The sequence below is a fragment of the Cygnus olor genome, chromosome 4 (genome assembly GCF_009769625.2).
Source record: "Cygnus olor isolate bCygOlo1 chromosome 4, bCygOlo1.pri.v2, whole genome shotgun sequence".
Lineage (NCBI taxonomy): Eukaryota > Metazoa > Chordata > Aves > Anseriformes > Anatidae > Cygnus > Cygnus olor.
This window is the reverse complement of record NC_049172.1, coordinates 63,504,339-63,576,427: the sequence shown is the minus strand read 5'-3', so window position 1 is coordinate 63,576,427 and position 72,089 is coordinate 63,504,339. Positions and strand designations below refer to the sequence as shown.

The window sequence follows — 72,089 nt, the reverse complement described above, 5'->3', positions numbered from 1 at the left end:
ACCGTATACAAGCATCTACATTTTAATCATACATGAAGCCCAGTTAAAACATTTTTTGCCATTAGTAGTAAATTTTGACATTACTAGTGTTTTTTTTTTTTTTTTTTTTTTATTGACCTAGCAGTTAAAACTTGTCTGGCCTGGCCAATTTTAGCTTGTTTTAGAAGTGTGTAATTGTAATTAGTAGCAAATATCAGCCTTTTCTATTAATCAGGGCAAAGAACTGAGGTTGCTTTCAAGTTGTTGTAAGGATCCCCAGCCTCCTCCTTCTTTCAGAAGCCTGAAGAAGTTGACTTTAGGACCTAGAAGAGCAATAAAAGTGAGAGAAGCTTCAGAGAAAAGGCATAGATACTTGGAAGTTAACATATAATTTCCTGTTGTATTTAGAGGATTCTTCTGGAATACTTAGATAAATCAAGCCATATGGATCAGTGTTATTGTACCTAGACAAAATAACAGCTGGCTATTTTATTTTGATTAGATGATATATTATTAATTTTACTAACAATAAATTCTTGGCTATGTACCCTTAGGTGATCCCCTTTTTATGATAACAAAATGTTGGTATAAAGCATGAACAAGACTGTCAAAACCTCAACACTAAGTACATGACAACCTTTGAAAACGTAAGTCATTTCATTGACATTAAAAAGGACACTTCCTGTTCAGTTACACAGGTGCTTAAGTTATTGTTATTATTATTTTTCTACTGAGTCTTAAGAGGATGTATTTTCATTGTTGATGCTAACTCTTAATGGAAAATTAAAGCCGGAGTCTCCCTAATGAGTAGTATCTGAGCTTAATCACCTGATAAATTGCAAGTGCTGTTTTTCTTCTAATGCCCTAGCAACTCTATCAGTGTGGTTGCCTCTTTTTATCTTTATTTCTTTATTCTACTCTCTTTGTTTCAGTTATTATAGTCTCATTTGCACTCTCTCCCCTGACATCCTTTGATATACAATCATAAGAAATCATGGGCAGTTTTATAAAGTTCAGTTTATAAAGTTTATAAAGTTTATAAAGTTTTTTGTTTGATTTTTTTTCTTTTTCCAATTATACTATGGTTAATACCTCATTACAAATGTTATATCAGATCCCTTGTGTTTGCAAAGGGTAACCTCATTCAGTGCTACGGAAATGGTAGCAGCAGAAGGGACTTTTCATCATCAGTCAGAAAAAGCCCAAAACAATTACATCATGATATTCTATTAGTATGCAAAACTGACTTACTGTTGTGAAGACTGTGGCTTTTATTTTGTTGTGGTGACTGAATCCCACATGAGGATCAGGGTGAAGTTATGTGAAGTACCACACCAACATATAGCAGATGTTTAGATATTTCATGTAATATACTGTGACCCAATGGCAAAATATGCACAGATCTTCCCATAAATTCATGGGGAAGGAAGGCTTGCAACTGACACTTCAGCTTTTTTTTTTTTTTTTTCCTTAATTAAAGGGGAACATTTCACTATGAAGAAGAATTTCGACAGTGTGTTTTTTTCATCCTAAGGATGTTCAACATTTTACGTATACACAATTTCTTCCTTGATTGTGAACTATTTCTGAATTAGATTATTTGTCAGGCAGATGTAAATACTCAAAAAGACAAGCAGGAAATATGACGATGAACCTCAGGTCAAATTAAAAAGACATCAAGTATCTTACACGTTGTATTTAGAATTGTTGAATAGCCTATTGACCATGCTGTGGTTGTCGTGATGGCTTTTGTCTAAGTAAGTTGCTTCTGCTATAAGGGAATCCAGTGACGCTGTCAGATATTATAACGTCCTCTTTTTATCACTACTCTGCGCATGTTGTGTTTATACTGCTGTCACAAATCACGCTGAACTTAAACAAAGGAAATATGGCAGCGTACAGAGAGCTGTCTCTAGTAGATGGGTGAGCGCTGTTACCTAATCAGCCAGGAACAGCTGCTTGTGTTATTGAATGTTTTGGTCTCCGGCTGTTTTAGAAAACTCCTACCAGCACTGAAGATTAACTCCCTTTTATGTGCAAGTGCATCTCATGACTTCAGAGTTCCTTAATAACAGCAACGCTTTTCAATTTTATTTTATTTTTTTTGGTAAATCCTTCATAACGTTAATGAAACTGCCTTTGTTATAGTAATGAAAGTTGTCAAAATGTAGTGAAAATTTGCTGTATGTCTCCAAAATTCTGACCAAAACCAAAATCTCCACGCAACATCATCCAGATAGGCAGTCTTGTGTCTGCTCCTCCACATGGGTGTTAAATCTCTTACTTTGTTTTCATACTGTGGTGCAGATTTCTCTTCTTGTTCAGTGCTTTTGGGTCTGATCAGCTTGAATAGCTGTTGGTATGTTTTGTGGTTCCTAGCAGCTGTTACTCTCATGTGGTTTATTTGCTAATTTCTCCTTTGATTAAGTTGCTGGTTTCCAAAAGACTATGGATTTCAGCAGTTTTCTATTTTGTGAAAAACTTCAGGTAAAAGACAGCAAATAAGGTAAAATATGCCTAAAAATGCTACTGATGCATTCAGCATACAGACTTTAGGAACTTTAATTTTAGATTTGAAAGCACATTCCTAATATTAGGCCCCCAAAGCAATCCAATGATGAAAGTAAGCTATGAGAAGTAAGCACTTTCTAAGTACGATTTTTTTTGTTTTGTTTTGTTTATAATGGAAGACTTCAGGTGATACATTTTTGCACCTATTTAAATAATGGCAGAGCTTGAGTATCTATTCCCAGTGAAAGGGTTTCAGAGCTGGAAATAAAGTTTAAAAGTAACTCAGTGCAGAAGATTACATATCTGCCCACCAGGACCTTTCCCTTTTTTTAATGTTCTTCCTAACTTGAACAGAAAACAGGAAATATGAGATTTCCTGTACAGCAGAAGTATGTGAAACATTGCATTTTGGGAAACTCTGACATAGAGCTTTTAAAGTATTTCTGACCACACTCTGTCAGTCTTGTTACGAGCCTCCCTGTAAGGTGGCTGGCATCTGCAGACATCTTCCACTCAGGACACAGGAAGCCTAGGAGGGAGCCCTCACAGCCAAGGGAAATGTGCAGGTAAATCAAAAATTAGAAGAGCTCTGCTTTTCTGGTGGGTTGCCAACGGAAGAAGGAAATGGCATCCTGGCAGCACTAGTCTCTGAGCTGTCCCCTAGTTGGACTGATGTGAGATGGAGATCTTAGTAGTGGAATGACTTGAATATCTTCAACATACCTTTTTGCTGGGAAAATAACAATTTAATCAATTGTACTCTTGAAGGAAGTATACAATTTTGAGCAAGGTTTGTTTGTTTTTTTCCCCCAGGGAATATTTTTCTGCTCCACAATAAAGTTTTGCATTGAAAAAGTCAAACCTTCTGCATTCACAAGTGTATGCGCAACATGGTGGACTATTTAGTCCAAAGTGCAATAACTACTTAGATGTTTATATAGAGCAGAGGATCTTTATGTGGTATTGGTAAGACAGAACCATTCAAAAACTTCCAGTGCCCAGGGGACTGGGAGGAAGCAGCTGTCATACTCATGAAAGGAAGAATAGCAAATCAAGTATTTGGAATGAAGTAGGATCCTCAGTAGGCCCCCTAACTTCAATGCTCTCAGCAGTGCCAAGCAACTCTTGTTCATTTTTCTGGGTTTATTTTATTTATTCAGAGAGGGTTTTTAAATTTTGTTTCCAGGTTTGTTTTGTTTTCTTTTGTTTTCCTGAAGTCTTTTGTTTTGTTTTGTTTTCTGTAGAGAAATAAAAATATTTATGTAAACTTTCCAAACGTTAAAAAAAATAAATGTTTTATATCCTATCACCTAGTTCCAGAAACTCAAGCTTGTAAATGTTCTCTGCATGGTGGCCAGTTCATATCTTGCAAATTCTCAGATGTCAGAGGAAGAAGAAATATGGAAGAGAAAAATTGCAATTGCTGTCATACGTAATACTAGCCACCTTAAAGATAGTAGAGAAAGCTACAGTCATGCTCTCTTCTAACCCTGCCTGTTGCACTGGTGACTATATCTTACACAACAGGAAGCATCTTACAGATAGCTTTCTCCTCCTAGCCATCCTTGGACTGCAGAAGACATAGATGTTAGTGGGGGAGGTTGGTGCTCTGCATCATATACAATCCAGAATTCTTGACCCAGTCCTAAAACTTTGTTGTACAACAGTTCCCATTGAAACAACAAAGCTGATTATATATATTAACTTCTGCAGGTTAATAATTTGCCAGCTTGTACTTTCTGTGTTTTCTGTAGCCCTCTCTAAAAGATTAATTTTTGAAGGTATTTTAGTGCCCAGACCTACAAAGACATTGAAGCCTCACAGATTCTCAGGATGCCTAATGATACGGTTGGGTGCCTATGTACTGAAGCTCATTGCGATATATAATTACATTCAGTAGGGGATCCAGAAGCTTTAAAAAATGTTTATGTATTTGAAAAAAAATCATGACATTTCTGTTAGAAAGGAATGAATTGAACTTCTGTCTCTGTGAAGAAAATATAATGCAAAGTTTTAGCTGGGTACTTCCAGCTAGCATGGCAGTGTTAGCTTCACTAAGTACCTTTCACAAAAGGTTTCCAGATCTCCAGCAGGGAGCCTAAAGCCCTGCAACTGTGGCTTTAGGTGGCATTTTGGAGTTTATGGCTCTGTGTGGGTTGTCTGAAACTCCAGGGAAGATGGGTGACCTGCCAGTAACCTGGGCATCATTCCATAGAAGACCTACCTGGTTCTGTCAAATTGTTCATCACATTCACTTGTAAACTTTGGCTTTTCTAAATATGTTTGCGTTTTTTGGATATTTGGACAGGAGTGGTTCTTCCTCAGTGGAGAAGTACTCATTATATGCATGTAAAAACATTAGTGACATTATTAGCAGTGGTATTGCTTTGGCAAGAAAGAAGTGCTGTTTGTCATAAAATGAACATCCTCCAGCTGTTCTGCAGAGCTTGTTTCACCTACTACTTTCTGAGCTGCAACAGTCATGAGTTATTTTAAATTTGTCACAAATAAACATGAGGAATTGTGCTCTCCCTTGTTAGTATGGAAACTAATGGATCAGGCCAGGTTCTGTGCTGGTGTTAATTGCTCCATCTCTATTTGAAGTCAGTGGGACTAAATAGTTTCCTGCTAACAGAGGATTCAACCTTTCATTTTTTTCTTTTGGCACACAGAAACTGGTTATACTGAATTGGAAATCTAATTTATGAAGTTCATAGATTTGGGCTGAGATGCTTTATATGCTAACACTGGAGCTCTTATCTTGTATCCTTTCCCATTGCTTTCACTGCAAATTTTAACCTCCCATTTCTATTCCAGCCTGATAGTTTTTGAAAAAAAATCAGCAAGTCTTTTAGCAAGGAGGGGGTGTCTGTTTCCTTCATCTTTTGTCTCCAACATTCATAAGAAGATTTCCCCCATCACACCTCTATTTCTAGTGTGTAATCTTTTATACTCCTATTCAAATTTTCTATTCTCTTTATTTTCTCTTTCTCTGATTCTGTTTCAGGAATCTTACCAGCAGCCACATTCCCTGTACTTTGTCGCTGTATGATTAGAGTTTTATTTCTAGTTATTATCTTGCTATGTGAATCTTTCTGAGGATATCTATCATCTAGAAATGCATCTAGTCATTTAAGATATTTCAATTTCTGTTCCCTCCTCTCCACCCTCTCTCCATCCATCCTTGCCATAAAAATTCAGAATAGTTTGTTTGTAAGAATTAATTCTTTTTTTTTTCTTTCTATTTATGAATAATCGGTTAGAAGATCTTGCTTTAAATAGGTCAGACATTTCACTGATAATTGATTATTTAAGGTATTTTTTATTTTTTATATGTCTATAAATTCATGAAGAATATATTACTCTGCTGTTGTCCTGGTTTCAGCTAGGATAAAGTTAATTTTCCTCCTAGTAGCTGGTATGGTGCTGTGTTTTGGATTTAGGATGAGAATAATGTTGATAACACACTGATGTTTTAATTGTTGCAGAGCAGTGCTTACACTAAGCCAAGAACTTTTCAGCTTCTCACACTGTCCTGCCAGCGAGGAGGCTGGGGGTGCACAAGGAGCTGGGAGGGGACAGAACTAGGACAGCTGACCTGAACTCACCAAAGGGGTATTCCATACCATATGACATCATGCTGAGTAATTAATATGGTGTGGCTTGGCAGGGTCAGAGGGCTGCTGCTCGGGGCTGGGTTGGGCATTTGTCAGTGGGTGGTGAGCAATTGCATTGTGCATCACTTGTTTTGTACACATTATTATTATTATTACTATTATTTGTTTGTTCATTTATTTATTTTCTGTCCTCATAAACTGTCTTTATCTCAACACACAAGCTTTTCTTTTTTCTGATTCTCTCCCCCATCCCAGTTGGAGGGGGGGAGGGGGGGGAGGATGTGAATGAACAGCTGTGTGGTGCTGAGCTGCTGGCTGGGTTAAACCACAACAGCTATCTACATTCGGACCTTTTCTACCTTTAAAACTTCAGTTTCATTGTGACATTCCATTTTATCTGACAAATCCTTGAAGTTCTTTTAGACTTCTTTAAAGATTAATAGCTGGCTAATTACAGGTGTATAATACTAATGTTAATGCATATGTTTTTCTAAAGACAGTGACAAAAAGGATCTTTGTAATGGTTTGGCTAGAAAAGCCTTATCTAGAGTGCTAAAATGTCACTTGACTCACAAAAATGTTCTGGGTTTAAGAAACATGATAGAAAAGATAGAAAAGATACATTCAAGGGGAGATAAAAATGTTAACCTCAATCATTTTAGTGATATATTTCATAAAAAATCCTGCAACCAATTTTATTGACACGTACTGTAGAATGGTACAATATACTATGAGATTCGAGCAGGAGGTCACTAAATGGAGTGCTTATGTAGGGTCACACTGGAGTGCTGATGTAGGGTCAAGAGGTTTAAATGGCAGGGGAGATAGGCATGGAAATTTCTTAAGCTTGCATAATTTTCAACACAGCATGTAAACATATTCTGAAACTGTATACATGCTGCTGGCATGGCTGTACCTTGTAGAGCAGTTGGTGATTGGCACGCTGAAGCATTCTGGGTAGTTTAGGACACCTCCATGCATATCCATACTGCATGGCAGCAGTGTGGTTCAAGAGGTGAACTGTGACAAGTTCATGATTTGCTTTGAAGGCTGTGCTAAGAATGCAAGGATCACTACTCCTCCAGAAGCAGTGAGAGACAGGGAGCAGTTTTCATTATAATGCCCCTGAAGTGTCGAGTGCTGCAGCAGGCCTCCTGCCTTGTCCTAGATGGAAAAAAAAAAAAAAAAAAAAAAAAAGGCAGAAATTCCTACCTACAAAAACAGGGAAATGTTTCTCATACACATGACAGAATAAAACTTACTGTATAAGTAGCATATCAGGATTTGTATCAAATATTATTCTATTGGGTTTACGTGGCCTCTGACCTCTGTGAGCAGAGCCCAGCAGCTGCTCCGCGTTAAATAAGGCCCAGTTCCAGCTGGCTCCAAAGGGACCTGCTGTGGCCCAGAGCCGAGCCAGTGAGCGACGATGGTTGGGCCTGAGGAAGAGCAGATATAAGAAAGAGAGAGGCTGCTGTGACACAGCAGCAGGGAGAGAGGACTGAGAAAATGTGAGAGAACCAGCCCTGCAGACCCCAAGGTCAGTGCAGGAGGGCAGGAGGTGCTCCAGGCATGCAGCAGCAGTTCCCCTGCGGCCTGTGGAGAGGCCCCTGGTGGAGCAGGCTGTCCCCCTGCAGCCCATGGGTCCCACTGCAGAGCAGATCTCCATGCTGCAGCCCGTGGAGGAGCCCCCAGTGGAGCAGCACCTATTCCCTGTTCCCCTGTGCCACATTGTGGGGAGGAGATAGAAGACAGTGGATGCAGGGGTGTCTTCAGTTTGGTTTTAGTTTCTCTCTGTTCTAGTCTGCTAGTGATAAATTATATTAATCTCCCTATGCTGACTCTCTTTTGCCTGTGTTGATAATCGTTGAGTGATCTCCCTGTCCGTATCTCAACCCTTGAGCACTTTCAATCATCTTTTCTCCCTCTTTTTCTCTGAAGAGGGTTCTTGCATTCTTAAACTTCTTGCATTTTAATGGTGTTTAAATAATAACCAAACCAGCTGAACTAAGCACCAGAAAATAATTCTGCCTTGAAATCGAGCCATAAAAACGGTCTATTCAATGATATCTAGGATTTCTTCAAATAAAATGTTTGGCCAGGTAATCTTCTTAATCTCTTGTCTCCTCTGAAGATGTACAGAAAATTTGGAAAGAAAGTGGGTGAATACAGTATGGGGTTTGGAGGCACATGTGAGGAAATCATCCTTGTTACTCAGCAACCCTGGTTACATGAACAAGTTAAATAGTGGAACATTATACTGAAGGGGTAGCACAATGTGAAAAGAGGGGTAACCCTGCCCCAGTAATGACAACTTCATTCCTAGATGAGCATGTCTTCCTGAGGGAAACATATTGATTTTCCCCCTTATTTTCTAATTTATGAATTTATGACTTCCTTGTTAATTTTCAAGTAATATTCATAGTCCAGATTATTGCTTCAAGTTTTACTTTGCCATTTATGGTCTAATTTTAAAGGAAAAATCTATCTTCTAGCAGTGATTAGAGAGAATTTCATATTTATTTATTTATTTATTCATAGTTTTTGATCCAAGAAATGTGTGTGTCAGTGATGTTGATCATGGGTTCCCAAAAGGAGGAAAAATGACTATCCCAAACCTACCATTTTGTAACCCTAGAAATGAGATGGAGTTGCAAATAGAGCAGTAAGGTTCTAAAAATTGAGTTCTATCGATTATACAGTGCTGAGAACAGAACTGTCTTTAGTAGAATACTGTGCTTGGGGAAAAAGTGTATTTTCAATAATTTACACTTCTACTCTATTTAAATACTTCTTTTTTCTTATTTTGTCTTCTTTTTTTTTTTTTTTTTTTGTCTCCTTTCTTCATTATTTTATTATTCACTCTGTTTTTGCTGTTCTCTTCTCTGAAATTCAAAAAATTTAGAGAAGCAGGAGGGGAAAAATGACCTGGTAAAATGAATTTTGTTGATGACTGTGGTATAACATCCATTGTTTAATCAACTGTAATACAAAAGTAAAAGTAATAAAAGGTAGCCAATATGATACCAAACTTTCAGAAGAAACAGAGAGGATCCTAATAAGCTAAGTGAATGAATCTGGGTCTTATACTAGATAAACATGTAGATTCATTCCCCATTTTTGGCTACTTAACTAAATAACCACGTAAGCTCCAATATGTTTTTATACATTAAATACAGGTTAAGGATTCTCCTAGAGAGAATGCAGAAATATTAAGTTCATAGCCAGCTAAACACACTTTATACTGAATGATGAGTATCCTATGCATTAGAGTTTGTCAAGAAATTATTATATGTTATCTGAAGGAAGACACGCTGTGTACAGGGAACTCCTATTTCACACATCTACTAGGGGTCTTTTAAAGTCAAAGGCATATCAGTAGGGATGATCAAGTGATCAAGCTAATATTGTTGAAGAAATAAAGCTTTCACAGGAAAAAAAAAAAAAAGTCCCCTCCTGGGTCAGCAAATGTTTAAAAGATATGTAACAAAGGGTTGGAGTATAAGCTTGGTTGTGACAATAGAAGACAGTTAGAAATGATATCTAACTGCTATGTAGCATATTAAAAAATCTGCAGATGGGAGGAATGAGGAAATAAAAAAGTTTTTATATGATTAAAATTATTTAAAACAGATAAATCTAAAGCTGACTGTCAAGAGTTGCAGAAAATCCTCCTGCAACTAACTGATAGAATGGTGAAACTGACATGAAGCTCTCTGTCATAAATGCAAAGTAATGCAAATGGATAAAAATAGTCTATGTTAGTATACAAGTAGCTAGGGCTGAAGACCTATTTTTTAGTGTGTATATATATATATATATATATATTTTTTTAAGGAAAGCCTAGCAGTGGAAAGAAATGAAACACAAATACTCATTAAATCTTTCAGTGCTTAAAAGAATCTGAAGTGAAACTCAAGTTTCAACTGCATATCTTTAACTAATCTTAAGAGTATGCAGCGTCTCATAGAGATATTGTCAGTTACTTTTCACTGATACAGCTTCTAATGATAGTTCAGCTCCAAGGACAGAGAAGAAGATTTTCAAAGCTGCATAAGCAGCAGCTGGGCTCCAAACCTCACTGACTTCCAGTAGAGATGAAGTGCCATGTAAACATATGTGTCTTTATTTACCTCCGCCTCTCCACCACCCACACACAAACTAGCCTAGTTTCTTATCCACACTGTGTGGGCATAGAATGGGAAGATAGCTCCTGGGAGCTGATCCTGCTCTCTTCTTGCAAGAAAGAAGGAAGTGTTGATTGTTCCTAAGGTGCCCTGACTGCATGTGATGAACAGCAAAACTCTGCCCTGCGAAGAGACTTGCACATCTTGCTTCTGTAACAAGGGAAAACGTGGGTCAAGTGCCTGGGTGCCAGCACACCCACAGGTATTATACTCTCTCCTGATGAGACTTCTTATCCTCACTTAACTAAAGAGTATAGGTTAGGTTTAGCATTTTGTCTCTTCCTACCTTATCCTGATACCGTCAAGCTTCAAATGGATGAATTAGCTGCCCCTAGTTAATCAACTTGGCAATTTGAGTTGAGCATTATCAAAACCTTATTCAAAGCTATTTACTAGCTTTCCATAATATGAAAGCATGTTTATATCTATCAAAATATACATACACCTATCTAATGCTGATTGAATAACAGTTTTGGTGGTTATTTAGAACTTCTAGAAAATAAACATTTCATTTATTCTAAAACAATTGTACTCAACACCAATTACTTTATCTTTATTTAAATTATTATTTTTTAATGTTGATATGTTATCAGTGAGATCAAAGGACAAAAGCCCCCAAAATGTTTCACGAAAGTCAGTGTTTTAATTTTAAAAATACTTTGCAATTTTTTTCAGATATTTTAAGATTGTAAAAATGAAATGACTATCCAATGTTATTAAATATTTTGCTCAGGAAAAGAAAGCAGTGGTTGTAAAATCTCACTGTATTTCAAACAGTCTCTCTCATCCTCAGAATCTACTATTAATATTTTTAGAAGGTGTGACTTTATTCCAAGTTTCCACCTTGAGGGAGTTTTCTTTTTATCTTGGCATTACAAACCTTTGAAAGGAAGCATTTAGAATGGAAAGCATGACAGATCTTTTAAATGGAATATGCAGCTACTGAGCTCCACACTATAATTACTGTCATACTGAAGAAGGTTAAATATTTATGAAGAATGTGCTTTTTATCATTCAGTCTAATTTTTAAACCTGAATTCTGTAATTGCATTGAAATGCCAATAATCAAGGGGGGTTCTTTCTTGGCAGGCATAAGATTTTTACCAGTCTCATTTATTTGTGAAGCATGGCCAATGGAGGTATAAAAAGTCTGTGAAGCTTTTTTCATTTTGGACCAAAAAGTAAGTTGAAAATAGTTCTGCCAAATAACTTTTTATGCACTTTCTAACTGGCTTTTCCCAAAGATTAGAAACTGGGCTCCTGTCCTTTAGGTACATTGAGATTTATATTGGGTCTCTCTGTGTATTATTTTCACTAAATTTGGTTAGGGTAAATATCAAAGTGAACATTAGTCTTACATTCTTCTAGCATAGGTTGACATATTGAAATCATACTATAAACTTCTAGAGGGTTTCAAGCCAAAACCTACTTTCTGACCCAAATTTGTCTGATGCTTGCACTTTAATAAGTGTTTTTGAAAACCTCATCCAAATTCTGTTTTTAACAATGTTATTACAGAAAAATGTCACATCCTTTTACAGTTCTATAATCAAACTACTAATAAATAGGGAAAAATAGTTCTGTTTAATAATTTTATTGATTCATATCAATCAAGCAGTTTTAATGACAGTTTTATGTAAATTAAGCTAGAAATATTATCCAAAGAGGTTTACTAGAAAACTTAGCCTAAAGAATGTATTGACTGTGATCTTATAATCATTATTTTTAAATCATCTTTAATTTCAAATGCATTGTTTTGTCTTCGGGAAACAGGGAAAAAAATCACTGTCACATAAAATGGGCTCTAGACAGAAATCAGACACCTAAATCTAAATCACCATCCAAATCCTGCTAGCACAGTATCTGCTTAAACCAATAAATATTTAAGTGTTTTGTTATCATCTGATAGCTTCTCATGTGAGGTTCCTAAAGTCCTCTCATTTGTACAGACACAGAATGGAAAATGTAGTTCTCACCTAAGCTAGGAGGTCAGAAGTTGTGCAGAGCAATGCCAAAGTCTTTGGCTTGACAGAGAAGGAGGATGTTCTTGCTGAATGTCATTCCAGCAAAGAGAAATTGGAGAAATCTGAATTGGGTCCCTGTCAGCCTTGCTTTCTAGCTCTTTTCCTTTCATATATAGCTGCTGGAGGAGAAAATGATGGCAGTGTGATCATTTTTTATTTTATAGACTTGTGGCTAATACAGTTACCTGGGAGGTGATGCTTACCAAAGAGAAAAGGAGTCCTGGATTTGATTCTTGATTCAAGGACTATTTATGTGTTAACATAATAACTGCATATAACTGCAATGTCTGGCTATAGGCTCTACAGAAGGGACAGGCAGCACAGAAGGGGTGGTGGTGTGGCTCTCTATATTAGAGAGTGTTTAGATGTTGAGGAACTTGAGGCTGGGAATGATAAGGTTGAGTCCCTATGGGTTAGGATCAGAGGGAAGGCCAACAAGGCAAGCATCCTGGTGGGGGTCTGTTATAGACCGCCGAACCAGGATGAGGAGACGGATGAGGAGTTCTACAGGCAGCTGGCAGAAGCCGCGAAATCGTCAGCACTTGTTCTCGTGGGGGACTTCAACTTCCCAGACATATCCTGGAAGCACAACACAGCTCAGAGAAAGCAGTCTAGGAGGTTTCTGGAGAGCGTGGAAGATAGCTTCCTGATGCAGCTGGTTAGAGAGCCTACCAGGGGAGGTGCCCCACTAGACCTTCTGTTCACGAACAGTGACGGTCTGGTGGGAGATGTGGTGGTTGGGAGCTGTCTTGGGCAGAGTGACCATGAAATGGTTCAGTTCTCTATTCTTGGCGAAGTCAGGAAGGGGACCAGTAAAACCGCTGTCTTGGACTTCCGGAGGGCTGACTTTAAACTGTTCAGGTCACTGGTTGGCAGAGTCCCTTGGGAGGAGGTTCTGAAGGGCAAAGGAGTCCAGGAAGGCTGGGCGCTCCTCAAGAAGGAAATCTTAACAGCTCAGGAGCGGTCTGTCCCCACGTGCCCAAAGACGAGCCGACGCGGAACTAGACCGGCCTGGCTGAGCAGAGAGTTGTGGCTCGAGCTTAAGAGAAAAAGGAGGGTTTATAATCTTTGGAAAAGAGGGCAGGCTACTCCGGAGGAATATAAGGATGTTGCGAGGCTGTGCAGGGACAAAATTAGAAAGGCCAAAACTCATCTGGAGCTCAATCTGGCTACTGCCGTTAAAGATAACAAAAAACGTTTTTACAAATACATCAACGCAAAAAGGAGGACTAAGGAGAATCTCCATCCTTTACTGGATGCGGGGGGAAACTTAGTTACAAAAGATGAGGAAAAGGCTGAGGTGCTCAATGCTTTCTTTGCCTCAGTCTTTAGTGGCAAGACCGGTTGTTCTCTGGATACCTGGTACCCTGAGCTGGTGGAAGGGGATGGGGAGCAGGATGTGGCCCTCGCTATCCATGAAGAAATGGTTAGCGACCTGCTACGACACTTGGATGTACGCAAGTCGATGGGGCCGGATGGGATCCACCCGAGGGTACTGAGCGAACTGGCGGAGGAGCTGGCCAAGCCGCTTTCCATTATTTATCGGCAGTCCTGGCTATCAGGGGAGGTTCCAGTTGACTGGCGGCTAGCAAACGTGACGCCCATCTACAAGAAGGGCCGGAGGGTAGACCTGGGGAACTATAGGCCTGTTAGTTTGACCTCGGTGCCAGGGAAGCTCATGGAGCAGATTATCTTCAGTGTCATCACGCGGCACTTGCAGGGCAACCAGGCGATCAGGCCCAGTCAGCATGGGTTTATGAAAGGTAGGTCCTGCTTGACGAACCTGATCTCCTTCTATGACCAAGTGACGCGCTTGGTGGATGAGGGGAAGGCTGTGGATGTGGTCTACCTTGACTTCAGTAAGGCTTTTGACACCGTTTTCCACAAAGTTCTCCTCGAGAAACTGGCTGCTCGTGGCTTGGACTGGCGTACGCTTTGTTGAGTTAAAAACTGGCTGGATGGCCGGGCCCAAAGAGTTGTGGTGAATGGAGCCAAATCCAGTTGGAGGCCGGTTACTAGTGGAGTCCCTCAGGGCTCAGTGCTGGGGCCGGTCCTCTTTAATATCTTTATCGATGACCTGGATGAGGGGATCGAGTGCACCCTCAGTAAGTTTGCAGATGACACCAAGTTAGGTGCGTGTGTCGATCTGCTCGAGGGAAAGAAGGCTCTGCAGGAAGATCTGGATAGGCTGGACCGATGGGCTGAGGCCAACTGTATGAAGTTCAACAAGGCCAAGTGCCGGGTCCTGCACCTGGGGCGCAACAACCCCAAGCAGCGCTACAGGCTGGGAGATGAGTGGCTGGAAAGCTGCCTGGCCGAGAAGGACCTGGGAGTACTGGTTGATAGTCGGCTGAATATGAGCCAGCAGTGTGCTCAGGTGGCCAAGAAGGCCAACAGCATCCTGGCTTGCATAAGAAGCAGTGTGGCCAGCAGGTCTAAGGAGGTGATTATCCCCCTGTACTCGGCTCTGGTGAGGCCGCACCTTGAGTACTGTGTTCAGTTTTGGGCCCCTTGCTACAAGAAGGACATGGAGGTGCTCGAGAGAGTCCAGAGAAGGGCAACGAAGCTGGTGAGGGGTCTGGAGAACAAGTCTTACGAGGAGCGGCTGAGGGAGCTGGGGTTGTTTAGCCTGGAGAAGAGGAGGCTCAGGGGAGACCTCATCGCTCTCTATAGGTACCTTAAAGGAGGCTGTAGAGAGGTGGGGGTTGGTCTATTCTCCCATGTGCCTGGTAACAGGACGAGGGGGAATGGGCTAAAGTTGCGCCAGGGGAGGTTTAGGTTGGATATTAGGAAAAACTTCTTTACCGAAAGGGTTGTTAGGCATTGGAATGGGCTGCCCAGGGAGGTGGTTGAGTCGCCATCCCTGGAGGTCTTTAAAAGACGTTTAGATGTAGCCCTTAGTGATATGGTTTAGTGGAGGACTTGTTAGTGTTAGGGCAGAGGTTGGACTAGATGATCTTGGAGGTCTCTTCCAACCTAGACGATTCTGTGATTCTGTGAACATTAAGCAGGTTTTATTAAAAAAAAAAAAAGTAATAATAATAATAAATATTAAAACAATAATACTAAAAAAGAACAAGAGAAACAAAAGAAAGGCAAATCATAGAATCATAGAATATTCTGAGTTGTAAGGGACCCACAAGTATCATCAAATACAACTCCTGGCTACACACAGGACCACCCAAGAATCGGACCATGTGTCTGAGAGCATTGCCCAAATGCTTCTTGAACAGCTCTGTGCCATGACCGCTGCCCTGAGGAGCCTGTTCCAGTGCCCAACTACCCTCTGGGTGAAGAACGTTTTGCTAACACCCTGCCTGACCCTCCCCTGTCCCAGCTCCATGCCGTTCCCTCGGGTCCTGTCGCTGTCCCCAGAGAGCAGAGCTCAGCGCCTGCCCCTCCGCTCCCCTCGTGAGGGAGCTGCAGGCCGCCATGAGGCCTCCCCTCAGCCTGCTCTGCTCTGGGCTGAACAAACCAAGGGACCTCAGCTGCTCTTCATATGTCTTCCCCTCCAGAACCTTCACCATCTTTGTAGGCTTCCTTTGGGCACTCTCTAGTAGTTTTATGTCCTTCTTATGCTGTGGTGTCCCAAACTGCACACAGTACTTGAGGTGAGGCAGCACCAGCGCAGAGCAGAGCGGGACAATCCCTTCCCTCGACCAGCTGGCAGTGCTGTGCCTGATGCACCCCAGGGTATGCCTGGCTCTCCTGGCTGCCAGGGCACACTGCTGGCTCATATTCAACTTGCCATCAACCAGAATGCCCAGATCTTTTTCCATGGGGCTGTTCTCCAGCTCTCCAAATGCTTAGATCAGAGTGTGGTACAAACCTACTTTTGCTGGAGTCCATCAGATCACTGGCCTGTGCATTCTGTATGCTTTTACACAGAGCAGCACAGTTTCCATCAGAGGTATGGAGGTGTGCAGACCTCTGTTGGGGACCTCTCCAAATGTGGCTTTGAATGCACTCAGGCTAGAGAGGGCACTCCTTCACAAAGTATTGAAGTCATTGAGAGAGGTTGGGGATCTAGTTTAACTGAACTAGCTGACTACTTTTAAGGTAGAACATCTCAACTATTTTAGCAGTTGATGGATAGTGTATTTAGGATGTTACTCACCTTATCCAAGAACAGATGTCTGAAAAAAGGTCAGGTCAGCCAACCCCTACAAATGTCTATTTCTTTCAACTGTCTGGAAAGGGACCCTGACACAATTTCCTCAGCCACGGCCATTTAAAGCTATATGGATGAATACTACACATCGGTATTCATAGGAACACCACCAGGACGCAGCTTTGTTCTAAAAGCAACCAAGTTCTCCTCAGCTGTGCAAGAGGTATGCCCCTGCCCTGAAGAGGAGATTCTGGGCCCTGGTTCCAGGAGAGCTGGAAGGGCTGTCCCCACACTCACAGAAGTGAGCACCCCATAGTGCAGTGTTTTCTGCTGGGTACTCTATGCAACTCTGTACCAGCCATGCAGTGTAGCCTTTCTGAGAGATCTGAGATTCTTGTGTGATAGATAGAGAATATAGAGCTCCAGTTTCTGGTGTGAGTTCTACTCTGGGAAATGAAGTAAGGTAAGCATTTACATCCAAAGTTGGCCTGGCTTTTCACAACATACAGAAAATATTCCAAAGGGTATAAGCATCTTACTGGTGTCAGTGAATTTGAATCATAGAGCATCTTGCATTTAAAATTAATTTTGCTCTGCTTCTTTTGATTGCAATTTAAGTAACTACTGAGAATTGAAAAATATATATTAAATGACATTTACGGAATGCAGTTGCTTCTTTTAAGGCCATAAATCTGGGAATATATACTTTCAGAATTTGTTATGTATCTAATGTTTGATTCTCTCTAGTTTTTTTTTTTTTTTTTCTTTTTTTTTTTTTCTGCTGCCAACCTGAATGCATAGAGTTAAATCATCGGAAGTGGCAACAAGGTTGTTAAAGAACTAAGCAGTGATGGTAGAACAATGACACAGATAAGGCAGCCTCAGGTATATAACTTCAAAGACTTTTAGATATGAGCGTCTGCTAGGCTATTGGGAGAAAAACTGACTCTGTGTAGGCTGGAATGGGGTAGTCTTCCTAGGGCTATGCCTGGTTAGCAGAGATCTGAAACTTCAAATGCTTTAGAAAAGGAGAGGGGGCATGAATAGATTAGGAAAGGCTATGGGGATGAATCGATGAAAAACTGACAGACGACAAGAGATATGGGAAACACCAGGTATGGTGAGCTGAGTAAGTTTTTTTTATTTTGTTTTTCCTTGTTTTGTTTTGTTTTACCTTCAGGAATGAGGTTAGTTCAATTCAGGGGAATATACAAAGAATCAAAGCTTTCACACAGTTCTGTAGATGTTCCTGCCTTTCAGGAATTCATGTTCTGCTTCTTGTTTTGCAGGTGTGACCACTGTGTCGTCATATAGATACAAATCTGCAGGCATATTTGTGAAAATAGTCATGACCAACATCTTATTGTCACTCATGTAAAGCCTGGGGAAGGGTAAGCTGTGGAATCCCACCCAGGAGAGAAGGAATTAAGGTCTAGCAACTTTGAGGTATATTTAAGAAAATCCAAAAGAGAGTTTTAGATATTTATTAGCTGTGACACTGACATTCATTATTTCTTCTTTAGCATTAAATTAAAAAAATAAAGTGTATAAATCTTGATTTTTCTAGAGTTCAGGCTCAAAAAAAGGCAGACTGTAGCCTGGCGAGATGATGATAGATGACTTGGATTGTGTCTGTTTCAACCAATGTGACCTTGTACAGAAGTTGTCCTTGTTGGGTAAGATAAAACTAAAAGCTTGTTTAACCTTTGTTATCCATTCTCTATTCACTTTATTTTTCCTCTATTCTTTATCCAGCAAAAGAGGATTTCTTGCAAAGCTATTCTTCTGCGCCCTTTGCTGATTTACATTCACAAGTGCATACAGGATTAACTTTGAATTCTGTTTACAGTGTGTTAACAGCATCGCATTACAATTATTGATGATTAGGTTATGGAAAGTGGAAATGCCTTTAGATTAACACTTTTGTCTCCTTTTGTCTCCCTTAAGTTTGAGAACAACAAGAGCTGAAGGGGCAATAAGTGATGAACCAGGTTTCTAGATTCAGAAATATATACTCAGGATAAAATAGGTTATAGTTACTATAGTAAGCCAATAATTGTTCTGCTTAAAATGTGCTATATAGTCTCTTTGTTCTTCAAAATAACTTCATTGTCCTTGAAAGCCTAGGCATGATATATGAACTATAGAATATTTGAGGATTTAAGAATAGATAAACCTCTAAATATGAGTTTTAGCATTTAAGAGGAGTCCCTTTTACATATCTAGCATTGCTTTATCTGGGGTCTGTAACTCCAGTTACATTCCTTCAAAACTTACTAATTTGAAAGACATTGGCAGATGGGGGTGAATTGGAGTAGTGATAAGCATTAGAAAGATAGAATTTAAAGTGTCTAATTTACATGGTCTTGCTAACAAAACTGTTTAGGGAAAAGTTGTTTGCTTACAAAATCTTCATAGTGAATGTTATAGAAAATCCTAGGATGTCACTTTCCAGAATCCCAATCTGATTTCACACTTAAGTACTCATACAGTTTTAAAGAAAGATGGTGAGTTACCTATAGTTTTATTATTCTATTTTGGAATCTTGCCTGAAAACTGTGATGCAAGCATGTTCTAAATTACACTTAGCTGAAAGTATAGCACAAAATATTCAGTATTGCATGACTGGTTTTGCAAGTAAAGCTGTGAAGATTTTTGTTATACATCATCTGGACGTCTGAAGTAATGTTGTCAAGGACTTTCAGAAGTTGTTTAAATCCTGTACATGTTTTTTTACAGCTAGCCAGGGAGAACGGTGATGGAACATAACTTTTGCAAACAGTACAGTAAACGGTATGACAAGCTGCATTGGTTATTTTTTGCAAGAAGACAATGAAGTACATCATGCTACCAAGTGTATAAACTTTTAAATGATTTGATGCCAGTTTATTTAGAGGAAATATTAATTTTCATTCTGATATTCACCCACAAAAGTCAAGCAGAAAAATACTTTGTTTATTTTATGGGCCCATTAACTATAGAATGATGACTTACCTTTCCTATATTTAATCCTCAGAACAGCAAACAGTCTACAGCCAGATCTGTTCAATTACTCTCAGTGATTTAAAGGAACTTTGTTACCTCCTACAAATAAAATATCTATATAAGCACTTTAAAAATATTGAAGATCTCGATCCTTTCAGTGATTTATTATTTTATTTACAAAAATTTTCAATTGCTATATTTTATGTACCCATTTGTATTTTTATTGGCTTTATTAGAAGTAGTAGTGTAGTGCTATCTTTAGCTTAACTTAGTTAAATCTATAAATCTAATAAGAATAATCACTGTAGGAGATCTTATCCTTGACCTCACTGCTGCAGCACTTCTGCTTGCCTTTTTCTGCTGCTATTCATGATTTCTACAGAAGCAGCTAGAAGCAGGGCAGTGACCCCCTTTTGTCCTTATTTCAAGGTTCACCTAAAGCTACACTTTGCTTTCCTGAATCTTTTTTTTTTCTTTTTCCCCAGCTGGCAATCAAGTCAGGTGGTCTTAGTACACACTCAGCAAGAATAGCACCATCATGTCTTAGTGATACCACACCCCAGTGATTTTGAGAGAAAACATCTATTGTGTGAGGTATGCAAGTAAATAAAGCCACCTCATGAAAGAAATGAATTAAAACATCACTTTGTTACAGGTTGGCTACTAACAACTATCTCTCAAGTTTGTGCTAACTTTCCCCTTTTCCCCTTGAGCTGATCTATAATGATAACATCATGTGTCAGGAGAGAGCCCTTTAGAGGACAGTTCTTGATCTAGACCTAATTGAGGAAAAATAGAGATTCCACATTATTCCTGTGGGGATGATATAGACAGAGCTATTTTCCCCTTTTTCCGTGAGCATTTGTATGAATTATGCAGTAAGAAAAAAGAGAAAAAAATGGTTAGCAACTTCACATTTATATATCCTGTTGTCTAAACATCTAAGCATAGTTGTGGCCTTGCTCTCCAGTTTATGGAAGACTTTGGTCACCATGTCCGTCATGTTAGAGACTTCTCTTATCAGATCAGCATGGTCCTCCAGACATGTTTTGTTCAATAAAAGACAGTGGCTGTGGTTGCTTCTGCTTTTTATTATTTTTATTAATTTAACCTGGACAGTCAGAGATTGTCTGTGGAGGCTAAAAAGCTGCTAGGAGGTGATTAATAGATGCCTTGCAACAGAATGATGGCTGTTCTCACAGTCCATGTTTCAATCTGCAGTTGTCTGCTTTGTCTTTTTGCTGTATTGCTTCCTTGCATAAGCTAATTGCCTTTTCTCTTAGTAGCAACTTATGCATATTCTTTTTGTTTCGTTTTGAAATATGAACTGGAGAGAAGAAAACTGGCACTTCCCTTGCATAAAGCATTCACTCAATACACTAGAACAGATTAAAAAAAAAAAAAAAAAAAGATACCTTCTTTACTGATAGACAAGCTCCAACAAAGCCAGAAGAAAAATCTGTTTTCATTTGTACACCATCTCTCCATCATGCTCAAGTTACAGCTGTCAAAATACAGGTAATTTAGTAGACTTTTCTAGGGATAAAAAAGAAAAATAACTTGATCCACTACAAATCTTTACTTCGGGCTGCAGAACACAAAACCCATGAACCATAACTGCTGGGACTGTCTGCATCCTTCTGCTGCATTTAACTTCATTGTCTTTTCTGTGATAAACTGTAAAGCGACCTATCAAGTTAGCAGATTATTGACTGTCCTGCTGGAAAATTTTAGGCATGGTTTTAAATTAGCTCTGTAAAAGAGGAACAAGTCAAATCTGTGCAAGTTGCATAGCACGCTTTGGATTGATAGGCAGTACCTAAAAACTGAAATGTGCTTTTTGAGTGGAGGGGATTTTATGAGACACAAGTTGCTTCATGAACACCAGGAGTCTAGCTAATTTATACATGATTGTTCTTGTTCTTTGAAAGATATCTGGCTCTAGCCAACTCTGCTATGGATTTTTTTTTCCTATTATATGGTTCTAGCAGCTAGTTTAGGATTCTTTTCTGAGATCAGGTAGGGAAGACTTCAGTCTCATTTTAATACAATCCTTTACACCATTTCAGAAGTGCAGAGGGACTATGGAACATCTATAAATAGTTTCTGCAAGTCCCCTTTCCATAGAAGAAAAGTACGAAGTATATGAGAACCAAGTGTGTTGGCTTTAATGAATTTGTGTTGATTTAAATGAGTTTAGAATCTGGTTTGTTATCTGCAAAAGTCTAGTGTATGTCTAATTTCTGTATATTTGATTTGATGGTTTGGGTTTCTGCTAGTATTTCACTTCCTATAATGCTGAATCCGTATGCAACTGTTCCAAAGAAAATAGAGCTGAGGTAGGTTTCCCCAGCAGTATGGTTTGTTTCCTTTTTTCACTTTTGCTTAAAGAGAAAGCAAGACTTTTCAGAAAAAGTTCGTCTAAGCTACAGAGGGCTTATCACTGGAGACGTCATAGACAGAAAAATGATACTCCTTACACTGAAATGACCTTTCTTTAAGTATTAGGCATCTCTAAAGATTAGAAGATTTTATTTTCATCACTTTAGTTTGTAGATATCTTAAATGTAGCATTTTTGTATCAGCTATGGACTCTTTTTTTTTTTTTTTTTTTTTTTTTTTTTCCCCAGGAGGTAGAGCTCATTTCCCAGCAAGAATATTCACAAAGCCTTCACGAGGCTATCAGAGACACAGTATTCAAGCACCTACATATAACCTGGTACTTACTTGCTTTTGACATTTTTGAAAATTGCTTTTTGAAAATCCCAGTGGTTACTTTTCTGCATTTCCAGATACATAAATTCTTTACACTCTTACCTATCAACTTCTGACTCGACCAATTTGAAATGTAGTGTCCTCACAGACAGGTTTGGAGGTCATGCTGCTTCTCACCTAGGGTGTTTGAATACTATTATGTCTAACATCAGTAAAGATGCAAAAATGAGCTATGGGCATTCACTCCATTTAAACATTTTTATCAAGTGCGTTTGTCAGTTCACAGGTTGGTCTGAACAAGAAGCTCTAGTGGATGAAAATAACTGCTGAAATGTAGACACCAGGGCAGTGGCGTCATAGCACAAAGCTATGTGTGTATGCTCAGTGGCTAAATGGGCTTTATATTAGCCCCTACATAGGCCACAGCGTGCCACTTCTCTAGTTGTCTCTGCGTGGCCAACACTTTAAAGCAAAGGTATTAAAAAATATCCTGATGCAATTCACAGGATAACTGCCCACAATGTTGTACCACCCCAAAGAACACCCCAAAGTAGAAGCAGGAGGCGAAGAGATGGGAGGATAGGAATATCTCAAGGCGCAGTAATACCTGAAGACTTCTGTAGTTTAATTGGCTAATATTTTGGTGGCAATGTTTGTAGGAAAAGTTGTTGCACACTCAAGTCTGATCGGAGTTGCATGTGTTTACAGAACTGAATGATGACCTGAACCAAGGACCTGATGCAGCTGAAAATAGTTTCTGTTTGTGTTCTCTTTTGGCTGAATACACTCTTGTTCTGGCACAGCTCTTACAGCTAGCCAAAGGTGTTTGGATAGCTTGAGCAGTATCTTTGAAGGTCTAGCCATGGCCGGTGTCTGCTGAAACCACATTCTGCATCACTGGTTTGGGGAAAAAGAAATTTAGAGGGTGACATCCCCCAGAAAGCAGTTATTACTAGACAGTCAAACACAAGAGATGATGGTTGGTCTGCAAAGAAATGGCTGCAGCTGGAAAGAGACAAGGTTGTTTGGTTAGTAGCAGCAATGCCAAAGCTGTCTTCTGAATAAGGTAATTAAGAGTTTATCAGCAATATCAGTGTAATGTATTCCTGCTGTCTGCACTGGGCATGTTGTCCTCCCAGCTGGTTCAGCAAACTGTTTGTAGGACAAGCATTTATACAGGTAGAGAGCTCATTGTACTAAGCCACTTTCTCCTTTATGTTTAAAACATCATTTCCAGTATATTCACAGATGAACAGACCAGTTCAAGGCTAGTAACGTGGGGTGCAGAAGAAAAAGCAGTAAAACACAGTGACAGTAAAAACTCCTGCTTGTGATAAGTTAAAGGAACCATACTCTGCAGATCCCCATAGCATTTATGACACTACTTTCACCCTTGCAATGAGAACAGGAAGAGCTCTTCCCTTTCCTGAGCTGTCAATCCTTGTTCCATTTCATGATATAAAATCATGGAAATCCATTTTTTATGCATTACTGTATTTGTGAGTAATAGTACATCCTTTCCTTTATTTACCATGCTTGAAATTTAACTTTCTTCCATAAGGCTGTGGAAATAAAGTTCTTGTATGAGTCACAGAAAAGGAGCATTTGAAGCAGTTTAGCATTTACTTTTTTTTTTTTTTCCCCAGTTTATGAATGTCTAAGCATTAGCTGACTCAAGTTTATTAAGTATGAAAAAGCACTAGGATTTTATCACCGCTTGATGTTAAATAATTAACTTAGCAAATGAGTGCCAACATCATAAAACACAATATGTATGATATTGAATCTGTATCTATATTCAATAATAAATATCTTATGGCATTCACATAACTGAAGCCCACACAAGAATAAGGAAGCTGCCAAAATAGTATCATATCCAGTTGGCTTATTCAGCAAGAAACCAACTGGTCCACAGATGCTCTTTTTTCTATGAGAAAATATCCTCTTTTGCAAGTCTCCTATCTGAAGAATATTTAATATGAACTCTTCTCCTCCTGCAGGCTGTAAATCATTTATTCATCAAACCCTTTTATTTGTAGCAGATGGAAAACTTGCTACAAGTTTAAAAACAAAAAAGGGGAAGATTAGACAGTTAGGTGAATAATAAGACTAATTGCATTATACTGCACTGACTTTCTAAAAGGCCTTATGGCAAGGGAATGAACTGATACTCAGATGAATTTGGACGCCTTTTCTCTGTTTGGGTGGCACAGATGAGAGCTGGACAATAAGCATTTTTTTCCTGAAAGCCCTTATTCATCATATGTAAGGGTGTGAACAGAGGGAATGAAGCTATGATAAGATGTTCCCCCATATCCACTTCTAGTGTCCTTGTCATAATGTGGCTGTCTAGCCCTGGTCCCAGCCAGTGTGATGTACAAAATGGACCAGTTGTTCTCTTTCTGCAGTGTGCCCTTTTTCCCTCCCTTGCAGACCAAATAAGCCAAATTTTATTAAAGTTAAAAACATATCCGAGCAAACATATGCAAAGTGCATTTTGGACTCCATAATGCTATGCTTTCCCCTTCATTTGAACAGCATTCTTTAAAAACACTTTCAGATCATGAATTTACTTTCTTACAGTGTTAATTTAATAGTTATAGGACAGATATGATACAGCAGCAGACTGGGGAGGAGAAAAGAATTTCACAAAATCCAGTAGTAAGAGATTCCCTGAGAACTCTGCCTGGTGTAAAAAATACTGCAAGAACTCTGCCATTTGATAGTTATCTGATCTCAACTGCACTAAGTCCTGGAGGCTGGCCTGTTCATTTCGAGGAAATATGACGACAGATTGTTATTATTATTATTGTTGAAATACTGTTGACCAAGAACCCAGGAAGGGAGGGCATGTTATTTGCTCTGCTGTTTTTCTGTGTATTCATACAGGTTCCTGTTTCTGTAACCTGCATTCAAATTAATTTGTGAAGAATTTTGCCATTCATTTCAGAACAGCCCTTTGTTTTAGCCACTGTGCCTTCATAATTGAAACTGTGTGTCTGAGTTGTATTACAATTATTTTTTTTTTATATTAAGGGATTCCTCTTCCACCTGCTCTTTGGGGTTGGGATCTTAGACCATGTTTTGGCAGAGCACAATATCTGCAGAAAGTAAAAAGATGATGTCACTATGACAGTATTATTGACTTGGAAGTTAATTGAAGGCATTGCTTTCATAGACAACAAAGTGATATCCAAGTCAAAAATTTCATGTCCCATATCATTAAACAAAAATGTTTTCAGCCCAGTGAGACCAGCTGTTCCTGCGCATCCAGCTGCTCCCCACCCTGACTTGCATATTTTATATATCCAAGAAGGCATTTAAAATCTGCAGCATCACTGTTGAGATTATTGCACTATTGACTTAAAAACCGCAACAACTGTTGTGTGGGAGTTAAGCAGAAAATTTACCTTAGGTGGGTTCTTGTTGCAAGAAAAGAGACTACTGCTCTCCTTTACTAATAATCTGATATACATATATACACTTTCTTTTATTTTTGGTAAGCAAAATATCTTTAATTTTTTTCCCCACTCAGATAAAATCTTTGCATAGCTTCTATCTGTAACTGGCCTTGCCAAAGCAACTGAAACATGAAGGAATTAATACTGAACATACAGTCTTTCCAACGTAACTGGAAACTTCAGGCAGAGTCATGAATACAAGTTATTGGAGTAAGAATGAGAAAAGAATAATGCTACTTACAGCTGTAGGGGAAATACTTGCAAATATTTCAGCTGGTATGTACCTACTAGCAAGTTCAATACACTTTGTTTACATACGTTAACCTATCACTTTTTACTGTGCTTTTTATTACTTTATTATTGTATCAGATAACATCTATTAATATACTCCTTTAAAATTTTATTCGCAATGTTAGTCAAATTGGGACTTGGTTGTCACAGACTTTGAAAAAGAGAGAGGAGAAGGGATATTCCCCAGAGTAGCAGTTTTGATATGCAACCTCTTACTTGTGGGGTGGAAATGTAAACTTTCTTAAATGTCTGGTCAGCCATGCTAGATAAAGCAGAAGAAAAACATATGGAAATATGCACTACCCCATCTTACTTTCCTTTACACATTTGAAATCTGTGTGCATGACAAGAAGAAATAGGAATCCTGTTTTTCTGCTGAACCTAATCCTGAAAATGCATATAGACAAGGAAACGTGAAATGATCAGATCTGAGTCCCAAAGCAAGAAAAGATATTCAGTGGTGGTAAGTGTCTCACACACTCATCAATGAATGTAGCACTGCCCTACTCCTGGTGCAAATAGACGCAAACAAGATTTAAAAAAGGATAAATTTTTTTACTGAGGTGTTCCAAAACAATCTAGATTTACTCAAGCACAGTAGATGTAATTTCACACATAAGATAAGAAAAAAGGTGTAAGGAACAGCAAAGGACACATGAAAGTATCATGCAGCACCAACAGTAGTTGTATCAATATTCTTGATGAAGTTATATATATATATATATATATACATATATATATATATATATATGCACGTGTGTGTGTGTATATATTTACCTAGGAGACTTCCTTCATTTCCCATACTCTAGAAATGTTCATGGAATAATCAATATAGTTTAAACTTTGTCCTCTGCAAATATAATATCTGCTTTCAAAGACTTACACTAATCTACATCGTGAAGCAAAGGGCAAGACTTAGTCTTGGAGTGCCACCCTGATTAATGGCTTGATTGGCTTTTCTTCTTGTTAGTCAAGGGGAGTGGTAAACTTTGAATTGAACATTGGATTATCATAAAAATGTTGTATGTGTTTTATATTTGTAATAGTGATTACAGAGTTGGCTAGCAGCCCTGAGGAGACAGGCCTCCAGAGCTACACCCAAGTAGTTGTACTTTAGACCTGAGAGGGCAAAGTTTAACAAGAATAAATACCTGTACTGCTTAACAGTGGAAAGGTATTTTCAGATATTAATATGAATAAATATGGCATGACTTCAAAGCTCACTGTCTATGTTTCTACAATCTCAACCAGAATGTGCATCAGCCTGTTTCTTTTATTATCTCTTCACTTTTTTCTGTTTGATTTTTTTGTTGTTCAGCACATTTTAAGAAAATACAGTGATGCATGTGTGGAAAGTAAATGCAGCTCCTGTAAAAAAGAATTCACACTCAGAATGATAGCTTTAAGCATTGTGACCCTTGAATTTAGGGTATCTGTGACCAATAAATTTTACCTTTATTACTAGTGTGGATGTGATTTTTGTCTATTCCTGTAGTAGCTACCAGACACAGCTAGCTGCGCAGGCTCCAGGGTGAGGTACAATCATGCCATTCCTGCACAAAGCATATACATTTGATTATACACACTGTCTGTGGGCCCCTTTGCACTTAGGGTCGAGGGCATGAGTACTGTAAGCTCATTCTTCAGCATATTCCCCATTCCTCCTCCTGATCCCATAGAGAACAAGGCATAAGGTCCTAATACTAACAGTGACCTGATGGTTCATACTCTACTTCTTGTTCTACAGAGATAAACCCATACAGAGGTAGGGAGTGAGAGGATGTGTCCTGGTTAGTTACAGGCAAGATAATGCTATCAAGTAGCATTATACATCTAAAAACATTCTCAGTTCTAACATCAGGTGTCAATACTGCTGTGGCATTCACAATTATACGCTTACGTCATATGCTGTATCACCCCATTTGTGTGACCTGCTGCACGTAAGCTTGATGCATCCCTGTCTTCTTGCATTCAGCTGACTCTGACTGAAAAGGTAGTACCGACATGGCCACATACCCAGGCAGCATTTCTTCCTTTCCCAGCAAAAAGTTAGTAAACGTGGTGGACTCAGTCCGGGGCTCTAAGAAGGCAAAATTGAAGGTGGGACTGTACTAAGGTGGGAAGTTTTCTTGTGGGCCAAAATCTCTTAGGTCCAGATGGTTCCTACAGAGTTAGCAAGGAAATGGGACAGTAATAAGTGGCCAAGAATATACTGCCCCTCCTTACACAAAACACGCAGTATTCCTCTTTTCAAATTTTAATAGGAGCATCCTGGTACTTTAAGCCTGTTATTTTTTTGTATCCATCTCTTGCAAAAGATTCAACATTATTGCCACCAGAACATGTCTTCCTTTGTTGTATATTCTGGATCAGCAATGGACCATGCAGGCAACAACCCAGTAGCCAACAACCGATTTCCACTGAATCCACTAGGCTACAGCTGAATTCTTAAGTAAAACTTAACTGGAGTCTAAACTGAAGTTGAATCCTAACTTCTGGCCTTCCGAACTAGAAACTGATGAACAAACAAAAAAGGAAAGATGCAATTCAGAAAATATTTTATTGAGTACAATACCATTTCATTTTAGGCTTTCATCAAAGGTCTCCTTTATAAAACAACACCAACAACCTCTCTGAGGTTGAATACAGCTTGGGCAGGTGCACAAGGAGCAGGAGAGAGAGGGGCAGCATCTTCAAATTTTCATGCAAGCAGCATAATATAGGATGTTTGCATCCAGACAGTACCTTGTCACAGTGCCCAAGTTTGCACCATCTCACCAGGAAAAATTAATGCATCTACATTTAAATTTTATAAAGGATTGTAATAATCAGTAGCAAGTTCAAATGTACAGGGTGTTGCCACTGAATGTTCAATGGATATACTCTAGCTCACAACAGGAAAATTAGGAGCTCATAAAGAACGTATTGTAGTAAGCCTTGTGTGGAAACAAGATTAACTCTAAGATTAACTCTAACTCTGGAGAATGGTGGCTAACAGGACAGCAGAACTAGTGTAGATAAGGAGAGCTGTAATTTTTACAAATGTACTAACATCTAACTTCTATTTTTAGCCGATGGAAGACCATAAAAGTTCCTGGGACTGGGGTTAATTCCATGACACACAAGGCTGGAACGAGGACTTGGCTTCATGTTTCCTGGAGGGAGACTAATTGAACAGTAGTCCATGAGCACTTTCCAGTTGCATGAAGCAGCTGCTCATCTCATAGAAAATAGCCTTCACTAGGGTACAAGTGTGTTAATATTTAAAAGAATGAAGCTGCTGCTTTCTAGAACATAGACCAGCTATTTTTTTTTTCCGGTGTAAGTGTTGATTTTCAGTGATGGGAAAGCATAAGTGTGCTATAAAATTCAGGAACAGTCATAAGCAACCATTAAAATTTCCCCATATTGTTTAAATTCTTCTCTCAGACCTCTTTCTTTCATTATGAAGTATATGTACGTTCATCAACTGTAGAAAATTTTCAGGTTGACTATATTTCTGCACTTAATTCTGGATTTTTATGAGCTGGTCCCCACAGAATCTTTAAAAAACTGCCATGAAACTAGCATGGTACTGCCAAAGAATTTGAGGAGCAACTGTTATAGCATTAACTATAAAGGTAAGTGTACAGCTGTTAACATGTTTTATGATACAGAGCCTTCCATCATCCTTTGGCTGTGCATGTCCCAACATGTGCAAGAAGTACCACTTCTTCAGGAAATAATTTTAGAAAGCAGGATGGAACAATTTTCAAATTACAACAATATTTTCAGATAAAAGAAATTAGACCACATTTTAAAGCAAGAAAAATAGAAATGTAAAGCTTAGCATATTCATTAGCAATTAGAGGAGAAAGTCCAGAATAGTCCAGAAAGACTGAAGTATTCAAATAATTCTGAAGGGTTTTGTTGAAATGAACTTCTTATTTATTAAAAAGTCAACACATTCTCAAGAGAGCATCTTCTGCAGTGAAATAATTTAGTTTCTTCATATAGACACATCATACACAATGTTAACAACCATGAAAAACAATACAAAATGCTTTCAAATTTAACAAGTAGAAAAATATAACTAGTATATATGGCAATTGTGAATCTAATACTGTACAGAAGTATTTACGGATTTTTACAAATAAATTATAGCATAAATGCCCTTTTTAAAATTTCTAGATGTACACTGGAACATAGGTTCTGAAGCTCACCACTAACTTGCAACTAATGAGTGCCAGTCAAATGTTCTGCCAACGAGCTCAAAAAATTTCTTGTTGGGTTCATGGAAGTATTCATGCAGTTTCTCGAGTAACCAGGTATCTACTTGTGGGTGCGCTCGTCCTTTTGACTCATGTAAACAACGCTCCCTCCCACTGTCCCTTAGGCAGTAGAAGCCTTTAGTTTTATTGAAATAAAAGTTTGAAGCATTTATCTGTGGTGATAATTTCAAAAATCTCTCTACCTTCTCTATTTCTGGAAATGGATCTTTGATTAGCTTATCCCCATCTACAATGTGGATATGATCAAGGGGAAAATACTTCAACCAGTTTTGCATGTGAATGTAGTATAAGCTTCTGTTTATTGCCTTGTAGTCCACATTGAGTTCACCATCTTTAATCAGGAATTGTTCAATGGATGGATACGGCTTGTGCTTCTGCATGTGGTTATAGAACACTTGGGTGTAATCTGACAGTACTCTCTCACTTGGGTCTCTTAAAATAAGGAGTAGTCTCATAGATTGGTTCATGTTATAAACTCTTTCAGGCACTTTAGGTGATGTGAAATACGCTGGAGTTTTTTCCACTGTGATCTGATGTGGATAAGAGAATGGCATTTGATTAATATACCACTGCAATCCATTTCTGTAATGATCTTCCCAGTCAAAGAAGTGAACTTCACTTTCTGCTGCTGCAATATCTGGATGAAGACTCAACATCTCTAACAAAGCTCTCGTTCCACCTTTTCTCACTCCAATAATGATAGTCTGTGGCAGCTGCCGGCATGATCCATTAGAATGAATGTTTTCCTTGAAGTCATTTTTTTGAGATGTTTTCTTTAAAAGCTCTCTCTGAACAGACTGAGCAGAAGTCTCAGCCTTTGAATTTATAGCCGGTCTGGAAGGCACTATCTGAGGTTGAACAATAAGCAACACAGCTCCCAGCAGAAAAGCTGCCATGACAGAAGTTCTTAGTCTGGTTTCACTCAAGCAGGTAATGGGGCATGGAGTGATTTCCACCGAGAACAACCTTTAAAATTTGTTTTTGTTTTGCTGAGTGGATGCGTATTTCTCAAACGGAAACTTTGCTGAGAGAAAAAAAAAGAAGAGAGGCACATTATTTTATACTCTGATATATCACTACTAAAGCCACACTGCAAGTATCTTTTGATTTTCACAACTGAACAAACTTCTTTAGCTTTCCCAATTCTAGGCTCATAAATCATTGGATAGAATTAAATTCTTTAAAGACAGGCACATAAAATAATGCCACGAGAAAATGATTTCCAGTCACCAGGAGACATGAACATTCTGAATATTTTTTTTTTTGCACCCAAGATTCATTGAGGTAACTTTTATTATTTTTTTAAATCTGATTTCAGTGGAATTGAACCACTACTGCGAGAGATTTTTTTTTTTTTTGTATTTGTTTTTAAATCTGCAAGAATAGGTCTATTTCAAGAATAGGTCTATTTTAGAAAGAAAACCTAAAAAGAAAAAGGTATGGACTTGAACAAAATAGCTTCCTCAAAGATGGTCTTGTAGTCTCCTAAGGGATCACATGATGACAATCTGAAAGTAAAGCCTCCTGGGGAAAAAAGGCTCACAATATATGAAGAGAACTTTCTACAAAAATGTGGCCTTCCCATAGAAGCTAAGAAGAGCTCTTGGTGAGTAGTAGACCAAGGAAAAGGTGATTTTTTGTATGATTTTTAAGTGAAGCACTTGTTTGCTGTGCTTAGGGTCTCTGAGGAAAGTCAGGTGCTATGCACTCTGCTGCTGCTATAGTACTGCAGACTACAGTAGGACTGCATCAACAAAATGCAAAAAGAGCTGTGGTCCCAGTTCAAATACTTAGGAAAGAAGATACACAACGGATATTGCTGAAGATCATTTCCAGAGTCTGGCAGCAAGCTGCTGTGATGTAAACATCTTTACTCTTTATCAAAAGGCTACTAAATACTAAAACTAAAAAGATCTTCAAAAGCCACCTGGACATGGTCCTGGGCAACGTGCTCTAGGTGTCCGTGCTTGAGCAGGGGTGTTGGACCAGATGACCTTCAGAGATACCTTCCAGCCTTAACCATTCTGTGATTCTGTAAATTCAAGGTAAAGGTCAGGTTTCCTAACGCAATGTTCGAAATGAAATGGTAATGGCCTCACATATAGCAAACCTGTTAGATTGTCATGTTATGAGCTAGCTGTGTATACAAGCTCCATAAATTTGGAGGCTTTCTGAAGTCCTATAAGCTCAACAGAGGCCGGTGTAAGTATGATTGTGGTATTGTCTAACACCATGTAGAACTAGAAGCCACAATGGCAGAGCATCTGACTGCTTTGCCTTACTAGGCTACGGTAATTATAAGTTTAAGCTCAGAACAATGTGTACTGTAGTAACTACCAAGGGCTGAAATATGAGATTACGTACGAACAACCTGAGGAAATGCAAGGACTGGGTTTTGGAAATTCTCCAGAGAATCTGAAAAGATACTAATGACTTTTCCACAATAAGCTAAGTCCCTGTGTGACAAGGACTAATGATGTGTTTCCAAGTGATGTAGAAAGTTGTTTGATAGCTTTGCGTTTACAGAGGTCATGACTTCATCCTGAATGAAGCAGGCTTGCTTCCTGATGTTTGCTACTGATTATTACTTTTCTGCTTTCCCTTTTCTAATCACTTTTAAAGGGCTGCAAGGCAGTGATATTATTAGGAAGCAAAAATTAGGGTTGGGAGGAGAGGGAAGCAAAGGCCCATGATACACCTGAAATCAGAGCACATGCTTCTCCAGGTGCCTGCAGGCTTTGGGTTCATGACCATGCTCTCTGTCCTGGACACAAAGTTGTGCCCTAGGCTGTTCTGTGATGTCTGATATGAGAAAACTTTGCAAAGGAATTTGTTGTTCTCCCATTTTTAGTCACTGCTAAGAGTTTTACCTGGTTGGAGGAGCTACATTTTGGCTGTCATTAATTTTCCACTCTTTCCCTGTCTTCATCATTCTCAACTAAATCTATTTCAGTTTCAAGAAGAAAATCTCACTAATGGTGTTGTGGAGGGGTGGACTGGGTGACAGACAATTCAGAATAGGTGCATTTGTGCTTCGTGCTGGATGTCCACATTGAGCTATGCTTCCACCATATTTAGAAGCAATGTGAGCATGTGGTTTAATTAGATCAGTGAATGATGGGCAGCTCAGAACATAAAAGCAACAAAACATCAACTCTTCCTGAATTTTAAGGTCACAGATTAAAGGAATAGCCACTTACTGCAGAGTATATTTTAAGAGTTACAAGCTCCATAAATAGTAAGCCTGAGTCGTTGTCCTAACACCTTAATGGAAAAGCATAATAGGATTTCAGTGAGGAACAGGTTGAATTGATGTTGAAAGGAGTTAAGTAAAAGCCTAATAGTAAGAACCCTTATTTCTTAGCAGTCAGATTGAAATATACTATGCTAGCAGCCAAGTTGCATGCTAGGCAGTCTTCCTCTGGAAAGATTAACTTAGAGCTACTAGTCTCGGATATTAATGACAACACACTGCTGGGAACACTTTTTTTTTTAATTTTATGAGCTATGTACACCAATTCATTGGGATTGTTTGTTTTTAAATTCATAGTTTGCATAGTACTCAGCTGCCAACTTTTTTTATTCAAGCCTTCCCATGGCGGAGTACAGCATGGGAATGTTTGAGGGAAATAACTCCAAAGGTTTCTTCTAACTGTAGCTCTACTCTTATTTTGGCTGGCATCACTCTTCAAAATCAGACTTGCAGGATATTACAGGTGTGGTACCAAGGGACTGACATCAGGTAGTCTTAACTGAAATACTTTTGGGGGGGAATATTATTTTCTAAGTAAACAAAACAACTGTCTTCAGTTGCAGCGTGAGTCCTCATAATAACATGGAAGTATCCTCTAATTCAGACATGCAGAATTTGATTTTTTTCTTCCTCCCCAACTATTTGTTCAGGTGCATATCACGCATGTATCAGGATCTGTAGCATTTACTGTCTTTATGCACACCCAATGAACCATGTCAGTAATTATGCCATTCAAAGTACCTCCGTGCTATTGTTGCTTTACTTGCTAGCAATAAAGCTTTGTCTGCCATCTCTTTCTGTTCCTCTCATTTCTTTCAGACTGTGTAGGTCTGATACCTGGACCAATTATTGTGTTGTGTTAGACTAATGCAACACAATGGACATGAGTGTTCCTCTAAATTCAGCACAAAACATGTGTTGTGTAGGCAAAGTGGTGTCCAGGAATAAAACTGCATATAAATTGGTTGCTGTTCAGCTTTCTTCTCTTCTGCCCTCTTTAATGCTTTATGCAGATCTACAATTTGGTGGCTAGAATTACAGCAGTTTATATAAAATGATGCAAATGTGTATTCCAGAACTTTATAATTTGTGGGTCTGAAAAAACTGTTTCAACAATAATAAGCATGCACTGAAGATTTGATAGCAGCCACTCTGCCAAATTACTTTTCTACTTTAAGAATTCTCTTCACTGCCTCCACAAGTCATGCAGAGCATACATGACTGCACTCAGTGACTTTGTATTCCAGATTAATACAGAAATTTAACTGACAGTCATTACTATTGTATTTGCTACAAGTAAACGAACAAGTTGGTAAAAGAAGCACAGTTTATGCTAAATGGCGCTTTGAAGATTACACCAAGACTATTCAAAAAGTCTGATTGCTTTTTCTTAGTCTTTTCTTCAGCTTTCTCCAATTAATTAGCTAAATGTGCCATACTGTTTATTAAACAAGATTCAGTGTGGACATTGCCAATCAAATCAGCTTTCATTAAGGTTACAACCACTTCAAAAGTAATAGTAATTTAGAAATAATTGGAACCTTTTCTCACTAAATGCAGTATGAGGGGTACAGCTGTCATATTTCAATGACTTTTAAGTATATCACAGTGCTCTTTGAAAGATGTGTTGCTATTTTGTCTCTTCTGACCATCTCTCAACACACACACACACACAGCTGCTGCCAGGACACTGACTGCAAGAACTACTATATCCTTACCATTCACATGCAGGTGTCTTCACTTTCACTAAACAGAAGCTGTACCTTTTTATGGTCCTCCAGGGAGTGAGGAAGACCCCGGTAAGTTTCAGGCAATCTCACTTTCTCTCATTGCAGAGCTGAAGCCCTTTGCTGGGGGGATCTTTGCATAGACATCTACAAAAACCCAGTCTGGCCCAATTGAGAACTACAGGTCAGTTGCTAAGATTTGTCTCTAGAGGGAGATCAGAGCTGAATACTGGAGGGAGAAATTTTGCTCTTCACACTATGCTTGGCACTGTACACATGACAGAACCTCAGGACAGTTTGTGGGTTTTATTTTCCTTTACTCTAGAAGTGCACATTTGGGCACTCAGTAGTCAGACTAACATTACTGGTTAAAAGTAGTCAGATTGACATTGCTGGTTAAAAGCAGCTGTGAGGTACAACTCAGATCTACTGCACTGGCTTCTTATAACAGGAAAAAGAAATCCAAAATCGAGTTAACCAACCCTCCAAACAACCTCCTACACTGATGAAGAGTCAGTGAACTGAACATTTGTATTCAGGGTCACATTTAAAAAAAAAAAACTGAACTAGATCAACTGAACTTGAAATTTGTCAAGTCATTGATACAAACAGTATATATTCCTACCCTCCCAGGATAGATGGTATCTGCCATAATATATATTCCTCAGTTGTTTATAAGAGCTCTTTCAAGTGACATTTTGTCTCCAGTTAGCATAAAACACACGGCAATCACTTACAGCTTAGTCAAGAGCTTTTCCTGAACGGAAAAGGAGCAATTTTTTTTTCCCCATTTGATCTAGTTTATAAAACAGCAAAATGCAGAAAATATTTCCAAGGAAAAAAATGTCTTTAACTATTAAACTGCCTCATAATGTCCTCTTCATGAAGAAATGCTTCCCACACTTACTCCACACTGTTGTCAAATCACATTTTAGGAAAGTTTTAAGCAACATCTGCCAATGAAATGTTTAAACATAGTTTCCATTAATTAACTATATGCAATTACCTATTTTAGTAAGTGCTATAGAGAAAATTATAACAAGTCAAATAGCACTGTATACTACTGAAACCATAGATCTCTAGGTGCATAAACTATTGATCTCATTATATATTAAAAAAGCCATCTGTGCATTAAGAGAGGAGGTGAAAAGATAAGAAATTGTATTAATCTGTATTAAAGTGCCTAAATGATACTGCCTAGCTACTTAGACTACATTTCATAAATTATATTAAAAAATACTGCTTAACCAGAAGAGATAAAACCATGGATTTAACTTTTATAGTCAGCATGTCATGAAATCTAATCATAATTTCAGTGTGGTTACGATGATATATCGTCTACTGGCTCTAAGACTTCAGAAATATTCCTAAACAATTCTCTAAATTTTGGTTAGGAGGACTTAGCAAGCTGAGAAAGGTTGACTTGGTAGGAAGTATTTTTGGCTGAGATCTGCTCTATTTCTGCACCTGCTGTGATAAATAGAGTTTATACAAATTAGCTAGGTCACTGGTTCGTGCCTTCTAAAGGAGGAGTTCAGCTCCAGTGTGAGCAATAGAGTAGCAAATTTATAATAGACTGTAGTTATATATAACATGTACTTTTTTTTTTTTTTTTTTTTTTTTTTAAGGTCAGAAGGGACCACTGCAATGTTTCATGCCAGGAAATCATAGACATTTTTAGAAGAGAGAATACCCTACATTTCAGAGAACCTCTTGCAGGTAAAAGGAAAATGGGACAATACAGCAGAATAAAAATAAACCTGAGAAGCTCAGGATGCACAGATATTTTTTGTACTGAATGCTCGTATGGAATTCCCTTACTGCCTTCTTCTAGCAATTGCTTAATATCTTGCAGTACTCAAATGTCGTCCTTCATAAAGGGAGTGGGAAGTATACTGCATCAGTGCCTTCTCTGTACCCTCATGAACCCAAACATTAAATTCAAAATCTAGAAGTTTTCCCACTTCCCAAGCAAAATGGGTCACAATCTAACTGGGAAGCAGAGAGGTATTGCACAGTCAATAGAGTTTATTTGTAATTCATTGAAACCTTCCCCAGGAAATTAATCTGCGTGAAAGAATGGCTCTGTCGTATCTTGTTCCCCTTCCATACAAAGGCTCACCTGAACTGAATGGATTGAAAAAGGGAACACAGCATATTCAACAATCCCCCTTTCATTACCCCTGCCAAGCAACTTCTTACCACTCTCTGTCAACGTGGGCCCTATCTCAAATGCAGCAAGTCATTGAAACCAACAATAAAAACCAGAAGAATGAACAAACAAACCAACCTCTAAGTAACCTTAGAGATCATACTCCAAGCTGATTTATGTCTGCCACCCTCCTGCTACTTGACTTCAGATTAATACTGGAGCAGAGTATTGGTGAGGTCGCCACTGCATTAGACTTAGCTAAACCAATCCATTTACTGAGTGAAGCACTGTGTAGTGACCTGGAGGGAACCCTGATGCTCTGGAGTGAGAAGTGAAGTGACCCAGCAGGATCTTCCACTTTGGGCTGCCCAGGGATATTCTCAGTTTTCTTGCGCTCTTTAATTACCAAAACTTTTCAGGGAAATGCATCAATTTGGGGTTCTGGGTAGCATTTCTGGAAGAGGGGAGGGAGAGATCCCAGGCTAGTCAAAAAACATTTCTGTCTTCCTCTCTGTATCTACACATGCATGTATTCTTATGCATTGGAAAACTGTTTTTCATTTACTCTGCTTTTCCGTAAAGTCTGTGTAATAACATGGTTAATTTGGAACAACCAAGGTAGCATCCTCAAAAGGAGTGGACATGGCTCAGAGCCAGGCAATTCTAGGGTCAGAATTTGCTCTGTTAAATTAGTGCCTTTCCACTGCAGCAGCTGGCTTTGCTTCACATGTGTAATCTGCTTCCGACCAGAGGCATTCATTTAACGATGTAATATCAAAAACCTCTGCATTTTCCAAAAAAAGAGGGAGGAAAAAAGAAAGGTGGGTGCGGACAGGGTGGATAGGAAAGAGCTAACTGAAGCTGATGTTAGTAGCTGCACTCTTACTGAAAGGTGCTCATTTCTGAGCAATGTGGGAAATACACTTGTTCAAGAGTGCAAGAAATGCTGGCAAATAAAATATAGTAATAATTTATAATTTGCATATTAAGTTTGAAAGGCAGTTTTAGCAAGACAATTTATGGGCATATACTGAACTGAACCTGTTCTACTAAGGGTTCCTCTTGCCAAATACATTGCAGAGGCTTGCAGTGGGAGTGGGCAATGAATGGCTCTTCCGTGCCAGAAGGATGGTCCCTGCAGGCACCCCATCCCCATGCCATTTAAGCCTGGTATTTATGAGACTTCCCAGATATTTAATTATTTTTTGCTCCCCAGTATCCGAAAAGGAAGTCTAGGAACAGGGAAAGCCTTGAACTCATTGCACTAACAGAGAGGAAGGAGTCATACACTTTAATTCCCAGTCAGCTGAGGTGATTGAATTGCCTGTACCTAGCTGGGTGCCCTTCCCTAATCTTTTGTATGACTAAAAGACAAGTCCAAACCAATACAATGCCCTGCCAGAACTCCTGCCTCCTCCTGGCATCCTTTCACCCCCAAAAGACTTGAACCTCTCACAGCCTTAACCCTGAAAAACACATAGAGAACTACAGTGCCCCCATGCCTGCCCTGTGCTAGTCCAGGCAGTTTGCCTATTCCAGGCAAAACAAGGGTGAGCTCGAGTTCACGTCTGTGCCCTCCAGCCTTGCGCAGCTTGTCAGGCTACAGCCGAGCACACTGCACCTGGCCAACTTCGGCACTCAGCATGGGAGCAGATCAAAGATGTTCGGGGGAGCTTTTGCAAGTTGCTCTGCTGTCAGGTAGGAGCCCTGCGCTTCGCCACGCCACTTCCACACCCTGCCATTCTGGCTTTGCATGCCCTTGTCATTTAGCTACAAGAAAAACAAGGCAGTAAGGAAAGAGAGTGCCTAGGGGCCAAATCCGGATAGATCTGCAATTCAGGTCCTGCTGACCGCTTCCCCCACTTTCTCCCCATTCTTTATTTTTTTTTTTGTCCTCCTTCCCCACGACAAGCGAAACCTGCCGTCTCCTGACTCAGTGAACAAGTGCAAGCACCGCGGTGCTGCAAACGGGGCAGGTTTCTCCGCGCCGCTCCCCGGGAGCAGGTGCCGCGGGCAGCTCAGCCCCTGCAGCGGCCAACCCCCGGGTGCCAGCGACCGGACACCCCCCCGGGGGGCTCCGCTCCCCAATTCCCCCACCACCCCGAAACCGGCGCCCCCATCTCCCCATGTTCCCCGGGGCAGCTCCGGCCGCTCTCCGCGGGACCCCCCCCAGCGCATCACTCACCGCGGGGGCGCGGAGCCGTGGGGCAGAGCCCTCCGCGCCATGCCATGGGCGCCCGTGGGTGCCGGTACCGGAGGAGGAGGCGGTGGCGGAGCCGTGGGAAGCGCTCCCGGTGCCGGCGGGGCGGGCAGTGCAACGAGCGCCCGCTGCCGCCCGCTCCGCTCCTCCAGCGAGCAGCGCCCGGCGCCAGCCCGTTTGTACGGCCCCCGCTCCGCCCCGCCGCCGCGTCAGGCACGGCACCGCCCCCGGCCCCAAAACAGGGCTCCGGCCCCAAACACGGCCGAGGTCGCGGTGCCGGCTCTTTCCCGGCCGCGCTCCCCGCGCCGCCAGGCGCCGCCGGTCCCCTCGGGGCCAGATCCGGCGCCCTGGTGGCGGGGTGCGGGGAGCAGGAGCAGCGCGGGGGGGCGTGTGTGTGCACGGATCGGCACCCAGCGCACTGCCGTGTGCGGGGATGGGCTCGGGGGATGCGGCACCGGGGGAGTACATCGCCACGGAAAGCACCCCCCCGACTGTCTCCTTCCGTACTCGTAAAAATAACACCGGTATATATACGGAATAATACCTCCCTGTCCGCTTTCGGTTTTATTTACTTCGCGCATACCTCCTGAATGTTTTTCTGGGCTTCACAAGGTGGCTTCGATTTTATTTACTTATTTATTTATTTATTTCCATTGAAATGCTTTTTGTGTAGCTAGAACGTAAAGCAGGATGGATGTCTTGAACGTAAGAAATGTGGCTTCCTAAGGGCAGTGGAAAAAATGCTTTCCAGGGATTTATTTAAAGTCATAGGGTTAATCCACTGAAATAGGTCTCTATTTGCCAAAATGTGATACATATATATTTTTCAAGTCAACATACGTTAGAAGTATCATTATCATGCTGCATCTCTGTCCATTTATTCAGCAGACAAACTCTCTTGAAATTTACTGGTAATAAAAAGACAAAAAAAAAAAAAAAATCTGGTGAGGAAGCTCATTTCTCAGTTGATTTTGGTCACTTTAGCTCCCCGCCCTCCTGAGGGGTTTCATGCAGGCTGGCAGTTGGATCTCCTGTCGGAAAGTGGTGGGCTCTTCCTAACGATGCTCAACTTGTACTGCTTGTACGCAGGGCTCGGGGCGGTTTGCCCAACGAGGTAACTTGCACAATAATGGCTCAGCACTCCCCTAACGTGCTTGGATGGCAGCCCAGAATCTCTCTGCAGCCGAGGGTCAGTATAAGATTCCCTGATTTACACTTTTTAAAAAACGTTTTCTGTTCCAAACTCTTGGTCCTGTTCTGGAGTTTTACTACCGTGGCTTTCCTTTGCAAAGAGTGGCCGCTTGTTCACTGGCGTGGCTGGAGAGCTGTTCCCTGATGGCACGTCATTTTATTGATTCAGGGGTTGATGTTTAAAGTTCCGCCCGTGTTGGTGGAGCTGTTTGCACAGGCGTTGCAGGGCTGGGCTCACGCTGCACGTGTGTGCCAGGCAGGAGGCTGGCAAGAGCCGGACCTCCGCATCTGAGAGGGCTCATAAGGGTACCTAAGTTAGTGGGTGAGGAAGTTTAAATTGCCTCTCCTATCTCTGCTTAAAGTGAGCTAATGGCCCACTTTTTGCAGGATACCATGACCATTGGCTGTGATGCGTTTGCTCTTTGCGCACTCCTTGAGTTGTGGTCAGTGGAAATGTCAGGTCACACAAGCTTTCCGCACCAAAAACCAACTTAGTGCACTACTGCTATGTAAAAATTGCATCATGTGGATTTTCTTAAATCCTTTTCCTTCAGTCTTAGTGTGTAGTGGTATTGTAACAGGAGTCACGGCAATCAGTCATGGAACTCTGTTTTCTAATTCTGACTCTGACTGAGGAATGCAGAACAAAGGTGCTGTGTTTATTTAAGTATCACCAGCAATTTCAAATGGATTAAAGGACGTAGGCATGCGTGGGGAGCTATTTTGTTTATAACTGTTTGTCTGCCTCAGCCCTGAATAGGCATACTTTTGTAGGGCCAAATTAATTAGTAAAATAAACAAGTGAAAATCTGAGGAATAAAAATCGCTCAGTTCTGTTTGTTATCTCTAAACAGAATTTTGTCAAAGGTTTTCAGGAAACAAGTACAAGGAAAGATAGGATACTATAACTATGAATTTCTTTTATTCAATGTTTTTTGCATATTTATCAGTTAAGATATTTCCTGTATTTCAGCTTCCTCAATCATTTCAGTGTAATTTCTTTAACAGCAATAGACATTTGCAAATACTGAACTTCTAATTTTTAATATGTAAATAGAATATTTCACTACTGTGTTTAGTACCAAAAAAACAAACAAAAAAACCCCACCAACAACAGTAATAGTCTTTTTATTTGTATTTTAATATATTCCTTTATGTTTCAGTATAAACATGAGAGTTTGAGAGTCCAGTAGAGAAACAGTAGAGAAATTTCATTTGAGATTAGCTTTGCTGATTAACTGTGCTATTTATGGCATGATAGCGTGTTTTGGTCTTCTTGCAGGCAGGTGAAATCCAAGATGCTTAGGGACTGTTCAACAGCTCCAGCACATGATTCAGTCATAAAGGATCACTGTTTCTTCCATGTGATCTCTAGATCAGATACTGTGATATCTATTTCATGTTTAATATTCAGTCTTGATATAGGAGAATCAAAAGGTGAAAAAAAATCACCATTTCTTTAGGTAGTTTGTTCCAATTGTGAACCGTCTTCAGTATCAACAACAGAAAGTATCTTCACCTTTTAATCTGGCAGTATCTAACTGTAGCTCCAAGACACTGCTTTATATTATCACCTTCCTAGGTAGATTAAAGATATATTTTGCCCCCAAATGTACTTTCTTATTCTAATTAAGTACCTTCTCAGTATATTTTTTTTTTGGGGGGGGGGGCAGAGGATAAGCTAAAGAAAGGGATCTCTTACAGCATCTCACTGAAAGGCATTTTGTCTAGGCACAAGTAACTTCAGTTTAAATTTTTTTTCTTCACTTTTCACAGATTTTCATGAGTGCAATACTGATCCTTAACATTCATATTGGAAACATTTTCACAATGCTTTGATAAGGAACCCCAATAGCCAATATGGTTTCAAGATCTATCAGTTCCCCAGCTGTTAGGCTATTTCAAGTGCCCTTGACATATAGTCCTTACTTTTTCAATTCAAATGTTCTGGTTACTAGATCTGATGCTTTATGAAAGTCTTGATCTGTTCTGACTGCATATTTCTCTTTATCAAGAAAAGTTGCAATTTCCTCAAAGCAGAATTGTTTAACGTGATGGTGGCAGTGTCTCTTCAACTGTGAGAAAACTGGTAGAAGTGATACAGTAACTATACATGTGCTGTATTTTTATTCTGTTGATTGAATAATGACTAATCTAGAAAAAGGAAATGAGAATTCTTAAAGCCAAAAGAATAAGAAAGGAAATTAATATTATCAGTGCAATGTTGCCAATATTCATTTATGCTTCCCTCGTTAGTCTGAAAAGGAGGATGTGAAAAACGGGGCCTCTGATGATACCAAAATTCCATTATATCCTGGATGACTGGCATGTGTCATACACTGTAAAGAAAGAGGTGTTCTGCCCATGCAATAAATGAAACAGGAGCCTGCTTGGAGAAAACAATTCTGAGATACCCACTCATTCAGAGCCAGGGTCAGAAAATCTGGGGACAGGGCTGGAGACAGGAAGGCACCAGGCTTCCCTGAGCAGATGTGGGATGCCTCTGCAGCGGCAAAGGAGGAGGTGATGACTCACGGGAAGCAATGCAGTTTCCAGGAGGGGCTGCAGCACGGATGGACCTGGAGGTGTGCTTTGCAGCTGGCTTAACAGCTCTGGGACCGGCTGAAGCTGATTCAAACACAGCCTGGAGAGCAATGGATTCGTGTTGCCGTAAGCACCAGTGAGTGAACTCCTCAACCGGGTTTGAAAAGTTTCTTTCAAACCCTGTGCCACCACTCCACTGTTTGTCACAGTGTTTTGGAAATGCAGAGGTGGAAGACAGCTGAAGAAGAAAGCATAGGCATGAAAATTACTTAATTGAGCAATACTTAAAGCTTTCTCTGTGTGGTCTCCATTGGTGCTGCCTGTTACATAACAAAGTGTACATTTGTCAGATCGAAGGAATGCAGTTATGACTTAAGCAATTTAAGACAATTCAAGCTCACGGATTTCTAGGTTTGTCACTGGGAAACACTCAGGGGAAAGCAGGAAGGAAGTAGTGTAATACAGGAAGATAAGGGAATTCAGAGGATGAGTTGTAAAATACATTTAAACAGATATATATTCTAAAGTTATTTTAAATTTAGGAAATAACAGATATGTTAATTCAGGTCTAAAATGTCAAGAAGATGGGTCGAATTCAGGGCTAAAATGAAGAAATGACATTGAGACATCTAGACATGAGAAATGCACCATTTTGGTGTGAAAAGCAAAGGGCATGAAAAGCAAAGGAAAGTATGGAACAATGTTGTATATGGTTGGGAGTGTGAGGTTATAAGCCAGCCCTTTCTCAGTTGAAATACATTTACATTTTTCCCCTTTCCTACCATTTTTCATTTTCCGTTATCCCCAGGGGCAAGAACTTACGAGGTGTTGAGGTTGGATATGACAGCGTTGCTTGCTGTGTAGGTGCATTTCTGAAACCTAGGTGGAAGGGAACTCTTAAAGTGAAAAGGGAAAAGGAATAGTAATTCAGTGGTAATATTGAATTTTCCAGTGAAATAAATAAAGGATTAGTTTGAAGATTCCACATAGCACAGCTGAGAATTTGATTTGAAATGGTCTTTCTTAAACACGCAGTAATGCCATTGCCTGCTAATACGTTTTCTCTAGACAGAATATTCTCAAGTTTGTACTTCAAGCTCCAGGAGACAAGGACTGTGGAGCACTGAGGTTTATACTGCTGTAAGTAAGAGGCCTGCCAAAATCCTGTCTTTCAATATAAACATATAAGACCCATCTTTTCCTTTCCATAACTGAAGTGCTGCTTGTAATAAGAAATAGGGATTATTACTTAGTGATGCAAGACTACAGATGATGGCTTCTACATGATCTGAAGAATTTTTGGTTTAACAAAGTAAAGGGAAAATAAAAGATTAGTAGTAAATTGACAATGGATGAGATCCAAGTTCCAGAAGACGTGTCAGACTTATTACAGCTCTGCAAGCAATTAAGCCTTTGCCTTTGAGAATGTACCCCTTTAAGGTATGGAATTGCTATATAAAAAGAAAGAGGATAGATACACAGTGATAATTGGTACAGGGTAGTCTGTGTGGGTGACAAGAGCTCAGGGCAAGAGAGGCAGTGGTGAGCGTGGAGTAGTTGCTGCAGTGCAGATTTTCCCATCTTTCTGTTCAGGGTGACATCTCAAGGCAAGCAGAGCCTCGTAAGGACAGCAGGGCTTACAGGTGCTGAAGAGAGCCGGTCTGTCCTTCCCCCTCCCCATCTTTGTGGTGCCAGACACATTTTTCTGGGTGTCTTGAATTTGCCAAAGCAGCAGAAAATGACCAGTGCCACCAGCAAAGAGAACTATATCCTGCTGCTTTCATTCTTCACTGAGGCTTTGCCCCAGCTAGATTCTGCACAAGACAGCGTGTGGCCGAGAGCTGGAGAGAAAGGGTTAGGATCCCTGTTTTCAGCAGTGCCTAACCATGTCAAAATGTCAATGTCAAAAAACCTCTTGTGCTATTTAGATTTATTATATGTTCAGCCTGAGAGACATACGTTTTTCTAGTCACAGCCATGTTCAAATATAAGGAAAGAGCTAAGTGGTCTCAAAAAGACAAGTTAATTCTTTACTCAGTCTTCTGGCTACTCTCAGTTAGGAACACCTGGCCTTGAATTATATTAAGAGTAAGATTTTAATGCTCTTCAGAATTACAGTATTATGCTATTTCCATCTCAGTTTTTAGAGTGTTACTGTGATTGAGAATAGTGTTCTGCATTTGTGCTGTCCCCTTTTGTTTTCCTGTACCTGCCACCTGCTGGAGTATATTTTATTAGAATTTTTTCTTTTTGTATAATTTCTGCTTGCTTTAGAAGCAAATCCCTGTCACGCCAATGTTGTATGATCTGTGAGAACTTAATGGTAATAGGAAAGAACTAATCTGCATATTCTAATTGAAGCATACTCTACTGTTTTTCTTGCTTAGGTGAAGGAAAGGATTCCAGCTGAATGTTTTCTCTGTGACTCAAATACAAACCTGCATAAGGTAGATTATTTCTTCTACCTGTTTCTTCTAGTATTTCTTTTATTGTTAAGGGCTAGACTTTGCCTAGCCTCCAGTGTGTGACATGGGTAGGGCACAGAGAGCAGAAAACTGTGCCACAGTTGTCTAGGAGCCTGATAGCACCGTGGTTATGAAGGCACTTTGCTCCCCGTTGAATTGTCTGGGATGTCTGCCAGCTTTAAAGGGACTAAAAGTGAGTAAGGAGATGGCCCACTTTCCTTTCACACAGTTGGCAGGAGGTGAAGCATACTGTGTGTTTTCATAAGCGCTGGGGAGCGATGGGACACTTTCTAGCCATCCTTTCCCTATGCAGCAGGATGTGTTACCTGCTCAGGACCAAGGCAGGGACCCAGTGTGCAGTCATCTGTCCCCTGGGTTAACACTACGGGGAAAAAAATTTTGTGTGTGGCCTATGCTTATTTCAAATAGAACATAACGTCACTAGATGGACTGGAAGCTTAAAGCAAGCTGTGATTGCTCTTAACACTAAAAATCATTTAAGGTGTTGCAATAGCTACAGCACAGCAGAGGAATGGTTACCTTAGATGCAAAGAACATGCCCAGGCACCTGTATGCTTTGTAGTCTTTATCAGACACTGTTCAAGGCTGAATGCTTTCACCTAGCAGATTATATCAAGCATAACTGTGTTCCTTTAAGGACACTGTTGTGTGTAAAAGACTTTTTTTTCCTTTCTTTTTTTCTGTGGTGGTCTCTAACCCTTAAGGCTCAACTCTGCCACTCTGATTCAGATCGTTACCTAAGTTTGCAAGGGATTCCACAGAAATCAACTGACCTTGCAGAGAAAGATATGTTCAACAGACAAGAAGAAAGCTTGATCCGGGCTCTTATTAAATACAACTCGTATATAACGTAGGCTGGTCTATCATTGCATATAGCTAGCTGCCTCTAACATCATTAGGATTTCCAGGCACAGACCAATGGGGTTGTGAGTTCCAGATATAGAGTGAAGTCTGAGGAAATTACATGACCCAAGTTGCAGACATAAGACAAGTTCTGTGTAAAATATTTATTGCTCCAAATTATCGTTGTAAGGGTAATAAAATGAAGCCGTATTTGTAAGTTTCACAGTGATATATTTTTATGAGTTTAGAACTGCTGTTTGTATAAATTCAATAGAAAAGCTGTTTGGACTTGTTTCAAATTTCTTTAGCTACAGGGGAAGAACATTTATTCCCTATTTCACTTGTTAGAAAGAATGAAAAGCAAATCTTTTATCTGCTTACTAGAAACTACAGCTTTAATGAAACTCATTACCTTTCTCAGTATGGCTGTTTGAGTTGTATAGAGATGGAATCAGGTTTCCTAGATATTGAGGGACAGGGCTGACACCAGCTCTTTGCAGCCCTTTTTAGAAGGTACAAACTAAAAATGGTTAGACAGATTCAGCTGAAATATCTACCCAAATCATATAGTCACATCAGAATACTTCAGCTGAGAATAGCTTTTGCTGGAGATTGAAGGAAACCAATTTGTTTGTGAAATCCTGCCTAGAGATTCCTAAGTTTCTGGGCTTTATTCTTTTGCTAGTTACTTTTTATAGTGAGACTGGGGGCTGGTTGCGTTTGTGGGGTCCCTAGGTCATCCTGTCTCCCTGGTTGCAAGAGTGTCCACTAGCAGCCCTCAGACTTGTTAAATGCTGAACAGAAACAAACAAACAAACAACAACAACAGAAAACCACCACCACCAAAATTTTGCAATATCAAAATCAACAGAAAAATCGTGTGACCATTATCTGCTTAGCCATAGCGCAATGTGTCTTTCATAGGGCCACCCTGACTGAAAGGCAGCTGGACTGGACTGACTGAAAGAAGTTTTATTATATCCTTAGGACTCGCATCACTGCAAAGTTCCTTTATAGAGTTGGGGAGGAACCTCAAACCACTACCTTTTCATACTCACTGTTAGAGTAACACTTGGTTGTTCTGGTCTCATTCAGGTCTTGTTCTGATTCCGCATTTCAATGTGCTTCGGGTTGCAAAGGTGGTAATGCCTTTAGGGTGTGCACTGGCTGTATAAGGAGTCAGTGTTCCTGGGATCGTTGTTGGAGATGTCCCAAAGTTTTTAGAGAAGCCATATCTTATAAGCTGGTAATTTTTTTTCAGTGACAGAAAAGAAAGTTGATTGCAACTTCATCCTTAAGGAGAAAAGGTAACGTCTGAATTTCTTTCTTTTTTTTGTTCTTTTGTTTTGTTTTTGTCTTTAATTACAGATTTGATCTAGTGTTGTACTGATTAAAAACATAAAATGTTAAAAATGTCATTTAATACAACAGTAACCCAGAGCTTTTCTTGAAGACTGTCTTCCTGCCCCACAGTTTTTGTCCATGCTTCTCTGGCAGTGATATGTTTCATTATGATGACCAGTACAGAAAAAAAGGGGAAAGAAATACATTTTCAGTATTTTTTGGATGAATAAGTTGTTTTTTGGGTGTTCCCTACCACTACCCAAGGAAAAATGGATTGTTTTGTCTCTCCATCTTTTCCTCCTCCCTACTTCTCTCCCTTAATGAGAGATGTGTTTGATAGATTGCATTTATTACTGGATTGACTTCTCAAATAGCTGTGTATATATGAATAATAACTGGTTTGCTCCAAGGCAATGTTTCATAAAAACTGTCAGTTTTAAAATTCAACCCCCTTTTTAGGCTCATGTATCTCTGTGTAAACACCTTTTTTACCTCTCCTTCCACCCCCTTTTTCTCCACGGCAGGTAAGATAGCAGCATCCCAATTCATCTAGTTCAGTAAAATGAGAAGTAACCGGAATTACAAGCTGTAAGTGCTACACCAGGGAGGGAATAGCTAAATAGCTTTAATTGTGGGCACTGTTCTGCTACTGTTTGGCAGAGTCATCATAAGCCTGCTTTAGCAGCTACCAGCAATTAAAGGTATCTATGGCTAACTAATAAAAACTTTTATCTCTCTCTTAACACAGTTACAGACTCACAGTTAGAAAAACTGTGTTAGAATAATTGTTTCATCTGCTTTTATGCTCCAGTTTTGTAGCCCAAATTAAGAAACTCATTTTGTCCTTACATTGCAACAAAGCCATAGTAAAGGTGAGATGTAGTCATTTCTCTGCCATGGGTTCATATATTTCTATCCTTTATTATAGATTCTTCCTCCTTTATTGTAGGAAACATTTCTGTCACATTAGTCAGTCATGTTTCTCTGTTAAAAACACATTTAGACATTTTTTCAACAGAGAAGTCTTTCATGCTTAAAAATTCGTTATTAGGACTGGTAGGTCTTTACCCACAGAGTTAAAACCTACTTCCATTTCCCACTTAGAAAGTCTGAGATTTTGTAAAACATAGATCTAATTACTTACTTCTAATTCCTCACAAGAATAGATTTTAGTGTTTAAATTTGCTAGGCTGGTGTTTCTGTCTGTGTATACTTGTATATACTGGAGTATATTTCATTACTAAAATATGCCTAGCTAATATATTTGTATATAAATATTTGTACATATGAATATTTACATTTTATGTAAATATCCACATAGTGGATAATGCAGCTTTCTAGCTTCATTTTTTAAATGTTTTTTTTCTTTCTTTTTGTTACAAAGATTAAATCTCATTTGTTTAAAATGTTAGCATAAAGTAATTCTTCCTGTTTGTGAACATCAGCTCACACAGTCTTTGCTCTAAATCAAATGAAGAGAAATGTAAGCAAAAATGAACTGGAGTTAATTAAAGGGTATTTTTAAGCAGTCTCACTATAAAAAACTATTAAAAAATAGACTCCATTAATGAGCTGCAGCTTGATTAGAAAGTCTCTTTAAACCCATGGCCTGTTCTCAGTTCTCTGGGAGAACAGCAAAAAGAATTGTGCGGTTTTATTGTGTAGAACTCATTAATGAAAGAGTGCTAATGCACACGGGCTACCCTGGTAAACTGTCTTATATAAGCCTGATTCAACTAGACAAATGACCTGTTTTTAAAAAGAGATGGAAACGTTTGCAGTAAACCTCTGGGCAGACAGATGTGCAGAGGGGATATAGCTACTACAGAAAAGATGTTCATTCAAATTCTTCGGACACAGAAGGTCAAACATGCTTAGTTAAAAGTCAAAAGAAAATCAGTATTTGGGACTAAATACTTTTCTGAATGCGTAGGCTAAATGCCTCAGCCACGCTCTTGAGATGTCAGTGGACTCTGGGCAGCATTGTTCCCTCACTCCTGGAGAGGAGCAGAAGTAATCTATGCTGACTACTCCTGACGTTTTTCTTGCCCTTCATGTGCCTGGAAATGATTTCCAGGTTTAGCTCCATCACCTTCCCAGGGATCAAGGTAAGGCTGAGTGGCCTGCAGTTCCCCAGGTCCTCATTCTTGCCTTTCTTGAAGATAGGAGTGACACCTGTTTTCCTTCAGTCTTTGGGCACTTCTCCTGTTCACCATGGCCAATCAGATTATTGAGAGTGTCCTGGCAGCTTCTTCAGTGCTCATGAGTGCATTCCACCTGAGTCCATCAACTTATGTATGTCCAGTTCGGTGAAATATGTCCTGACCTGATTCTCTTCCACCAAGGGTACGTCCTCCTTGCTCCAGTTTTTCTTCCTGGTCTCTGGGACCTGGGATTCCTGAAGGCTGGTCTTGCTAGTAAAAACTGAGGCAAAAAAAAGACATTGACCCCCGCCTTTTCCCTGTCCTGTGAAGCTGGATTTCCTGTTTCATTCAGCAGTGGTCCCACATTATTTTCCATAGCCTTCCTTTTATCACCTATGTACTTAGAGTAGCCCTTCCTGCTGCCTTTGACATCCTGCACCAGACTGAACTTCAGTTGCATTTTGGCTTTCCTAAATGCATCTCCGCATGCTTGGATGGTGTATTTCTGCTGGGTTCCCTGCTTCCACCTTCTGCATACTTCCTTTTAATGTTTTGGGTTTTGCCAGGAGCTCCCTGCTCATCCACACAGACCTCCTGGCATATTTGCCTGACATCTTTCTCATTGGGGTAGTCCACTTCTGAGCTTGGTAAGGTGGTCCGTGAATATTCACCAGCTTTCTTGCATCCCTCAAGGTCCTTATCCCATGGGACTCTCCCAAGAAGATGTCTGATTAAGCCAAAATCTGCTGCCCTGAAGTCACCAGTGTGATTTTTGGGTGGTTCTGTGTGGAACCAGGAGTTGGACTTGGTGACCCTTGTGGGTCACCAAGTCCATCTTTCCTAAAGAGCCTGAATCCCTGCATTGCAACACCGCAGTCGTGTGAGCCATCCACCATGTCTCTATGATCCCAACAAGATCATAGCCCTGCAACTGCATGCAGATCTAGCCAACATTATACTCATCTACAAAAGGGGCATGTGAGAAGATGCAGGAAACTACAGACCTGTTAGTACAGCCTCAGTCCCTGGAAAAGTTATGGAGAAGATTGTCCTGGGGGTTATTGAAAGGCAGGTAAAGAAAAAAGCTATTATCAGGCATAGTCAGGAAGGCTTCATCAAAGGAAAGTCCTGCCTTAGTAATTTGATCTCCTTCTATGATGTCACCTGCTGCATGAAGGAAGGGATGGCAGTAGATGTAATCTTTCTGAATTTCAGTAAGGCATCTGATATTGTCCCCTTGCAGCATCCTTCCAGACAAATTGTCCAACTGTGAGATAAACAGGTTCGTGTTATGCTGGGTGATGCTGGCTCAATGGTAGAGTTCAAAGGGTTGTGACAAATGGGGATACGTCTGGCTGGCAGATGGTCACCAGTGGTGTTCCCCAGGGCTCAGTTCCAGGGACAGTTCAGTTCAACATTTTTATCAATGATCTAGATGCAGGAGTGGAATGCATCCTCAGCAAGTTTGCATATGATACTAAACTAGGAGGTGCTGATGACTCTCTGGAGGAACAAGAGGCCTTGCATAGAGATCTGGATACACTGGAGCACCGGGCAATCATCAATGGCACGACATACAGCTAAGGCAAATGCCAGGATCTGCAGCTGGGATGGAGTAATGTTGGACATAGGTACAATCTGGGAGACAAGCGGCTGGAGAGCAGCTCAGCAGAAAGCGATCTGGAGGTGCAGGTCAATAGTAGGCTCAATAGGAGTCAGCAGTGTGCCCTGGCAGCCAAGAAGACAAAGCACATTTTGGGGTCTGTTAAATGCAGCATAGCCAGCTGGTCAAAAGAGGTGATTCTCCTGCCATGTTTTGTGTTGGTGCGGCCTTATCTTGACTATTGTGTGCAGCTCTGGGCTCCACAATGCAAAAAGGATGTTGAGGTCCTTGAAAGCGTCCAGAGGAGGGCAACAAAGCTGGCAAAGGGGCAGGAAGGCATGTCCTATGCGGAGGGGGGAGGACACATCTCACATCTAAGAAAAAGCAAAGAAAGTACTTTCTTTTATGGGGAAAAAGCACTTTCTTATATGGGGAAAAGAATCAAGCACTTTCTTATATGGGGAAAAGAACCAAGCAGAATATTGCAATCCATTTCTTCTACCAATAACTGCTCCCATTTTCCAAGTTGTACCCATGTCACAAGGGAGAGGCCTAATATGTGACATTTAGGTGGTTTTCCTTCAACTCCACTCTTATATGCATTCATACACTTATGACAGTTCATGCCTATATGAGATCAAAGAATTTCATATCCCTCTTTGGTTAGCTACTTGGGATGCAGGAGGACAGCAGTCCACAGAGTTTCAGAAAAGTTGTTTCTTAAGGCCAAGGAGCTTATCTGATACTGGGAGAGATTTGTGTGGTAAAAACTCTCTGTGATGTTTCCACTCTCCAGAATCATTCTAGGGCAGCTGGGAAAGATGGACCTTACAGGTTGGCCAGGAGAAGTCTCACCTAAACCAAAGTATTTAAAAGTCAGGTACCTAATATAAACCAGTGATAGTCAATCACTTAATCTGTGAGAAAGTCTTTCAGTGAATAAGTCTTTCATCTGACTGTATTTGAATGTCTTAGAGCTATGCAGCCCTATTTTCCAAATTTCCAGTTCCTGCAGATTACCTTGAATACCAGTTACAAAGCTGGCCGAGTTTTTTGCTAGTAGCTGTATAAATGTTTGCTACTGTTGTGTGAGTGTGAATTTGACCCAAAGGAATGTGTCATTCTTTGTGGCTTTTTAGGAATGCAGCATAAAAATCTATGTGAAGAGCTGCAGTAGACAGTGCTATTTACTCTGCCGAGAGGAGATGCTACAGAATGTTATGAAATCCTCCTAGCCTAGTTTAATCTTTCTTCTGTGTTCTCCCACACAGTGTTCAGAATCAGTTAAGTGACATGAAGAATATTACACATTTTTTATAACAGATGGGGGACATCACTTTTATGGATTTGAACAATTCATTAAAAGTCAGGTTTTGCTATGATTCATCTTGCTGTGATTTTTTAATATCTTATCTAGTCTCCCTAGTCCAGGCTGGTTCTAGTCTAAGGAGGGAACCGAGGGAATCCTTTCACAGGTCCAGCAGCAGATGTCTGCATAGGAAATGCCTTTTCTATCCTTCCTCTTTCCTTCAGCGGGGAAATAAGAAGATTTTGGAAAAAAATAAACTGCTCCCTCTGTGCCAGGTGATGCTAACTACATATGAAGGAGGAGACAGGCTGCATACATTCAAGTTCTGTAGAAACGTTTTCATCCTCTACATTCCCCACATTAATGGGCAGACTTGGGCAAAATGGATTAGTACATTTGAGTGTACAGTGAGAACTCTCTGGAGGTTTTTATCAAGGCTTGATCAGGGCTAGGAAAGACCGTTAGGTGGGTTCTGGGATGGGGCGCCACAAGCCATATATGCCAGCCCAAACAGTTTGTTCCTCCCTGCCCACCTCTGTGCCGCCCTCTTTCTCCAGAGACCTCTCATCCTTCCCTGTATAACCAGTCCTTTCCACTCTATCAACAACTGTGTATCCATAGAACGATCAGAATGTGTTATGACACATACCTGACAGGGTGTGTCTTCTCACATGCATGTGTGTAAGTTTAGGTGAACTAAGGATGTTTGCATCCCATATTACATAAATGAGCACATCTGTCTCATGATAGAGGAATATCTGCTTTTTGGGAAAGTAATAGGCACATAAAAGTAAACAGTGTTTATGTGAATTGGCACATACTTGCAAACAGACATGAATGATGGCAGACATCTGCAGTTTGATTACAGGATGGGTGCATATTTGCATACATGGCAGGGATGGACCATAGTGTACAGGAGTCATGTATCTTCATGAGAACTCTGGTAACATGAAAAGTTGGACGTGCAGGTCACTCATGACATATAATTTTCATATCACAGGCCTCTGTGTAATACTAATCCCTTTCCGAACAATGCTGTCTGAGACTACAGGTATGGTTCATGAGGAAGAAATGTTGTGGTATGGGAAGCATTCTGTTTTGATACATCTCACCTCCAAATGCTGCCCTGATTCTGCTGCAACTGAGCAGGTAGCAACCTATGCCTACTTTCCCCAATAAAGTGTATTGCATAGACATTCAGGAAGAGAGCTAATTTATTGTCATCTTTGCAAAGCTGAAGGTCCCCCAGGGAACTGACTCTCTCACACAGGCTGGGCAGTCGCTGTCCAGGATGTGACAGGGTGCTCTGTGGTAAGCCCGCTTGCAATGGCTTCTTGGTCTGGGTTGGGTGAGGTTCCCCAGACTCTGCTTTTGATGAATTCCTCTAATCCACCTTGCCCACAGTCCAGAACACATGCACGATTCCTCCACGACTGTTCCCAGGTGTGAGGATCCATTCCCACTGTCTTCTTCATGTGCAGTGTACTCAGTTCTCCCCAGAGAATCTCTGGGCTGAGCAGATTCTTTGCCCCAGTGCCTGAAATCGTCACCCAGGCCAAACCAGTGCAAGGGGAATGGAGTGGGAAAGTCATTTTTGTATCTGCTGTTGTCTTCATTTCCTGCTGCACAGGAAGGATCATCCAGAAGACGACATTGCTACTGCTGGGGGGTTTCATTTCTCACATTCGCTCCTTTTCTTCCAAGAGAATCTTCTTGAGAATACAGTTACGGTTCATGAGGAAGAAATGTTGTGGTTAAAGACCAGACCAACAGTGTAGAGACTAAATTTATTGGATGCCAAAACACTTTAATCATAGATGTATGCAATTCTACAAATTGTACAACTTCCCTGCCCCATGGGAGAGACAGTGCCATCTAGAAAAACAGTTGGGGAGTTAGTGTAGTGGTTCCAGTGGTTCCAGCTGTATGGTACATAGCCTTGGGGCAGGTCTGTGAGGTCCATGAGTCTCTCTGGGGATTCCCATTCCATTCTTAAGTGACTGGACACTGATACTTACAGCGCTAGATAGAGAATACCCGATTCTTGGCTAGTTTGTTCAAATTCCCTTGGCATCCAACAACCATCTGTCACTAGTGCTCACAATCTGCCCATCTCAAAGGCTTTCAACACAGGGACTCTCACAGTGCTTCAGGGGTTGTTTACACTCAAGGTACTCCTCTATTTTTAGAACTAAGTTATTCCCATATCCTAGAGAGTTGACTAAAGTTCAGATGTTAACACTGTTGTCAACTAAGTCTACTCCCTGTCAACTGCCACAAGGAGCAACTTTCTAAGTCTGACATATTTCATGCTGAAGCTGGTGAGAGCCATTCCATTGTCTTCAGGAGGCATTGCATTTGACCCAAAGTAACAGTGTCTAAATACAACGTCATTTAATACTTGCACTAAAACCCCACCAGGGTACAGCAAATTCAAATACTATGTCTGTCTGCAAGTACATTTCACAGTTTATTAATTTAATAATACATATGTGCGCATACATACACCACACATATTTGTATTGCTGAAAAGAAATACAGCTGGACAACTTGATTCAATCTGCTCACTGATTTTATTTCCCTTAGACTTCAATGGCATTTAGTGGTGTCTCTGCTGATCAGTATAATGTTCAGCTCCACGCAAGATTGTATTTTATCTTGGCTCCAAATATGTTTTCAAATTAGAATGATGATGCAGATGGATCCTTGTCTCAAAGCCATATGATTGATTTCATCTCTGATATTCTGCTCCATCAACATGCAAGGAGTTATTCCTGACATCAAAGGGCAATCTGTTTACATTGGGAGTGCAGAATATCAGAGCTAAGCAATACAAAGAAAAAAAAAATAGTAGTAAAAAAGAGTATGGCACTCTCTTTGAAACAAAACAAAACACAAAACTTATTAGGAAAGCCATACAATCCTCTCCCTAAAACAATTACCTTCAATGCTAAGAACAGAAAAACATTTGTAATGGGTCAAACCACAGATCAGTTTAGACTGCTGCACCATCTACAGTGGTCAGTTTAGGTTACTAGAAATAAGATTGGGTCAAGCAGACAATGATATAGTTCTCCTCTTGTATCCCTTCCAAAACAAAAGTTTAAGAGGATTTCTAGAATGCGGACTAGTAATAGTCCTACTAAATTTAGATGAGGCTATAATTTCTCTGCGATGTAACATGTAGACCAGATTTTAAAAGATGCAAACAGTAACATAAAATACAAAGTGTTATGAAAGAACTGCACTCAAGTTTGTAAATTAATACATAGTTATGATATATTTTTTTTTCAAATAATAGGAATTGTGATGCAAAAAATGGTTTTCTTCCATTTTGATTTGGAACATAGTGGCATATTTGATTCAGAAGAATGTATTTTGTTATTGTCAATGTAAAGGATGAAAATAAATAAATAACCCAGATTTAATTCTGACCTTGACATTTATAGTTAAAAAGTTTTTTTTTTCACTTTCAATTCAAAACAGATTTTATTTGATGACCTAAAGATATTTACTATTACACTGCCATTTTTATATAGCTCATATTAGTTCCTTTTGACTGATATGAAATAATAATAATAGCATCCCTTGAAAAAAAAGACTAAAATGGTGAATGTGAACTAGCCCGACAGTGAGAAGGAATACAGGAATGGGTTGGGCAATATATCATTCCTCTGTGTAATACATAACCTTATCGCCTGTGCATCACTTATTTTGTATTGAAGATCTTTCTCTGTGTTTGCATTCCATACAAATAATGAAGTACCTGGATTAGTCAGCTCTTGATAATGGATTGTTAAAGAAAACTGAGTTTCTGAAATATAAAACATTGTAAAGGGAAACAATTATTTAGTAGAAACAGGTGAAGTAGTTTGAGAAACTATATTTCTTTGTATGTACTGGCTCCAACTTCCCTGAGGATCTAAGTCTGTCTTGGAAGCTTGGGGGGGGGGGGTGGAGGAGAGAGAGAGAGATTCAGAAACTATAATTTAGATTTAAACAGAAGTTAAAAAAAAAAAAAGTAAATAATAATAATAATAATAATAAAGATTTTAAAAACAGTGACATTTAAATAGATAGGTGTGCAGGAAAGGAATACTGTAACACGTTGGACTTGCATTAGTTTCAGAAGATTCTTGCCACAATGCATTTCATAGAATCATAGAATCATTCAGGTTGGAAAAGACCTCTAAGATCATCTAGTCCAACCTTTAACTTAGTACTGACAAGTCCACCACTAAACCATGCAACTAAGTTCTACATCTACACCTTTCTTGAAGACCTCCAGGGATGGTGACTCAACCACTCCCCTGGGCAGCCTGTTCCAATGACGTACAACCCTTTCAGTAAAGAATTTTCTCCTAATACCCACCTCACTATAGCCTTTAAGGCAATGGTACAGCACAATAAGGTCTACCCTGAGCCTCCTTTTCTCTAGGCTAAACAACCCTAGTTCCCTCATCCGCTTGTAAGACTTGTTTTCTAGACACTTCACCAGCTTCCTAACCCTTATTTGGACATTTTCTTGAGAGAAGTTTCAGTTTATGTCCCTGATTTTGAGTGAGGTACTGTAAGGCTTTGCTCAAAGAGGTATAGCAAATTTTCCCCAATATACCATCTCTAAATTTACTCTGGGGATGTCTCAGGTGCAGAAGTGTTTGCACCATTTCTGCTACACGGTTGTGGTGATGGCAGTGTTTCCCAGAAATGTGGCATGTTCTGCACAAGTGACTGCTTTGAGTCCAAGACACCTCAAAAGCTCTCTGTAGCCTTGCTGCATGCATAGTAACACCCACAAGGGTGCCATATTTCTGTCTGTTCAGCATGTGCAGAACCGTGCATCTGATGCATCCCTGAATTGTTGTCTATATGGTACATTTGCTGATGTCAAATTGCAACTCCACAATAGCTGAGATTTTCAGACACGTGACAGACTGGTCTGTGCTAGTGTTTGTGGTTTCTAATCATCTATCAAACATCAGAAATTCTGTGACAAAAATACAGCTGCCTGTCCAAAGTTTTCTAGAGGCAAAAAGAGTGTATGTCAGTAAATGAGAACATGCCCTGAAGTCCCTTAATGTATTATATCTGTCTTGTTAAGGTGGTGGGGACCTGAGCTCCTGGGTTGAGAACGGGTATCTTTGATCCATCCACTTCTGACTGTAGGCAGGCCACCCAAAAGAATTCAAAGTGTGAGACATGATGTGGCCCATGGATGCCTTACTCTTGCTCTGCCATCCTCTAAGACAGATTAGCTTTCTTTGTGCTTGTAAATATCAGTGCGCTCTTGGTGCCTTCATGATACTGATAGGTGGGAGATGGCGGGAGCCCTGTGGTGGGATGGGGTTTCTGCATGGCAGGGTCTCTGTTGCTAAGACACTGGTGTGAGTTGACAGTGGTTCAAGAGGTGTTTCCAAATGGTGATGAGCAGGTGCGGGTGCAGCATGCCTAGTGCTGCAAGATGCTCATTCCTTATGTGCCTGTCTTAACTTCAGATGCAGCTCACACAGAATCGAAGTCACAGAACAGTTAGAATTGGAAGGGACCTCTAGTGGTCATATGGTACAACCCCTCTGCTCAACCAGTGCCACTGTTGTGGTAACATGGAAGGCAGCTAAACACCACACACAGCCTTTTGCTCACTTCACCCCACCCCCACAGTGGGGTGGGGGAGAGAATCGAAAAATAAGGGTAAAAAAATCACGGTTTAATAGGACAGAAAAGAAAGGGAAAATGCCAATAGTAAAGATAAAAGAAAGTACAAAGCAAGTGATGCACAATGAAATCCAACACCACCCACTGGCCGATGCCAAGCCAGACGAGCAGCCTCACCCCTCCCCCAGGAAACCTCCCCAGATTTATTATAAGATTATTATCCAAACCTCCCTGATTTATTATTGATATGACCATATTTCATACATCATATGGTATGAAATATGCCTTTGTCCACTTTGAGTTAGCAGGCCTGGTTCTGTCTCCTCCTAGTTTCGTGTGAACCCCCAGCCTCCTCACTGGGAAGCATGAGAAGAAGAAAAGTCCTTAACTTAGTGTAAGCACTGCTCTGCACCAACTAAAATATCAAAGGGTTAGTAATACGAAAAGAGTTGCTTCTTCTCCTGTTAGTGTGCACTACAGAGAAAAGTTTTACTTCCTTGTCTCTCTGTTCCCTCCCATCAGGTATTTATACACAAAGACATCTTTGTTGAAAAGGGAAGCAGTCTAGAAAACTGGAAAAGAAAGAGAAGAGGGGGAGAGGGGAAGCATTCTGTTTTGATACATCTCACCTCCAAATGCTGCCCTGATTCTGCTGCAGCTGAGCAGGTAGCAACCTATGCCTACTTTCCCCAATAAAGTGTATTGCATAGACATTCAGGAAGAGAGCTAATTTATTGTCATCTTTGCAAAGCTGAAGGTCCCCCAGGGAACTGACTCTCTCACACAGGCTGGGCAGTCACTGTCCAGGATGTGACAGGGTGCTCTGTGGTAAGCCCGCTTGCAATGGCTTCTTGGTCTGGGTTGGGTGAGGTTCCCCAGACTCTGCTTTTGATGAATTCCTCTAATCCACCTTGCCCACAGTCCAGAACACATGCACGATTCCTCCACGACTGTTCCCAGGTGTGAGGATCCATTCCCACTGTCTTCTTCATGTGCAGTGTACTCAGTTCTCCCCAGAGAATCTCTGGGCTGAGCAGATTCTTTGCCCTAGTGCCTGAAATCGTCACCCAGGCCAAACCAGTGCAAGGGGAATGGAGTGGGAAAGTCATTTTTGTATCTGCTGTTGTCTTCATTTCCTGCTGCACAGGAAGGATCATCCAGAAGACGACATTGCTACTGCTGGGGGGTTTCATTTCTCACATTCGCTCCTTTTCTTCCCCAATGGATGAGGTCAATGTCCGCTGCCATCTGTGAACCCAACAAACACAGCGCTTTGCATGAAGATCTCTGTTGATGTCCATAGGTTAACAACACTTTGAGCCGGTCTTGTAGCTCCTGGAACTTGTGCAGCACCTGGGCTTGGGCAGCTGGTTCCAGCACCAGGCATTGCGAGAGGTTGAGCGGGATGGTTGTTCAGAAGAACGAGGGTAAGACAACCTCCTCGGTCACCCTTTTATTTCCTAGGAGGAAGGGTCAATGGTATTTCTCCTCTAGGCAGCAGCATGGGTACCAGAGGATGTCATCCAGCTGCAGCAGGAAACCTCCTGTGCCATCTTGGCAAGGGTGTCGTCATCAGGAGGTGCATCACAGCTGCCTTTGAGGAAGAGGTGGAACAGTCTGTGCCTTCCAGGATATGGTGCAGAGCTGCGGCATAGGAGGTAGAAGCTGTTCTGGCAGGCGTGCCTCGCCGTGAGCCTCAAGAAGCGCAGCTGATGGTCATGACGTGACGTTGTCTCTCACGGCGTGCTGATGGTGAAGCCAGCCCCTGCCTAGCTGATGCTGCAGCATAAGGAGTCCTATTCAGCTTGCTGCATGGCAATAATCATCTCGATGAAGATGGACCTCTGGGAGGCGTTTGTCACCTGTAACTTGCAGGAATGGGAGGAGGGCAGCACCGTTAGCTGGCAGTGGTGCGACATAGGCAAAAGCACCCAGGCCTTTTTCACCATCTCTTGGACCCAGGAGGCGACTTTCTCCGTGTCTAGGTAGGACTGGGTGCAGAGGGTGCTTAGGAGACACGAGGCCTGATTCTTCCCCAGGTTGTCATCAGGATGGTGGAGGATGCACTTCATGTCCCCCAGCAGCCTCTCCCTGGAGCACTCGCACTTCCGTTCTACACGAATGCCGGAGTGCCTCTTTGGCCGCTGCCCTGTGGGGTCCAAATCGAGGAGGAAGGAGAACCCGGGAGGTGGATCCAGGAACACGTGCAGGCTGTAGAACAAGCCATCCTTCTGGACATTCCAGCCGGTGTAGGTGTTGTTCATCCCCATGTCTAGGTGCAGCTGTGGCATGACAATATTCTTGGAAAGCATTCGGCAGATGCAGAGGAGGTCTCCTACTAGCTCCTTGCACATGATGGTCAGTTCCTGCATGGGCCCAGGGGTGAGCTTTTCCAAAGCCATGAAAACACGCCGTGCACCACTGCGGTCTTTTAGCTCATTGTCCACTTCCCCCTCCCCCTCACTGCTTGAGCCGATCTCCTTTCTGCTTCTGGCAGACTTTGTCTTCCTTCGCCTGGCCAGCCAGCAGAGCCCGCAGAGCACGACGAGAAAGGCTCCAACAATGGCCCAGATATGCCACTGCTGGAACATAGTGGAGAGCGTGGCTTCCTTGACAACCACCTTGCGCTCCATCTTGTCTAGCAGCCGAGCCATCTCCTGTCTCAGCTGCTCCTCACGCTGCCACATCTGCTCGAGCGTGGACATGTCAGCCTGTTCGTTGACATGCTCCACATACTGGCTTCCCAGCACAGACAGGACAAAGACAATCCACTCGGCCACGGCCTGGAGGAGGGGGGAGAGAAAGGGGGTTAGTGGGTCTGGCTGGGAGGGATCTGGTGGCTGGGGGAGCGGGGCTGGTAAGAGGGGTGGTCCTGGAGGGGGCAAAAGCAGAGCTTGTGAGCACTGTGTAGCTGGGAGCCACAGGGGTGCCGGCAGGCTTGAAGGGGACACAGGCCCCGGGCAGAGACTCCCTGGGAGTCCCTTTACCCTTGCTCCCAGCCCCTGTGGCAGCACCATGCCCTGCCTGCGGTGTGGCCCTGAGTGTCTGGGCCCCAGGTGCAGGCTCAGAACCCCGCCCACCCGATGTGTGCCGCGGCCCTTGCCCAGCCCAGCCTTCCCCCACACACCATATTCACCGATTGCCCAAGTCCAAATGAAGCGGACTGCCTGGCGCTCGCTCCCTTGAGGACAGCTCTCCATTGTGACACGTCCTCTGACATGTGACAGGCGTCAGAGCCGTGTCACAGACGCCCCACCGCCCAGCTGACGCACAAGGCCCCGGCACCCACAACCTACAAACCCAAGAGCAGATAGCTCCCAGGGGCAGACATCCCCTCCGAACTTTCATTTAATGGAAGTTCTGGGGGGGTATCCATGACTTACACAGTGTCGTAAATTTTTCTGAACCCGGTGGCCCTACTCCACATTGCCTTTATGCCAGTAGCTTTTAGGGGCCATAAAACAGAGGCTATTCTGCCCTTGCTTCTCATTAAATCTGCTCCGGTAGCAGCGAACACCTTGCAGTAACCCTGGCCTGGAGGGATTCACCACTGCAACAGATCAGGCAACGTCTGGCTTATACCTGTACCTGGTGTGATCTCTTCAGCTGCTTGTGAGATACAGTTTTGGAGGTGTGGGGGGAAAGCAGTACTTTGCACATGAGCAGTCTATCAGCAGCCAGAGGACTACTTCCTCAAAAATTGAATCTCCAGTCATAAAATTAAGACCTTTTAATTGGAATACAGTAACCCAGCATGCTCTATAGGTCTTTCTGTGTTTCTTAATGGGATGATACTCCATCTGAAAGCAGCTCCTTGGGGAGATGCAGCAATAGCAAGGGATGAAACTGATGATTGTAACAGTGTCCTTTGAAGCAAGTTTGCAAGTACCAGGGGGTCTGGGTGGGCTCTCCAGAAAGGCCAGAGAAAGAAATATAAGAACTGGTGATGCTAAAATACTATGCATAAATCTAATCTTTGCTAACATACTTGCAAGTGCAAGGTAATAATGTCCATTCAAATGTCCAAGAAAAAACTCAGCCTTTGGCATTTCTTCCCAGAAAGCCAGTAGGAACCCTGCTGGCTTACTGGGATTGTCCCTTTTACAGCAGGATCACAAGCTGGCTTTGCAGCATGGTTTCTTTGAGCTGACTGTGAGTGTTTGTGTTTTCCTGAAACTTTCCATCTACTTTACATACACAGTGGGTCCTTCCTTCCACAAGTGAACACATCTGGACTGTACATTTAAAGCCCTTGTGTAAAGTCTACTACTCAAACTAGCTAACAGTGTAAATCTTAATATGATCAGTCAAACAAATATTTTTTAAAAGCTTTTCTGTATAGTGTGACCTAGGGAAGTTCATTAGCCAAGTAAATAACCATTTGGTGGTGGTGGTGTGTTTTTTTTTTTTTTTCCTTTTTTTTTTTTTCCCATTAACAGTGAGTGATTTCTATGTAAGTGACCTACAGTACTGCTTTCTGGGAATAAAGTAGTATTGATGAAGAGAAGAGAATCTAAAATAAATAAAAACTTTCCAGGAAACTTAGAAACAAAACCAGAGCACTTAGGTGTCTCTCTTTTTATATCCTTTAGAGTGACATGCCTTTGTTGCTTTGTCTTCCTTTATCTCCAGGTCAGAGGAATCATGCAGTACATTATAACTGCCACACTGTTTTCATTTTTCTCAACATCTATGCGTAAGCTATGCCTTTAAAAAAGATAAATTCATCTTGTGGCTGCCTGCTCTGTGGCATGTTATATAATTTGATGTATATTTATTTATGTCTTTCCATTGCAAAGAATGACAGTTTTTACCAAAAGAAAACAAGGCATTCATTCTCATTTGTTTAGGGTTCCAAGATGTATCTTTGCAAATAATTTGTCTCCACAGTTTGCTTGAAGACTGAGAATAGGAAATACAGATCTTGGATGAAGAATATGACAAAGCATGTAGCACTGGAGATAATCTTTTATAATCAACGTTGGCCCATGATAGACTGTGCCTGAAGTTTTCATACAATTATGCTTTTCTGATGTGCAGAGGTAAGTATGCAACCATTGTAAATTAATATTCAGCAGATTTGTTAGCATGCAGACCTTTGCAAGATAATCAAGAGAGCACTTACAAAGTATTGCAATAATAAATTTCTTACAACAGATGTTCCTTAGCAGATTTTATCTATGTCATTTCAGTGATAAATTCTTCTGACTTCTTAACCTTTAACTACAGTTACACGTTTACCTTTGGTTGTGAGAAATAAAAGGAACTGATAAGAATTTTCTGAAATTGATTTGATTTATCTGGAGGTCACTGAGTCTATGACAATGAACAAAACAAAAAAACATCAACAACAAAAAAAGCCCCTAATATTTACCATGAGGTTAGAAATTATGTAAAACAGTTAGTAAAATGATTAGATCCTATAATGGGAATTCTCCAAATTCTTACTTCAAGTTCTTTCAAGGTATTAAGCCAAAGGTCTAAATCTAACCTTCCTAAGACATATTATCCTCTGTTCACTCTTTATTCAGATACAATTTTAGTCTAGAAGACAGATTAAATGTGAGATTCACCTCACATATTCTTTACTTTCTAAAAATACGGTATATACATCGAAACACTCATCAAGGCTGTCTTTATAATTAATATAGAAAAACTATTCTAAATGAAAACTTATTTTATATGCCTTAAATAGCTGTCTTAAAATGGAATGAACCATATCTAAAGTTGCTTAACTGTCGTGTTTACTGTGGCTTGGTAGTGACAGAACCACAGGATCAGTTTTGGCATTAATTTCTAGCTACAGGCTTTGTCCACAAAAAGAAGATTTTTTCTATTTGCTTGGATGCTAACTGTGTCTTCAAAGCAGTTTCTGCCCAAGGATATCCTTGGCAGCTAAGCTTAGACCTACCTAGATCTTTGAAGATATGAGAATTGCATACCTAAATGCTATTGAGAAAGCATTGTTCTACTTGTGTCTTTGCAAAGTATAGCTTGTAACAGTATTTATTCCCTTCTTCCCACCTGAAACTGAAGTTTGTTAGAGACATAAATAGGAACTGTTAATTTTTATTAGAAAATTAAACAATGTCAAGGAATATTTTAGCCCTGATGTCAAGTGATGTTGTCTGGTCTTGATCTTAAGATTAAACTCTTCCTCACAAACACAGTGGCAAAGTGCCTATTGGAAGAGGTCCTTGGTTTCTGTTAATACCCAACCTTTGCTGAGAATTACTTGAGAGACTGCTGTTTGGCTCTGTCCACTGTAGAGGTGGATCAAACAGCAAGGAAAATCACATTTTCATGTCAATAACACTCACTTTCATTTTTTATTTTACTAATATAGTTGTGGAGATAGAGGAGACAGATTCTTTAATAAGAGTAGCTAGATTTTACTTGTCTTGGCATGTAGAGCTCTGTGTACCTCTTATCTGTAAAGTAAAATTCTGAGAAACGTCACCTAAATTATATAGATATTTATGAAACTGTTTCTTTAGTCTTTACTGTGGCCCCAGGAACATAGCTTATAGTGCTCTGCAGTCTGTAGAATTTTCTACTGTACAATGTGAAAAGCATCTGTAAAATGGGAAAAATAAGCAGAAAGGTGTACAGTGTCATTGCTTCCATTTCTCTAGGATGGTGATGCACTAATGATGGAGATAGACAGGACAGTAGAAAAGCAAGTAGGAAACTGTAGTATTTTCTAGGCCTGTGCACTTCTTTAACTTATAAGATCCTCCAAGTGAAGAAGAGCTGGACTACAGCCATTATAGATTGCTTTCAGCGATGATACTAGAAGGATATACAGCTGCCAAGACATTATTGAAATTATCTAGATTCTGCATACCAAACTGAGTTGAGCTAATGTGAAATGTATACCTTTTAGTCTTTGCTCTTTCCCACTAAATGTATATATCAGCAAACTTCAGGCTGGGAGATAGTTTAATGAGGTGCTTTCCTGGGGGGGGGGGGGGGGGGCGGGGGGAAGGTCATTTGAAACCATGGTGGCTATTTGTTAAAGATGCTAGAAGAAAACAATGCATATGAAGGGAAGTGCACTAGGGACAAGTTCATATCTTTTCCTTCCTCAGGAGATATTTAAGAAACCCAAGGCTGATAAGACTATGGGCATGTCTGAAGTTGTTTAGTGGCTCTTACTGGATTTTTCAATGTTTTACTCTGAATGAATCTGAAATGTAGTAAGAACTTGTTTGCAATCAAAACCAACAAGAAGTCCTGCCAACAGACTGAGCTGCTTCAAACAAACAGCACCAGTTTATAGGTTCATAAATATTGGGTGCAGTGCTTTGAAAACTGTATTGAGCATTCCCAAATGCCATGGTGGCAGCTGAACAAAGATTAAAAGAGTAATGGGGGAAAAAAATCCAGATGCCTGTGTTTGTGGGGAAGAACCTCTCAAGCAGAAAAACTAAAAGACAATCTAAGCTTAGTTTATGTATAGTAGTTTGAAGAATATATACACTTTACCCCACACCTGATTTTCTTTTATTCTGAGAGAATGAGGTGACTCTAAATAAAAAAGCTCCCTAGAGCTCATAAAACAGAGGAGACAGCCTCCACATTAGGGTGTCAATAAGTATTTATCCCAAGAATGAATAAATTTTTCACAAGCTCGGTGCTTATTTTCTGTCTGGTTAATAACGTAGGCAATATGCCTTTTGTTGGCTGTGTAGCAGAGCTGAAAAAAGCGGTTTGTAAATGAAGGCACAATTCAAGGTAGGAGGAGTAGAGGAATGGTTGGACTGTGCCTATTGTGTAGTATTGCTTTAGCGGACTATACTTTTATGACTGCTGATGTCACTTTGGAGTGTTTTTTTTTTTTTCTGGATTGATATTTGAGATAGTAGATTTGGATATCAGAAACCTAGGAAGAGCCTTCCTTCTGTATCATGATCATGCTGAATTATAGTTATCTGGCTACTTCCATATCTAACAGCTTTCATATCATAATTTTTGTAGATAGAAATTTTACGAGTTCATCTAAGAAAAGCTTAGAACTTGGAGAGGATTTATTCTTGGTTGCTGTGAAGTAACTACAACTCCATGCGATAATTTTCACTGGTTTTATTTTCTGTGATTCACTGTAGTTTACATTCTCAATATGAATGCATCTTTCTTCAGTGAAACACTTTGCTGGTCACATTTAAAATGGAAGAAGGGAAGGCACAGAGGATTATCATAAACTGAGAATGTAAAGTCTTTGGGATGTAGTTTTGTTTGGAGTAAGGTCAATTTTAAGATGAGGTGTATATTGGCTTGTAATAGAAGGTTGAGCTCAGGTTGGAGTGAAAGGATTTAGTTGAATTTGGATGGGTTTTCCTAATTAGTTCGCAGTATGTGTATATTTTTTATTTTTTATTTATTTTATTTGCATGGTAATAAAGCATGCCCAAATTTCATAGCCATTCTGGAACTAAGAGGTAGACTTCAGACCATGGCTTTCAGTTAAATTCCTATCAATCCTCAAATCTGAATAACCTCACATCTTAAGTCTGTACTTGCAAATAGTTGTTTCTTTTGTAGGTACGTTTTCTTAAAATTACATTTAGAAGGGACAGTGTATACATTTGTCGACATGTATGGTATTCTTCTACTTGCGTCATTTGTTTTTTGGGGAATCAACATAGTATCCTGACACACTGGGAATGGTGATCAAATGGCTTTAGAGACAGAGTGTCTGAGGAAGAGTGAGTTAGAAGCTGCTGTTTTGCAGAGACAACGGAAGTTGCTCTCCGAATTACTGTTAGTTCTCCAGTCTGGTGAGATTCGTGAGTGTCATAAAATGAACTGTGCTACACTGAGAGTGCCTTCACTGCGGCTATTCAGTATGAATAAAGGCAAGTGACTGATTCTGTGTAACTCACAAGCAATTATAGCAGTGAAGGTGAGAGTGGGACTGTAAATAATCGAAGTAAATGAGAAGGCAGAATGTTCTTGAGCTTTTCTCACCTAACAACACAGAAGTGAAGGGCAAGGGTAAAGCAGTTTGCACTAGTTGAGGAAACTTATTAACTTATTCATTGAGAAGCAAAAGCAAGTGAAAGGGCACCTTCCACATCAGTATTTGAAGCAGGTTGTAATAGCATTTTTAATGAGGATGAGGCATAGGCAGAAAGAAGGGTTCATCTTTCTAGAGAAATGATCACACAGGATTGCCTGGCTCATCGCATAGTGCAACAGCAGTCCGTCAGGTAGGAGGTAGACTTGTGTGACTCCTTTCAGAGATGCAGACGCTGGAGCCAGGCATAGCTCTTTGTCACTACGTTGCATGTCACTTCTTCCCTTTAATGAGTTGATCTTAGTAGGAGATAATGTTTGCCCATCTAAAGTAGGACTGCTATTTTGGGCAACATTTAGAGCCTAACCTGGGTCAGGCAGTTGTGTCCTAATCCAGCCTGTCTGCTCTAATGTGGTCCTGCCAATGTCTTCCAGTGTGATACAAGAGAGTCTTGGCGTCCTATTTGAGCTCCAAGCTGTATGTAAAATGTGGACAATATAATTTACTGTATAGTCAATCACTCCTGTTGTTAAAATATTACCTAAATATTGTTAATGGCTGTATATGTAGCAAAAGAATGAATTAAAATGATCTCCTGAAAAGTACCAGCTCCCATTCTGGCAGTGGCTTCAAATCTCACTATTGTGAATCTCTGTTTGAAAATCTTTGTTTGGATTCTTGTGTGTCAGATTTGAGCAAGGGTCAGACTTTGGCTCAGAAGCTCAGTATTGCCACATGCATAAACAAGAAAGGACGTTGCAGCTCACTCACTAGTGGACTTTGAGGCAGTTACAGATATCTCAAAACAAAACAACAACAACAAAACCACCATATTGCTTAATGAGTATTTTCAAGGAAAAAAAGATAATATTCACATTGATCTGTGAGAAATTTGCTGTGGCCTGTAACAAATTCTGAAATGTGGCAATAACCTGCTGCAGAGCTGGCCCCTTATTTAAAAGTTCTGGTCTTCTGCAGACAGTCCTGCAAACGATGGACTGGAATGTGAAATAATTAGGGGGGTGAACATTATGGAAGTAATGTACTTAAAATGAAATTTCTTCCAAACATAAAACAGTTAAGGTTTTCCCTGAAGTGCAAATATTTTCATCCCTTTATTGTTTTCTTCCCATCTAATTTAAATGTGGAGAATTTAATTATGTATTCAAAAGCCCAATTCTTAAATATTTTGTTAAGACTAGATACCTGGCTCTGGTAGTATCGTGTGAAGAAGAACTCAGCTGGTTAATTAAATGCATTATTAAGACGTGTCCAGGGAATCTTTTGGATTGGCAAAGTCAAAATAATCAAAAAAAAGAATAGGACAAAGTAAAGAGCTTGCATGATATGAAGAGCTTGCATTATATGAGAATTTGAATTCTGCATTTTAATGTTTTGCTTGTAAATTGACTGAAAATATTTCCAATCTAAAGGTATATTGGTATATATGTATGCGTATTTATTTTATATATAAGTTTTATAAAATAGTGTGGGGATTGCTTGCTCCCTCAGCGAGGGAAATGTGTAGAACAGTGAAGAGTGGAATTCAGTACTCCACAGAGATGGTCTGCTGTGAAGATAATCTTATGAGAAAAATTATCAGATCTTGTCTGGTTTGACAGCAAAATTAAGAATGAAAGGGGATATGAAAGGGGCAACAAACAGGAGGAGCTGGAAGCCATTGTGCAGCAGGCAAACTATGACCTAGTCGCCGTGAGGGAAACAGGGTGGGACCACTCCCATGACTGGAGGCTACAAGCTCTTCAGAAGGGACAGGCAAGTATGGAGGGGTGGTGGCGTGGCTCTCTATATTACAGAATTGTCAGGAAAGGTGATGGAACAGGCCATCTTGAATGCAGTGTATGCAGGACAACTGGGGGATCAGGCCCTGCCTGACTAATCTCATCTCCTTCTATGACCAGGTGACCCACCTGGTGGATGAGGGAAAGGCTGTTGATGTAGTCTACCTAGACTTCAGCAAGGCCTCAAGTTGCGCCAGGGGAGGCTTAGGTTGGAAATTAGGAGACATTTCTTCTCAGAAAGAGTAATCAGGCATTGGAACGGGTTGCCCAGGGAAGTGGTGGAGTCACCATCCCTGGGGGTGTTTAAGGAAAGGTTGGACCTGGTGCTTAGGGACATGGTTTAGTGGGTGACATTGATAGTACGTTGGACCAGATGATCTTGAAGGTCTTTTCCAACCTTAATAATGATATGTTTCTATGATTAATATTTAAGGATTAGGAGAGGAAATGCAGGAAGGCAGATGAGTTACTTAAGGTAAAGGGCAAATTTTTGCATTAAAACAAATGGGTATGAATGGTTGTGAAGGATTATTTAGTCTGGAAATAAAGAAAGTTTGTAACAATCAGAGAAAGAAAATCCTTGAACTGGCTCCTAATAGGAACAATAGGGGCCAAAAATATCTAATTATTTTTGAAGATAGAAATTTATGAGATAGTTTATAGGGTGTAGGTACTTAGGATCTGAGGGGATGGACTTGGAGTATGAGGATATGACTTCTGATTCACTGTTTTTGTACAGTTATTATACTGCTGCAACTTTAAACGTTTGAGCTGGAAACAGAAGAACAGCAGGAACATCTGTGGCCTCTCAACAGGGCACCTGTGTTTAAATCATTAAACCACCTGTTTAAAAAGGTGTAACTAATACTATCCTAACTCATTACAGATAAGAATCTGGCTGTAGGTGTCACATTGGATTAATGAAAATAAATTAAATAAAGAAATAAAGTAAATAGTTAAATAAATAATTATATCGATAAAATCAAAAAAGTATTCATTTTGGAAACTTTAACCCACAAAGCCCTCAGTGCAAGTAGTTCCCTGGCAACAAAGAATGTTCTTATATAGAGCAGCTTACACTGAGTGAGGATGCCAGATCTGGGCCAAAATCAATTAAAATCAGGGAAAGTAACAGTTGACTTTGTTATAAGAAAAATAACATTTTTCTTCTTTCTTCCTACTCCAGAAGAAAACCCGCTACTAGGAAATTAGTAGATATTTACCAGCCTTCTGCCTGATTTTCATTTGTTTGTTTCTCTCCCTACTTAAAGTTGAAGGCTTTCCTTTCAGAAAATAGTTCATAGGCTTGCATTTACTGAAAAAATAAAAAAGGAAAAAGAAAAAAAAAGGGAGAAATAGAAGCTTTTCGACTTAGTTGCCTAATGAGTAAATACATTGCACAGAATTTCTCTTTTGTCTTTCTACTTCTTTTGAGTTCTCTCTTTTTGAGTCGAAAACAAAACAAAACAAAACAAAACAAAACAAAACAAAACCACAAGAAAACATTCCACCAACATTTTTTGGCTGTGATCATAAGGATATGACTTTCTGGTCACTATTAGTGTGTGCGAGCAACATGACAGGAATTGTTCTTGAGTGCTGAAAACCATCATACAGACATTTGACTTCATGGAATACCGTCTCATAAAGACATTTAAACTGTAGTACAAAACTCACCGAATCAAAGGTTCAGTCTTGCTCCTTGCTGGATTTTTGAGACATTGTTTTGGTTTAAAACTTTTGCACAAAACTCCTAACACCCTTTAAAAAAGTAAAAGCATCAGTACACATTTTAAATAACTGTGTAATTTCTTCTTTTCAAGTACTCTGTGGCAAAACACCTGCTCTTACTTAAATACCATAGCACAACTTGTTCATTCCTGCTCAATTCTTTTTTTTTTTTTTTTTTTTTCCCTAGCTAACCTTATGCAACAACCAAGTATCTAACAAATAAGGTGGTTGTTTCAGGTTACAAGAATGAATTACACCTTTTGCATTCTACCTGCACGTCTGTCACTAATTTCAACTTTTCACTGATAGTTCACATGTCACCGGAAGAGATTTGCTCAACTTGCCTTTCATGTAAGCTTACAGTTTACAGATACAGTACAGGTCAGGAATCACGGCCATTTATAATTTCCTGTACACCTTAAGGAAATATAATGCAACATTGCTAAGGAGTGTTTGTTATGCAGTGAACTTTCCAGCTTGCATTGAGTCAGATTAGCCTATACAGTTTCACTAGATTTAAATCTGGGTTTCTTGAATAATGAAAAAAAAAAATCGCTTAATGAAATAATCCATTGGTGTTTCCGTATATAAAGGTCCATGACCAAATTGATATCTTATTTAATTCCACTGACATTTTTAGACTCACACCATGGATGAATTTTTATTGTTCAGTGTACCCTGTCACTATTTTCCGTATTAATATTAATGGAATTGCCATAGTATCTTGGTTTTTCTTCTAGCATTATAGCTATGCACTCAATGAATAAAATATAGTATTAACAAGATAAATAACTGAGATTGGCATGTGTATGTATCCAGTGTACACAGAAAATGTTGGCATTTCACTATAACTGCTTGGGGAAAGTTTTATAATATCTAAATAAGTAAAGTCAGGTTTTCGTTCTCTAATTGAGTTCCTGGCTTCTTATATATA

The 72,089-nt window shown here is 40.2% G+C and overlaps 1 protein-coding gene and 1 long non-coding RNA gene across 2 annotated transcripts; one reads left to right on the top strand and one right to left on the bottom strand.

Moving 5' to 3' along the window:
• The first annotated feature begins 17,218 nt into the window (after positions 1 to 17,218).
• LOC121069627 lies at positions 17,219 to 20,755 on the top strand. The gene is made up of 4 exons (XR_005819534.1): positions 17,219 to 17,875; positions 17,997 to 18,105; positions 19,169 to 19,222; positions 19,900 to 20,755. It is a non-coding gene; the product is annotated as an uncharacterized LOC121069627 (long non-coding RNA).
• Positions 20,756 to 29,791: 9,036 nt separating this feature from the next.
• HS3ST1 (heparan sulfate-glucosamine 3-sulfotransferase 1) lies at positions 29,792 to 39,669 on the bottom strand. Its single transcript, XM_040555977.1, has 2 exons — positions 39,470 to 39,669; positions 29,792 to 31,176 (listed from the first exon to the last, which is right to left on the bottom strand). Exon 2 carries the CDS (start codon positions 31,046 to 31,048, stop codon positions 30,086 to 30,088), a length of 963 nt encoding a protein of 320 aa, XP_040411911.1. The 5' UTR covers positions 31,049 to 31,176; positions 39,470 to 39,669; the 3' UTR covers positions 29,792 to 30,085.
• Positions 39,670 to 72,089: the final 32,420 nt, after the last annotated feature.

What these genes read in the sequence shown, in the direction of transcription:
- HS3ST1 (XM_040555977.1), bottom strand. Translation starts at nt 31,048, where the DNA reads ATGGCAGCTTTTCTGCTGGGAGCTGTGTTGCTTATTGTTCAACCTCAG.